Genomic DNA, 71,666 nt, shown 5'->3' with positions numbered 1-71,666 from the left:
TGTCTGCAGCTATAACGGCTTGTGCTCGTATTTACATGTATCCTTTTATTTCCAGACCTGACTGTTATTACACTGATACTGACTCTATAGTTCTAGGAAGTCCTTTATCTGACAATTTGATTTCATCCTTGGAATTGGGTAAGTTTAAACTGGAATGTAATGTAAGGAAAGGAATATTCTTAGCACCTAAGAGTTATATGCTCGAGATAGAAGAGGATAGACATATTATTAAACACAAAGGTCCTGCTAAAGAGTTAGTCACATCAGATTGGTTTCAAAGGCTATTAGATAATTTCTCTCTAACTGAGCAGATACCCACATCAGCTAACTTCAGAATAGATTGGAAGGAACTCAGGATTGTAAAAAAAGATTTGCTCCTCAAACTAGGACTACCACGGAGTACTAAAAGAGATAATGTCTATGATTCTAATAATGTATGGATAGACACTAAACCTATAGAAGTAATAGACATAGGAAGTCAAGATGCTACCACTATTCTCAAATATGAACTATTGAGGATGGATGATGAATCAGTCAGTCAGGAAACTAATGATGAATCGGTCAGTCAGTCCACTACTCTTCAACCTACTCTCTACAATACAAAGGCTGAGGCTAAGAAGGCTAGGATGGCTAAGGCTAAGATAGAGTTGAAGGCTAAGAGTAAGAGGTTCTCCTTCCAATCATATTGACTTTCTCCCGATTTCGACGGTCCGACGTTTTTATCTTTGAATGATTCAAAATATGCATTCGTCGCGAGATTTGTTCATACATTTTCATAGAGTCATAGTTTTTTTATAATTTTGTATGATCTCACAAATTTTTAGATATTTTTAAATAATTTTGTAAATTTATTTTACAAGATTTTTATTTTTATTTCAACTTTTTTTATAGATTTTTTATTTTTGATTATGATTTGTAATTTATGATTATGATTTTTTTTTTAAAAAAAATTGAATTAAAAGTTAAAGGTAAATAAATTTTTTTGATTTAAAATATTTTTACTTATCAATATAAATATTTTTATTTATTAATCTAATTTATCCAAAGCGGATAAATAAGTCAATATTAAATTGTTGTAATTAGATTTCAATTATTCAAATCAATTACACATTTTTATTTAATTAATTAATATTTTTTTAAAATAATTAAGAATAATTTTCAGTATTAATAAACAATCAAATTCAAAATAATTTCATTTATTTTAAGTAAGTTTTTGTATGAAAAATATATCAATTTTGGCTATGACAATATGTCTAATACAAAAATAAATAAGACAGTTATTTATACATGAAAATAGAGAATTACTATATTAAAATAATTAGAATTAGTATAAATTTATAAAATTTTAAGAGTATGTCTCTTGTAAGATGGTATCATTGATCGATGCGACTCATATCTACTATGAAAAGTAACATTTTTGACATAAAATATAATATTTTTCATGAGTTTGGTGGGTCGAAGTTCCGTCTCACAAAATTAACCAATGAGACGGTCTCACAAGAGTTTTTGTTAACTTTTAATATATTTGTAAGACAAAGTTCTTGTCGTTTTAGCAAAAACTATAGTTGGTGGTAACGGTGAAACTCAAATCTTTAAATTGTACAACAGCTTAAACATTACGTTTCGATTGATCTACTCAACATGGACAAATATTTCACCCAACAATATTCCTCTCAATAATTGTTCTTCTTACAATCAATGTGAATCAAACCCTTGCACTTGACTCTGATACCAATTTAGGACTGAGAGCTTGTCGCTTTACTAAAAGCGATAGTCGATGGTAACAGTACAAGTCAAATTTTTTAAATCGTACAGCAGCCTAAATATCACGCTTCGATTATATATATATATATATATTCAAATTAATAAGTTACAATCAAATACGAAGATTGTTTCTAAAATTGGTTTTTTTAAATTATTTTTAAAATCAATGTGAAAAATCAAACAAGTCTATATTATTCGAGACGAGAGAGAAGTTTATTTGCACTTTCAAGATAATATTCTCTTCATTTGTTCATTTCTCGAAATATATGTTATTTACTCCCTTAAACTATTATCATATCTAAAATTGATATAAAACTTAAATCTATATAATTTAAATATGTTTCTTAAATTTTTTATGATTTAAATACTTTGTATTTTTATTCTTAATTTAAATTTTGAAATAAAAAACTTGATTTATGTGATATGTGGACAAAATATATTGCAAAGGACATAAATCCTAGATTTGAGATATATTTTATTTGAAAAAGTAGGACAAATTACGTTTTTGTCCTGTAATTTGCACTTTTTCTAATTTTAGTCCTGTTATGAGACAATTTACGTTCTTAGTCTAGTAATTTATAATATTTTTCAATTTCAGTCATTTTCCCCCAAAATTGAAATATTCCTCCGGAAAATGGGACAAAATACGTTTTTGGTCCTGTAATTTGCGCTTTTTCTAATTTTAGTCATGTTATGAGACAATTTACGTTCTTAGTCCAGTAATTTATAATATTTTCCAATTTCAGTCATTTTCCTCCAAAATTGAAATATTCCTCCGGAAAATGTATGTATCAGTGCAAACATTTTCCTCAGTGCAAACATTTTCCTCATTGACAACCATTCAAAACCATGGTTCGATAATGCATCAGCAATGGAATGACTTTCTTTAAGATTGAGCCACTTTCAGATATTATGTTTAAATAATTGTTGTACTCTGGCGGCCGGAATGCTGAGCTGTAATTTGAATTGGGGTTTTTGATTTTTGGTGGCCTTTTCAAAGTCCACGTAAGTAAATAATATAATAGAAAAAATAAAACTAAATCCACATCACTTTGAAAAATAAATCCACAAACATATTCCAAATTTTTTTTTTAGAAAAAGAGTACAACAATTATTTAAACATAATATCTGAAAGTGGCTCAATCTTAAAGAAAGCCATTCCATTGCTGATGCATTATCGAACCATGGTTTTGAATGGTTGTCAATGAGGAAAATGTTTGCACTGAGGAAAATGTTTGCACTGATACATACATTTTCCGGAGGAATATTTCAATTTTGGAAGAAAAGGACTGAAATTGGAAAATATTATAAATTACTGGACTAAGAACGTAAATTGTCTCATAACAGGACTAAAATTAGAAAAAGCGCAAATTACAGGACCAAAAACGTAATTTGTCCCATTTTCCGGAGGAATATTTCAATTTTGGGGGAAAAGGACTGAAATTGAAAAATATTATAAATTACTAGACTAAGAACGTAAATTGTCTCATAACAGGACTAAAATTAGAAAAAGTGCAAATTACAGGACCAAAAACGTAATTTGTCCGAAAAAGTAAGATCAAATACATTTCAATATACTTCAATTTTATTTCAAAATAAAAAAAAATCAGGAAATATAAATATAATATCTGAAAATTAAGATCTCTCGAAATATAGACATATAATATTTTTGGTGGAAATAAAATCCAAGAATAATAATAATAATAATATATTATTATTATTATTTTTTTTTTTTGATGCTTTTGTAAGACTACGTAAACTTTGGGAACGTACAAACCATGGCACCGTAACGTCAAAGACACTTATCGGATCGTGCCAAAATCCAATAAAAACAAAATGTTGGATGGAGATTATTTAATTTAATCATATTATTTTCATAATGTATTTTGATTTAATTTAAAAGCTACAAATAATATAAATCTAAATGTAAAATATTAAGCAACGTCCTTGCATCATAATTGCAGTATGAGTCAAAACTTACAACAAGTGAAGTTTAAAAAATAGTTATTTCATTCTTATATTTCAATTTATCATATAATCATTAAGTACTTAATCTCACGAACCAAACGTTGTCTAATCACTCCTGTCAATTAAGTTTGATTGTACCAATTTTATTTTTAGATGTTTTTATCATTAAATAAATTAAAATTAATTGTTAAATTTATAAAAGTTATCTCCATAAATAATCCTACATGATATTTCCATCACATAACATTATTCCTTTTTTATCCATAAAAATGTAAATGGACAAAGATTCAAAACATAAATATGGGGTCTATAGCTCCATAATTCCAACAACTATGCCTTTAAAGATAGAGACCATATATATATGCAAAAACTTGTGTGAGACAGTCTCATGGGTGGTATTTTGTGAGACAGATATCTTATTTGGGTTATCCATAGAAAAGTATTACTTTTTATGCTAAAAGTATTACTTTTTATTGTGAATATCGGTAGAGTTTACCCGTTTCACAAATAAATATTCGTGAGATCGAGACCTACTCATATATATAAATATATATATATGTGTGTGTGTGTATGTGTGTGTATTCAACAATTTATAACAACGATGCTTTAAAATGTTATTGTTTGGGTTTTTTTAATTCTATATTTAATGTATTAATAAATGTCAAATACATTAAATACAGAGAAATTGGATTTAAAAAACCCCGATGTAATATAATTTCGACACAAAACTTACATTATTCTGTAAAATTTAAATTTAAAAGTATTATTTAAAATAAATATGCTATCACCCTCATGGATTCCAGTGAATCCTAAATAAAGTTCGGATCGTAACTCGGAAAAGCAAGTCTCCGGTCTTCCCAAGATTTCTCAGTCAACTCTCTAGAGCTTTAATAAAGTTCTAACATTCAGATAACATTTCGAACAAGAAAATGTATTATCAAAACTATATTTTTAGACTTCTTGGGACCTAAAATTATGGAACGATAATTATGTATGATCGCATTAATAAAAAAAACGAGTTAGTATATCGTATATGAAGAGTTATTATGTTCAGATCATTAGATTATACGAATCTCTCACGACTTAATGGAAATCTACATCACGTGTTGATGATTCAATGACAAAAACTTAACCACTTCAAAGCGAGAGAAACATTCTAAGCGTGACATACAAAAATATCATAAAAACAAAATTATTTCGGATATGCATAAATTCAAAAAAAAAAAAAAAAAATAGTCTTTGCTCTCGTTTTGGGTTGCTCTTATTCAAGAAGTTAAATCATGTTGTGCCAAATTTGCACCCAAGAATACGTGTAATTAATTTATACATCTTTTAACATATGTCGTCTCATGCAGTTGTCGTAGTTGTGCTGCAACCTCGTGTTTTTACTGGAAGATTTTTTGTACTCGTGAAATTCAACTTCTCTGCGTGAATATAGAACAGATCGCCTTTAACTAATTAACTGAGGTTTCTCTACTTTTGTGAAAAAGATTATTTACGTGTTAGATCGTCCTAATTGCGCTAAGCCAAGCGGTGGAAGAATACAAGCAGCACCAACGTGCCCCAGTGGAAGAATACTTTTTGAGTTCGCTAGCTAGGAACCATCATCTTCACCAGTTCTAAGTTTTCTTGTTTCTTTTGAGACTGATAAGAGAAGACATGCCAGTTTCATGCATCCTTCAAAATCTTATTTGCGGAATTTTTCTCTTCGTTGTGAGAATTTTCTATGTATGAATTCCACTCAAGCTGCTAGATGGACCATATTAGCTAGCTAAGTTCCTAGTGTTGGAGATTTCATAAAATAGATCTATAAATCATGTTATTAAATCCATATATCACAGCACGCCAGAAATTCATGTCGAATTATCAGAAAATATTATTAACAGTAAACACGTACCAGATGTATTATTTTGGGATGTTCAATAATATAATGAGTTTATGTTTTTTTTAGTTGTTATTTTTGTCTTTTTGGTTATTTATGAATGGATTTATATTTTTATGTCTTATTTAAAATTAGTTCATATATAGATTTAATTTTTAACGAGTTCGAATCAAGATCAAACTCGAACTCAATTCTATGTTTTACGAGCTCGAAAACGAGTCGAGCTCAAGCCAGACTTGTTAAACATGATATACCGTGTTGAAAAAAAAAATCAACCTAAATCGACACCTACACTTCCAACAATGAACCGTGGAAGTAAGATTTTTTATGAACAGAAACACGAAACCGAAATTCCAAGAAATGAAAGACAGGTCTTCAACTGCCTCCTGTTCGTGAAACAGAGTTGCGACATTTCAACGGCAATTTGGGCACACCTCCTTCAACTATGCTGGAAGAGAGATATACCAGAATGAATACCTACGAGTTTCAGTCTGTCCGAAACGAATCAATTTGTTTCTTTAATGTGCCCAGGAATATGTATGGCAGAATCACCATGAATGCCATGAATAGAGTGAACTGCAAAAAATGTTAAAGAGGGTGATTAATTTCTTGAAGATATCCACATTCAGAAGCTTTAATGATCATTTGAAAAAGTTGCTTCAAATATTGGGATTATAAAAATCCGAAAACAAATTTAATGGGTACTTCGTTAATGATTTCTATAGATGGTTGACACAAGTTCTAGTTGATGGTTTCAGTGCTGCAATTTGATATGGATATTATTGCAGTAAAAGATGGAGCACACATTGGAGCAAAGGATTTCGTCCGGAAAAAATCAAAGCTAAAGCTCCATTTCTCCCAGGAAAAAATAACACTTCAGAAATTCGGTTATAAGAACTTGATTATCTGCAGAATTCTTACAAAATATTCGCCAATGTCATTATTTTTTTGTTTTTAAATTCACATTCAAGTATTTTGTACGACTCTAACCCAAGATCTATGTTCAGGAAAACCTACAGATTTAAAGACAAAAATTTATATGAGACGGTCTCACGAGGCGTAGTTTGTAAGACGGATCTCTTATTTGGGTCATCTATGAAAAATAATTACTTTTTATGCTAGGAGTATTAATTTTTATTGTGAATATCGGTAGAGTCGACCGTGTCATAGATAAAGATTCGTGAGACCGTCTCACAAGATATCTACTCCAGATTTAATAATCTCTTAATATTTTCACACAATCCAAATACATTTTTTCACAGTTTATGACAAACACCAACCGATCCTCGCTGTCGCCAAGCAATCAACTTTAGAGGCTGTCTTTCCCGCAGTGAGGATGTCTTCCCCAAAAAATCTATTTGTCATCTTCCACAATTGAATCTCATACCTTCGACTTTCAAATAACAAGGCTGCACACAATTTCCGCACTCAATGGTGGACCTTATGTTGTGACACCTCCTAAACCTCCCTTGTAGCAACAAAAGATGATACGATTCCATTAATTTTATCTCCTAATTCCCACGAACATCGTCATCTTCATCATCCTCACTACCTTTCATCTCAAGCTCCACCTCTATCTGCATCATCACTACTCGAGGATATATGTCCCAAACCACATTAAAAATCAGGCAATGAGCATCGTTTTCTCACACCACCTTTGCCATCATTGCTTCTGTGTTTGGTGTTATTGGGTTATATTGATGGCCGACTGTAGCATCAGTATAGTCTCTTGTTAACTGAAGTTGGTTTCGAATTTCATAATAATTTTTAAAATTTTGATTGATTTATGAGGGTAACGAAGGAATTTTTATCACAAACAATGGATGACAAACTCTCGTGCTACAAGGAAAAATCACTGGATTATACCACTTTGGATGATATAAATGAGACCCAAATATTGAATCAAAGAAGTGACGAGAGAGCAATATTTTATCAAACCTTTCTATCCCCCAACTAAACACAACCTAATTGAGTATCGAAATGAAGTCGGGATAAGTTTTCACACCAAAGTAACTTTATTCCGGAAAGCATAAACGAGGACATAAAAAAATTAGGTGCAGATAGCTGTCGGATTTTGCATGTCTAAACACATAATTTTCAGTCCATTTTTAGAGCTGTCAAAATGGGTTGGACCCGTCAACTCAATTTGCCTCATCCCGCCGAACCCGCCAAAATGGCGGACCGGCCCACCCCATCACGTCAAATGGTGGGTTGTGGTGGGTTGCGAGCCGGCACGTCCCGCCAGCCTGTTTTAATAGTTCTATCTATTATTGCATATTTAATTTCATGGAAAATCCCTTTTCACATTTATTTCAATTGTAATGCATTGTGGCCACCACTCATGTGAATATATTGGTTTGCAGGAAAAAAATGTCAAATCGGAGCTCAAAAGTGGTGAGGCGAAAAACTTGGACAAAACATGTTGCGCCCAGGCGGAAACCTTCTACCGCTCCAGCGGGATACGGAAACAAGAAACAGAAAGATTTTGTGCAAATTTTTGAGAAAGAAAAGAAAAAAGTCGAAGTCTTGGCGAATTTAAAAGGAGGCAAACCTAGATTCTAGGAAACATCAGTCGAGGGAGAGGAGCCACCACCCTAGGTCGTGGACGTAAAGAAGGAGACGGAGAACAAGAGGGAAAGAAAAGAACAAGAACTTCACACGGTGTTTTCTCCTTTTCTTTTTTTTATTACTTCAGATTTTGAGGATCCTACCCTAGACATTTATGTTATGAATGGATTTAATGATTTGGGGGTGTATTGATTATATACTTTTAATGATTTTTATGGAGTTTAAAAGTCTAGAAGTATTCAAACTAGACTTTTATATATTCCGTAAAAGTTTAGTGGTATTCAATGTAAACTTTTGTAGAATTTTAAAAAGTCATGTGGTATTCAAACTTGACTTTTAAAAACTCTACAAAAGTCTATAGGTATTCAAAATGTCAATAGACTTTTAATGACTCTATGAAATTCTATTAAGTACAAGAATTATAGCCTAAGGTACAACAATAAAATGTTAACAAAAGTCTTTGATTCAACCTAAAGATTTGGATGTACATTTAATTGAGAAATCTCCCAAATTCAATACAAACTTTCATTCTTTTCTCAATCTATTTATTTTTCCTTTTATTTGTACTTTTTAAAAACATAATTAAAATTTAATTTTTTATTAATTATTATATAACATTTTATTTTAAATTATTTTCTTTGATTTTAGTTAATCTATATATTAAATTATTTTATAAGCAAATTTATACCGATATTATACCAAAATTTTCGATATACCGAACCAAAAAAACCTTACATTTTAAAAAAATTTATAATTTATTGTTTTAAAATAGTATATATTTTAAATTTTTGTATATTTTTCTGGTATTTCGGTATATACCAAAATTTTCAAATTGGATATCGTTACCGTACCGAAAAATTCGGTATTGTTACCGTACCGTATCGAAATCTTCGGTATACTTAAAATTCGGTAAATTCAACATTTTTTTGTTATGGTAATCTCGGTATACCGAAAATTCGGTATTTTTTCCCACCCCTAACAGGGCTTCTATTGGCATGTGCTATATTACACAATTTTCTTTGAAAGAAGTGTCAATTTGATGAATTTCAAATTAAACTAGATAATGAAGCTCAATTGTTTTCATCAGCACAAGTTTATGAAGGTGACGACTTTGATCATTTATTTAATACTCAAAAACAACAACGAGCAAATGCTAATGCATTGAGGGATATCATAGCCAATGGAATGTAAAACGATGTTGATCAAATTTTCAGTAATGATTAGATTTTTTTTATAAAAGACTACTCATTATTTTGAGTGTTCTTTTAATAAAATTTTATTATGAACTTATAAAAATATTATTCATTAATATGTTGAATTGACATAAAGAATTGAAATTTTGATTTGAATATATTGGATAGTTCATTTGTCGTTTTTCACAAATTAAATTGATTTAACTTTTAAGTAAGTAAAATTCATTTACATTCATAAATAAAAAAATAATTTAAAATTGAAGAGGTTATCTATGTCCAATAATTATTTTTTAAAAATTTAATAAAAAATAAATCACAATTATAAACTACAAAATTCACATAATTCCATGAAAAAGTTTACAAAAGTCTACAAAAATCTTGAAAAAAAGTCTATAAGAGTCTATGAAATTTGTTTTACAATTCTATGAGATTCCATAAAAGTTAATAAAAATCTATCAACTCACAAAAGTCCATCATTTAAAAAAAATCATTAAAAATCTTTGAAAATATAGAATGAATACACCATCCCTTTCAATCGTCCGACACCTTATTTCTCAGTTATTTTTAATTTATGATGTTTCAAAATAGTTATTCTCTCATTTTTTTTTATTTACTGTCTCTTTGATTAATATGCAATATGTAAACTAAAATTTTATATACAAAAGCGATGCAATCAATTGAAGTTGTTACACGTAACACATATGTCCACGTTAACGAATAACTTAAATATTTTAAACGACACATACGTAACGATAGATTCTCCAAATACTTGCTCATTTTATATTGGAAAGCACCGACAAAAGGTGTGGTTCCATAATATACTATTTATTAAGTTTGAGAACACTTATTCTTAAGCATACTTGATTATGTTATTGTGTTTATTGCATTTTTGGGGCATGATCAACTAATTTATGCGTTATAATTGATATCAGAACATTTTATAATACGATAGGGTGATGTAATCCATTGATCTACAACTTTCATAAACATATGAAGTTGAATATATGTTGATAGTCTTAATCCAATAGGAAAAAAAACTAGAATATTTCATAGTTAGTAAATACGATTGCAATTGTTAAATAACATAAGAACACTTAGTTACTGCATTTTGTTGAATTAATTCAATATAACTTTTTAAAAAAATATTGATAGATTAGGGAATTCTGTCTTGAAATCAAATTTAAATTATTAAAGATAATTAAGAGGTGGGTGAACCGACATCTTATTTTTTGTTTATTATTGGAATTTAAATTATTTATATTGCATTTGTTTCATCCTTTTATTTGAATTTCAATTCAGTAGATCAATTTATTTGCTTATCGTTTTAGTTAACTAAAGACTTGTGTTTGAGATAAATTTGTTATATTTAAATATATGTGGAACAATACTTGTACTTGTTACACTATCAGTATTCTAAAATTTGACCTGGTCGTCGAAAGACCGCACCGATTGTCGTTGCGACTTTTGAAACCACGGCCACGGCCACGTAGGGATTGGAGGAGATCTGAACGTGAGATTGGGGGAGCGAGATTTCTGAAACTGAACATTTAGATAACACTAGTATTTAATTGTAAGATAATGAGCTTGCTAATGAAACAAGCCCATTTACTTAGACATGGTCTCAAGTCCCATCTATTTAGAGAAAGTCTTTAATTTGAACACAATTCTTATTTTTTATCATTAAGAGCACAATTTCTGTTTTTATCATGAAACCGCCTAGGCGGCCTAGGTGTTGATTTAACACCCGACTAGCGCCTAACGAATTTTAGAACCTTGTACATTGTATTAAAACTTGATTCGTACACTTGCGGTAATATCGATGAGCTTGAGAGATATAATTGCTATAAATTATTATCTTAGAAGATCTCGATTAGGTGCTTGCTTTAGAGTCATCTACTCGAGAAATGCATACAAGAGAAAAACATCAAGAAACATACCACAAGAGGCAATGTCAAAAAACTCCAGATTGGCCATAAAGCAAAACAAAACCTGAATAAAGAAAATGTGTTGTATATGAAAAAAAAGCATATGAATTGGAGTTGAAGATAAGACTTATGGTTCTTACAAGCAGAAGGATAGAATCCCAATCACTGTAATAAAAGGTAAGGCAGGTGTGCTTGAAGCGTCCCGCTTTTCAGTAGACTTTCGGAGTCCCCGAGCTATAATGCACGTGTAAAAGAAAAAAAGAACATTCAATCCAACACCTATCAGTCCCACATACAATGGTATCCTGCATAAATAACACAGAAATTATAACTTACAATATGCCTGAAATGTCAATCGAATTCTTTAAAGCATGAAGTGAAACAACAGCTAAATTAAATTACAGTTCTTGATGCAGATAATTCCCAGAATTTAAAGAATTGACGCTCACAATCTAGAGGATGACATGAGCTGAATTTTTTCCAAGATATTTTTTTCAGAGAGGAGAGGCTATGCTATGTGAAAGTTTACAGCTATCATATTTGATTACAAAATGCAATTAAGGATGGATCAAAATTTCGCCTTCTTTTGCAGAAACTAGAATCATCGGAGGACTTGTAGCAACTGAGAATACTTTCAGTTTTCTAACAGCTACCAAAACCTAGCCTGGCTTCCCACATGTATCCGAAAACTTTTAATACACATGATTCTGCAACCACAATGAATACAAACTCGATATCCTTTAAGAAAGAAAACAGTAAGCCCTTTGACCTCTGCTGGAGTTTATACCGTATCCATGTGTACCTGAACAGCTCATAGAGCAGGGATTACAATTACAACAACCAGACATTATACCAGCTAGACACAAACTCTTAGCAGATGAAATATTCAACTAGTCAGAGGTTCTTGCAACCTTCTTCTGTCAGAATCAAGCATCACAAAATTTTTAGCCAGAAGGAAACATGAAAATAGGAAAGGAAAAAACAGAAAAAGAAAAATCGATGTTTCTGTCATCCCGTCAACAGTACACCATTGTAATGTACGAAAAACATGGATTTTTCTTTTTTTTTCTTTTTTAAATTTTATTTATTTCTTTTGAGTGAGATAGAGGACTTGGATTAGGGATTTCTTTCTTGGATACAATGTTAAGAAGAAACAGAGCGATTGAATGATCAAAATCACTATAGCTATCTTTCTTATAAAGAAAAATATACCGTACTTGAGTAATTATCCGGCTTACAAAAATTTAACATCTAAAGCCCACAACCCACTAATACAAGTATATAAATACATACATAAATACATACATAAATATATATATATATATATATATATGTATATATAAATATTTGAGCTAAGATAAATATATTTTCAATTTTTCTAACATAAAAAAGGGAAAACAGTCGTATTCCTCTGTGGCACCTCTTTCCTTTGGTATCCATTAATTTCCATTCCCAAGTCAAAGTGCAACAAATTCTACTTGTCCAAGAGATGGAGACGTGCAAAAGGGGAAACCACATCTTCACGCAGCAAACACTATAAAGAAAAGCACTTTCTTGATCCAAAGGAAGTTCATCATTCTCAATCCTTAACATTTGTCATTTTGTGATACTGCGTGTTATTTTAAGGCTGACTTTACAATGCACAGTCAATGGTAATACATGTTTTTTATTTAGGGAATCAGATGAGAGGTATCAAGAATTCAAGATCATACTAATATATCGCTTGGGCCTCACTACAATACAAAGTTATTAGGAATATACTTTTCCTAACCATGTTATATAAGAAAGAATAAAGTCAATAAACATCTTTACGCTTTGTGGCATAGTTCTCAATCACTCCTGGTGTCCCCAAAACTCTACACATATTAACTCACAGACTTTAACAAGGATAAAAAAGGCGTAAAATAATTCACAAGAAAGCCAAAACTATTTAGCAAATCTTTGAAAACAAGTCACATATCCATCATGTTCCCAATTCAAACCAAAAGGAACTGTCCTGATTTTTCCAGGCAAAATTAAGAGAGCCAGAAATCGGCTACTAGCTTTCCATTTGTAAAACTACGATTCTCCAATTCTTCGAGAAAAGAGAAATAAGTGAATTAGTAGATTAAAAAAAAAGACTGTACCAAACTGAAACACATATTTTTCTCAAATGATCACATTTTGGTAATCAACAATCAAGAACCACGAATTAGCAATTATTGCTAAGTTGTTTCATGATCATGATAATTTGGAAGCATTTGATCACACCATTTCTGCGTTCGTTCATGGAAATGAAATTTTCTTTCCATCCATTATGATCACTCAATTTCCTACTTTCCTCATTCACCCGATACTTGCTAAGATAAACAACAATATTCCACATTCACAGTCATACCTTTTGATTCGGTCATCGTGCCACAAGAGGTATATGAAATTGCACCTTCTATCCCCATAATACATGATGAAAATCACAGAGGACATCCACAGTAAATTCTCCATGATTTCAACCCATCTACGACTTCTCGACGAAGGCGATTGATAAATTGGTCTTGAACATGCATCATCCTCAAGATCATCACCACTTGATGTATAACCTTGACTATGCCTTCGTCTCATGTATCCAACCCCAATCGGTGTTCCACCAGACATATTCACCAACCAATTACTTGAAAATGCAAGAAAAAGAAGTTGTTCTCTCGAAAAAATTAAACTAAATTTCCTCAAATTCGAAGTCCAAATACAAATGAATGGCAGTAACTTTGCCACACCAAAAGCTTCTAAATTTCTAATTTGAGACAACCAAAGAACTCCATCAATCGAACAGTGCCGCGGTCTGTATATTCCTACTGATAAACTTAAAACCCACTAAGAATAATAAGATATAGAATTGATCGAATACTTCAAAGTCAAAACCTCACGTGAAAAATCAAAATCTCACAAAACCCATATCAAAGACAAGTAGAAAGAAACAAACTTTCCCCACGTAACGATGAATTCTTGGAGAAATATCCAACAAACAAAAGTCACCCTTTGGTTTCCCAGATCAAATTAAATACAAGAACGATCAAGAATCGTTTAAATACAAAAGATCCGTGTGAGGGAGGGAGACGGGGGTTTTTGAAAAGAGGTTTTTTTGTGGGTGAATTAAATAAGTAATGAGTGCGGGGGACCGATGCGCATGCTGATAAAGCTACGGAATTAGATCAAAATTAAACAATCTTCTGATTCGAAGTTTTCTTTTGCTTTTCTTGCCCATCAAAATTAATCGGCAAAAGAATTTTTTTTTTTGCTATAACTCTAAATCAATATATGATTCATTATACTTTTAACATTGTGTTATTGTTATTATTAAAAAAGAATTGAATAGATTATCGACAAAGAAAGAATTAATTTCAATTAGAATCATGTGAGATTTGTTAGATAAACAAACAATTTTGTTTTTAAAACGAGTGTGGGAGTTATCGATGGTGTCAAGAGATTGTATGAACAAAGAGCGGTTCTTAGCAAGGTCTTAGGGTATGGAAGCACCAATTAACTAAAATCATATCGGAATGAGAAATATTCCAAAACTTTATAGGTATGAGATGTAGAGAAAAAATTTAAAGATTTGATATATTCTACTCATATTAATAAGTTACATATTTTTCGTAAAATTATTACTAAAAAACTCTAAAATTAGATGTGTTTGATTTGAAACAATTCTGAGATGAGTGAGTCCGAAAAAGTTTCTTAGGATAACCATGCTGAAATCGAACGTGGACATTACATATATTTGTTCATAAATTGAAGAAAAAAAGTATAAAAGTTGGGTTATATTAAAAAATTTCATTGAATAGAAATAGCCATTTCTAACAATTAAAAAAAAAAACAGAACGAATGTCGTTCGAGCAACAGCTTGAATAAACAAACGGGTAGCCAACGACCTCATTATTGACACCATACAATTACATAACAAAAACAAAATTGAAGAATTATTCAGAACAGATGCCTCAAAAGTCAAAACATTGTGCATTTATGTGACCTGTGTACAGGAAGGATTGGAATCCAAATTCATCACAGCACGTCCTCCAATCCATGTTTTGCGGATTTTTTTAAAAACATTTTATGGTTGTTGAAATATTAAGATTAGTGATTGAAACGTTTCTAATATATATATTTCAATACATCATAATTTTAAATTTCGAACTAATAATCATAGAATATAAAAAAATATTGCAGCATAGTGCATTGTGCTATGATATGATATTTTCCAATATATCCTCCCAAAGGACATAGGACGAGTTTTGATATACAAGTTGTTGCTTGAAAAAAAAAAACATAATCACCATACATTTCATCATGCTATTCGACTATTAAGATAAAATTTCTGATAAGTATTTTTGCGGGAATACTAAAAACATACAGAAAAATGCCGTGTATTTCTGGCACCTGAACCGGTGTTTCAACTTCTTGCTCAATGGTGTGAAATTTACCTCAATGCAAGCCTACTCTCGTTGAGAAGTAAAAGAAAATTTTCCAATTGATTTAATGTGTCAACAGCTGCACAAATTTAAAAAGTCCAACAATGTTGAGTATAAAACTTCAAGAGACAAGTACCCCAAGAATTTCCTACTCTCAGATTCGCCGTTCGATACGTCTGAGTGAAGTTTGTGTTCTTCGGTGGGTCCATCATCCATTATCAACCACCAAGAGATGCATCCATCAATATTATCAGGGTCGACATGAGCCAAAAGACTAACTATTTCACCATGCTCCAGCTCGAATGCAAGGGATAAAAAATCTCTGTTCGCTTTAATACCGACAACAAGGGCCTCCTCATGCAGCCACTGTATAATATGGCTTGCGATCTACAACAAAATCTCTTTCAATTTTAGTTAAGAATATCCATTTAACATCTAACACACTTTATTTTGTAAGAATCCATTCCATGCTATTTCAAACTCCCTAAACTAATTTTAACGTTGAAAAGGGTGGACAAAGGGAGAGGAAAATGCAGTTCAAGACAATTTAGTGTGACGCTGCTTTGTCTCAAAGAACAAGAAACACATGGGGTTGTAGAGAAATAATATTTGTTGCTGCAAAACTTCCACCGCCCAATACAGATTGTGCTCTATCCCGGAGTAGAAGAAGAAACAGACAAGAAATATATCTTAGTTTTAAAAGCTAAACTTTTATTCCCATCTCCATTGTGATAGCTTCAAATAGGTAGGGCTGAAATCTAGCAGTCAAGCAGCGAACCATGGCATGATGGACAGATTAACCTAATCTAACCAGATAAGTCGCATAGGCTCGTTTCAATTTAATATAGAAAGGGTTAGCATGAAATTGTAGATAAGAAAATACCAAATACAGAAAAGTTAAATGAAAGCAGCAACTAAAACAAAACATGATCGCTGTTTTATGCAGAAACAGGAAACATCAAAGATGCACGATTGTTAGGCGGCCTGGGCCTTTTATGATCAATACATTAATAATATGCAACCTTAACTCTTCACTCTACAGACTAAGTATAACTCTACAATACACTAATTACCTGCTGAAGGAGTATTATAGGAAGATCTGCCAAGTCACAATTGTATCGATTAACAGCACAAAACCTGTCAGTCTTCCCTTTGAAAAGGCCCACCACATTTGGGGCACCTTCCCCTTCTACCTTGATGGAATCATCAATCACCACTACCTTGGTCCAAAACTGAGATCTCACATTCTTCATGTTGCCAGAACAAGATTGAAGAATGGATCGAGGAATTTTCATCGAGAGTGTCCAGGTAGATGAACGAGAGTGCCAAGTGGGATGAGAAACTAAGTGAATATATGGTGTCCTGCAAACCTTCAAGTGCATATAACACACATCTAAGATAAGAGTAATTTTCTGTGTGATTATAATTTCTTACTTTTTACCAAACTGCTAGAAATTAAGAGCATACCAGATTTTCCAGCACTGATAGAACTTTATTTGAGAAGATTCTGTGAGCAAGAGACATGCAGAAATGGCCAAGAATGTTTGAGCTATCCTTTACTGATTGACTGGCACTTCGAGTTCCAAATGAAGATGTAGCTGTATTTTTTGATTTGACGAACACATATTCATGAAATATTTGTCTCAAATAAATCTCAAAACCAACTCGGTTAGGTATCCCCGATATCTTCGCTTTCTCTGTCCCTGCTCCAAAATTTAGCCCATCAAATGATCCCAAAGCTTCATCCATAGCTTCATCAGGTGAGTTTTTGTTCGATGCACGGGCAGTTTGATGAACTTGATCTGATATTACAAGTGAAATGGAGACAGATGCTTCTTGATCAATACGAAGGCACAAGTAGTTTTCTCTTATACCAGTCAAATTGGCAGCTAATGATGGACCACATGCTTCGCGATTTACCAGATCAAACGCCTAAATCAGTGCAAAGAAATACAACAAATAGTTTAGACGTACACAACTCGAGTAGAAATCTCCTCCTAAAAGGGATCTATAAAGTAGATGTTGAGCAGAGACACTAGAGAGAACAGTTACAAATCAATTTACCTGCTCATCATACATCGCCCTATGTACGTCACGTAGGATAGAATGTATTCCCTTCACACATTCATCATCATTCGCTTGTTTTTTTCTAGTTTCTTTGGCAGAATTCTCAGGCAAGGTTTGTAGTTTTGTCATGTTATAGTTTCTCCCATGATAAGCAGAACTAAAACCAAGAAACTCGAAATGAAGAGAGCGGCATGGATTTTGAGGCAACTTCACGGCAAGCATTCCAGCCGCATCATGCTCAACAAGAATTGTAGACATAGAAGATGGACGAAAAGCAGAAGCCAAATCATATAATGAACTATCTGCTAAATCAATGTAGAAGCCCTCCTTTCCAGAGGCAGCAGGCGCCATACGGTGTCGTTTAACTTTCCAATTTTGTTGCAATCTGTCATCCATAAGAAATATGGACAAAAGTTCAATGTTGAGAGGGAATAAAAACTAACATGTCAGACGTATGATACTAGTCTCATGCATAGGAAAATGGAAGTTTATGACTTCCGTGGAACAATCCAAATTTACCTAATGAGGGCACCATAGAACCTAGCTTCTCTGGCCACCTGCTCTTCCAATGCTGTGGCAGATTGCTTGAAATATTTTCCAAGATGCTAAATAATGAAAGAAATCATACAAACATTATGCATCATAGCATTGAAATGCGGAAATAATAGACAACAGCCAGAAATACACTCTCAAAACTGCTAAGGAAATACAGGCCGATATACCACCCAAAAAAATTAAAGAAATCATCACGGCTGGGAAATTCTAAAATGATACATATGTTTGTTAATAACACAAGACTAAAATAGGAAAATAATGCAGGTATAACAAATAAAAATACCCGAAAACTTTGTAGCTTGGTAGTTGTAGACACGGCGAGGTCAGAGAGAAGCTCGTTAGGCAACTGCTTTGGCCTTGTCATGCCAGCTACTGTTACAGAATCATTTGCCTCTACCTATATATAAAGCATAACATACATTCTGTCATGTGACAAACAAATTTTTTCCCATACTTTTCTTTAAATCTCTACATTTACCATGTTTCCTGTTCTAATTATTGTCTCATATACTCAGTAATAGCTATGGGTGATACATCGAGCATGATTATATTGGAAAGATGCGCATTTTTATTATAAATAAATTATTGTGCTATACCAACAATGGGAAGCCGGGGGTAAACTCATAACTACAGACCGCAAATAGAAAGCTGACAGACTGAGCCATAAAAAAACAACTTCCACATTACAAGGTAGCCCAGCCTGTCTGACTATTCTTTAAACTATAAGACATCAGAAAATCCCGCTATCATGCTTACTATTATCCAGAAAATTGAAAACTAGAATGATGCCAGTAATAGGTTGATCAAAATGCATATCTATGCATAACTACACAAGTTAAATCCAAAAATGGAATAAACAACTAAACATTCAGATTATGTACGACTACAAACTAATTCTTTCAATTTGATAGAGAATACCGAAAATGTGCGAAAGCAGAGGAGTATCCAGAGGAACAATTGAGCAACATCATGATTCATCCTACAGCGTAAAGTTTTCCCAAGTTTAATCTACTCTATAGCCTCAATTAGGACCTACTTATTCATAGTGTACATGCTAAATATTTTAATCTGATAACATAATATAAAAAATGTGCAAATTTAGAAAAGTAACTAGAGGAATAACATCATGAATTCATCATTTATCCTACAATGTAACAAGAGGAAAGTGATAATGTGGGTGCCATCTAGGAAGGTAGAACCTTCAGTAGGCATATCCGCATCTGAGGAAGGTGGTTCGTGTTCCAGACATGACACATTTTACATGCTATCCTTTAGAAGTTGTTTTTAATAATACCAGGGTAACTTAGAGTATGATCTATATTCTCATATTTAATTTACAATTTGACAATTTGTCCACAAACGTGTAAAGAGAAATTATCATTTATAAGGAAACTATATAACCTTCTCAAAAACTATATTAGTTGAGTATCGTAAAACATCTGTTAGATTACTAACATGAAACTCAAAATCATAGAAGGAATCCTCTGGACTAAAATTTTAAATCGATGCATAATGGACATATACACTCATCCACTCGTATCAAGTAATTGATAAACCAATTTGGGATTTTAAATACAAGATTGGCATATTAACAATTTACCGTATTAATGAGATCAATGATAACGGAGAGCTCTTGGTGAGCAAGCTGTAGATTCTCGACTAAGCTCTGCCATTGCCATGATTGCTGATTGGTGGTTGTAATATCCTTTCTAGAAGTCGCTCCTTCCTTCTTCTGCTTCTTACTGGGATCTTCTCTCTCCACCACCCAAGCAAAATCAATTCTCCTTATCAAGTTTACTCTCTTCTCATCATAACCCACATCACTACCACATATATAAAAATATACACATCATATATATGTCAATCAATGCTTAATATGTAATGGAAAAAGAAAGTGGGAAGTCAGACGGTGGAAAGCGTTCAAAGCCATTTTCCTCTATAGCATCCAGGCGTTTTATTGGGAGTTTATCAAGAGAGACTTTAAGATCTCCGTCCATTATTTTCTAAAGATTTCAGGGAAATTTGCACCAATAGAAGTAAACTCCAGATTGACGAGACGAGGAAGCATTAAATCATGATAGTTGATGAGGCTTTCGTAGAGATTTGGGTATGAGTAGCAAATATAAGCAGTTTGTTGTCTGAAATATAGAAAAAATATGTAAGACAATTAGAATGCATTGTATGATATAAACAAATACAACCGATAGCTAAATTGTTGAAGCTAAAATGAAAATAATAACAATAAAGCATTTTTATCGAGGCCCATCCCAATCACTGATCATCCCAAAAATATTTGTGTGCTTTATCTAAAACAACTTACTGTATAGCATTTTTTGAAGTTGAATTTCTTATACATCATTCACCCATTTTAAAAACCGACACAGCTTGGAAAAATGAGAACTCTGCTTTAGCAAGATCAAAGTTTAGAAAGCGACAGCAATAACAAACATAAACTGCCAATAAAAAAAATGCATCCGTCCATTAGCTGAGATTATATAGCCTTTGATACATCCTATAGTTCACCGGCCCATCCCTACCAAATTTTCGTAAGAAAAACATTCAGATTTGCTCAAGAACTTTGATTTTATGGAAATAGTGAGTGGGCGAGGAGAGAGAGATAGAGATAGAGATAGAGATAGAGATAGAGAGATAGAGAGAGAGTGCATTCCTGGAAATAAATGAGTAGGCAGGAAGTATACACTTTTGATCGAAGTCACAACCACCATATTCTGACCTAATTCTTAAAGCGGAATCAAAACTAGAAGCCAACACGCGTCGAATTTACACAGAATACATCTAATGAAAAGCAAGCCACAACAGATGCTCCTGACTCACATTATCATCGGACATTATAGCAGCAGCAGCAGCCGCCGCCGCCGCTATATCGCAAAAGTGGGCAATCGGCCAACAGAAGCCCAGCACAGTGTATTCGATTTGCAGTACTGTAAGTTCATGCTTCTGAGTGGTTCATTGCGTACACAAATACACGACGACTTAGAAAGGAGAAATCAACTGAGTCCAGCCCTAGTAGTTTCAACCACTCCAATCCGACTCGAATCATAATTTTCAAGTTCGATTTTGACTTGGTAATATATCGAATTATTTGAGCTCGACATCGAAAAACTCGACTTCTAATTTTCTTATTTTTACAATGATTATATATATATCTATCTATTCGTCTATATCTATACTATATACTAATACACCGACGCATGCGTTGCGTGTTTGTATAATATTTTTTATAATTCATTTGATTTATATTTAAATAAAGATCAACATATAATTATAAGAAATAATGAGGGACTACACTGCAATTTTGATATATAAATTAAAAAATAAAAATATAAAAAAATGACATTAATAAAAATTAAACATATAACCTAAACCCTGAGAAACAATGACTCTATCCACTGAACGACATATAAATTACATTAAAATTTTAACATTTTATTAATATATATAATTATAAAAATAGATCATGACATCAAAGTTAGTTACTTTAAGTGTCTCAAACTTAATAAAATAGTATAGATTAAGGTTGAGCCTAACAGAGACAAAATGGACACCAATTTTATTTTCCCCATTTTGCCCTGATATCATACCAATATTACAATTTTGTTTTGTTTTTTCGAAATTTTAAAAAACACGTTTATTTGTATTTTTTAAATTCAAACAATCAAATAGTACTTTAGTCCCTTGATAATTTGTAAAATTTATTTTAATCCATCAATAATTATAAAAAAGACAGTACACATGCACAGCGTGTGCAGACTGCAGAGTAACTAGTATATATATACATATGAGTAGTTCGAGGCTTCGAACAGATTTAAAAATTATTCGAGCTACTCAATCGAGCTCAATCAAACTGAGCTAAGGCTCGAATTTTGACAAAACTTGAGGGAGTAGCTCGATTTGTTTTCACCGTGCTGCTTGTTGAATTTACCAATTGATACAACCACTATATTTCAACTGCATTAAATTGTTTATAAAGCATATATGAGTACATTGTGGATTGTACGTTTCTAATTGTTTTTTTTGTACTTGTTTTTCGTTTCTTTAAATATCGAATTTATTTTATTGTAATAACAATTTTTTTTTAACTATTTACCTTCTCAAAAATATTACTTATTATATACTTAAAGTTCCAATTAGTCTACAATATAAATGCAAAATATAGTTCACTTTATTTTCATTATTGTTACACGTGTTTATGCCATGAAATTTAATAGGCACATTAATTACTCAAACATTTTAAATTTGTTAATTTCATGAAATTTAAAAAGACAAACAAAACAACTATTAACATGAACAATCTTGTTTACTAGTAAATTAATTAGGCAATGTAAAGTGCTATTAACACCTTTTTGAAATATAAATAACACTCCACCCGGGAAAAAATGTTTTGTAAAACATTAATGACATATTTGTCTGATTAATATATATATATATATATATATATATATATATATATATATATATATTATAAGAGTAAGTCTCTTGTGAGACGGTTTCACAAATCTTTATATGTGAGACGGGTCAATCCTACTCATATTCATAATAAAAAATAATACTCTTAGTATAAAAAATAATACATTGTTCCAAAACATAACTATAATAAAGTTTATAAAATATATTATATAATAAAGTTTATACTTATGTTGTTAAATAGGTCATGGAAATAAAATCATCACATTGTCTACAAAGAAGGATAAATACCAATGAAACGAAATACCCCGTACAGATAAGAATATAAGATACTTGAAACATCATGCAGCCTGTAGAAATTTACTCATAGATTTGAGTGAGCAATGACAACATTGACACGATGCCAGGACGTGTTTAGTATTCCTCTCAGGTTCCATATCACTTGTACGTTTTCAGGTTGCACATTCCCAGCCGTATCCACCTGGAGTAAATGTAAATGCAAATGCAAAATGGCCAAAATCCCGGTAAGTGAGATAATTCCTATACGGGTACTACCCCAAGTACACACAAGTAATGATAAATGTATCATTGAGATAATGTTCGTAAAAGTATCATGAAATTTTCCCAAAATCCCCACAGAAAGTTTCATGAATCACAAGACATAAAAAAAATTATATACACACCGCTTTGGCAGCTATCTCCGTGCTCTTTTGGATATCAGCCTCAGCCTCAAAAAGCACCCATGCCCATTTATCGCTACTTCCACCTTCAGGAATGTATGGAATTCCATGTTTCTGATATTTCAAGGCCTCCATCCAGGTTTTGCCACCATCAATAGATACGTCCACCCTCTCTATGCCGCGCCCACCTCCTGTTAACGCGTAACCCTTTATAGAAACCTGATCATTCGCGAACCCAGCGACTTCAGTGCGAGATCCAGAATTCAAGTTTAGTTTGCCTTTGGTGGTATGATCACCATTCAGTACAATGCATTTCAAGGAATAACATATAAAAGTAATAATTATTTTCAGAAGTATTGGGTTCATAGGCAACTGGACAACAATTTAACAACATTATGGTCGTTGTCTGAATAAGTGAATTGTTCATCCTCGAAGTTAATGAGAGGTGAGAAAGCATGAAATTAAACACAGACCATTGAAACTGCTAGTCATCTAACCAGCATAAAGGAATTGAAGCATAATGTTTGTGAATATGTTACCGACCTTTCCAGGCTTCACCGTGCTTACATCCTCCAGAGAACATATGACACACTGCAAACACCAAGTCATGAAGCATCATTCAACAATCATTGTCTTCAAGAACAAGCAAAAGAAACACCAAGTGAAACCCTAGAGAAGCTTCCATTAAAATTTCTATTACTTCATGTGTTCTGAGAATGCATTAATTACTTCAACCAATATTTTCATGAATTTCTTCATGATGATCGGTAACCTCTTGGTATGATAAAAGTAGTAAATGGCCAAAGCCCTCCAACTCAATAACATTTATATCAATATAAAAAATTCAGATGGTACCTGGACTGGGAAATCCATTTGTGGCCGTCTCATAGACCAATCAATATTATCCCAATCAACCCAAGGTGGGAACATTTTATAATCTCTCTGCATAAAAAATCCCTGCAGAGAAAAATATGAACTTCATTGAGTAGGTCCAATCATTTTGGCGAATTCACAAGGAAATTTGTCACCTGACATTCTTCAGCGATGATGTTGATGGAAACAAGCCACTTGACAGAACGAGCGCCAATAACACCAGGAACAATCCCACGTAAGGGGTATCCGTGATCTCTATTAAGAGTCTTCTCTCATAACATGCAGATTAGAAAAAGGAAACTTTAAATTTACATCTCCAGGAAAAATAAATTGGTGATCAACTGAGCTTAGTAATTAATAGCATGAAATTTGATACAATGGCGGCATCAAATGTGGAAAAAGATTTGTAAACAGGTGAGTAATCAGCACAAAGTTGGAAAGTATTAGCAGAAGCCTGAAGGGGAAAAAAAGGATGCAAAGATATATACATTATCCCCCTCTCATATCAGCTTGAATACTTTTAAAGAGGTCAAAGAAGGCAAGATACAATACCTCTTCATTCATCTCATAAGCTAGCAAGACATCAGCCTCGGGATTTGTGGCCTGGCTTAGCGGAATTGATGCTTTATAAGGACCACCATTCTCTTCCTGAAGTCATAGTGATGGCCATTATGAACTTTCATTCGATATGCCATGAAGAAGAATGGTTTAACCAGGAATAAAACCCCAACTGATTACCTTACACTTGTCAATGCTTACAAATTCTACATGTCTTCCTCCAGATGGTGTGATGTGTGAATATTTGGGAATTCCAATAAGTTCGAGAACATCAGCTAATTTGGCCCCACTCCACACAGCTGCAGCAAACATGTAAGACGCAAAATCAATAGGCTAAACACTTGCACAAGAGACTTTATTTCAAATACCTTTGGAACTTCAACAAAGAAGAAGAATAACCATATCAATCAACTTGTCAAAGTCATCCGAACCTATAGTCTTAAAACATGTTAAATCCAATGCTAAAGCAAACAAACAAATGAAGCATGTACTTGTAAATTCTGTTTTGTGCAACTACAATTAAGAACAATGTGCCTTATCTTCTCCATACTATTCCAAGCCACAAGACCCGACAGGTTTTGAGCCGGTGGGAAAAAAATACAAGTTAAACATACTTGATACTCTAAACCTTTGAAATGTGAAATGATGAGTGGGAAATGGCAGCAATCGATGGAAAATAACAAGTTAGTATTAGGATACAAAAGTGAGACTTTTAAAACACAAATTTCCCCCACTTCTTTCGTTTTACATGTACCAAATAAAGAAAGAGAAATGGTGGAAGGTATATAATTAAGAGTAGGTTTTATGTAAGACGGTCTCATGGATATAAATTCGTGAGACAGATCGACCCGATCTATACATGGAGTGAAAAATAATATTTTTGACATAAAAATTAATATTTTTTCGTTGGTCAAATCGGGTAAGAGATTCATCTCACAAAATTGACGTGAGACGATCTCATATTAGTTTTGTGAATAATTAATCTAAGCTCCAGAATGAGTTGGAAGTAGTTTGATAGGATGACTAATTCGAGTCAGCCGGATTCCTAGAATGAGGGTGAGAATTAGAGAAAATTTTGAGATATAAATAAGAGATTTTATTGACAGTTGTTAAATGGTTACAAATGAGAGTCTTTGTCATATTTATATCATTTGATACTATTATAACTATGATAACCATTCTTTCCATTATTTCTTTTACAATCACATGAACCAGACTAACTTGTGTAGCCTTCAAATCTTCTTATCCTTGACTCATTTGTTCTGCGCTCGCATCGTAGGATGGCTAGTTCGAGTCACCTGGACTCCTAGAATGGGGGTGATAATTAGTGAGAAATTTGAGATACAAAAAGAGATTTTTATTTATAGTTGTTGAATGATTACAAATGAGCCGCTGACAAGGAGAATATTAGAACTTGTTTTTGACACAAATCAGGATTTTCCACCCATTGCACCCTTACTAACAGAGGAAACATGTGTTTTATAACTTGGATGAACACTTCACCCTTGATGAAGCAACAATCAAAATTTCACATTCTTACAGCAAACCGCATCCTGCTTCAACCTTGCAAAAAATGTATCCAGTAGATCACTAGCCATTATTCCAGCAGTAATATTTTTAGATTCTAGCCCAGAATTCTGCAGTAATAACACACAAAGAACCTCTAGAATAGCAGCTAATACAGATTCAAATGGATGTAACACCTGTCTTCCACTATATCGTTTGATTAACACTGTATTCCATTGTCGCGAACTCACCTCAGAAACTTGCTGTCTAATCTCTATGTGATGGCCAGCCTTTGGTTTCCATCCCCTGGAGTCTGTCAATGGACTCAGAGTATATGTAGGTAAGCTCTTCCTACAAGTGGCAACCTGTGCCTCTGAACCAATATCGGAGTGATACCTCTTTGTCCCTTTGGTTAATTTGCTGGCAATGAATAATGGCTAAGAGAGGGAGCATTGATTGATTAGCAATTGAAGCCGCCGGCAATGAGAAGAGGAACATGATCATGAAAGTGAAACGTAGCAAATGTAGCAGACACAAGAAACTATTCGGAAGTTTTTCGGCACTTCTGCTCCCCGTGTAAATGCTCAATCTGCTCCCATGCTTCCGTCAAAATCTGGTAGTGTTTTTCTTCTGCAGAGAGACGCTCAATCTACTCCAATGCTTGCCTAAAAATCTGGTTGTGTACAGCGTACGCAAAAAGTTTCTTGGTAGTGACAATAGTTGAGTTTTCATTGGTTTGGGCAGATTATCCGAAGAAGAATGTGGCAAAAGTAGCTGAAAATCTGTGCTTCTTGACTATGATGTGGGTTTCTCTCCACTGTAAGGATCCTCAAGTACTTTAAAACTGAAAGTGATCCCTAATTCTTGTCATCAGATAATCTTGCTAGACTCAGGGCATGAACTAGAGAGCGGGGCTTGTATACTTCGATTTCCTTCCTTAATTCTGGTTGCAAATCCGAGAAAAAATAACCAGTCACTGCAGGGTCAGTAACCTCAACACTCTTGTTGGACAATTGATGAAATAGATGGTGGGATTCTTCTAAGTTGCGGAGAGAATCAACATTTCCCGACCGGACAAATCTTTTCACAATTGCCAACAAAAATTCATGCCAACTAGGAAGTCATTGATTTTTTTGCATCTCATTGTACCAAACTAACGCGTCGTAAAAATAATGAGACGCGACTAGTAGGCGCTGTGGATATGGAGTGTTGAAGAAATCAAAATAACTTTGCATTTCATAAACCCAAACTGCCGGATTTTTACCCGAAAAGAGCGGAACATCCCAGCGCAGCGATTTGAGTTGATTGTCGTGAGCTGAATACGTGGTTGAACAATGCAAATTAAAATTGGGCTGTTCCAGGTTGGTGGTGTTGGGTCGGAAGAAAAATTTGGGGTTTTTCGATTATACTGCTCGAGCTTCACATTCAAAGTTTTGAATCCCAGCTTAAGATCCTTCAGAGTATTCGTAAGAATTCGAGATTGCTGGTCTGCTTGTTGATAATTTTTGTGTGATTTTCTTGAAGTGCCATGAGTCTTGAGAGAATTTCATATAATTTTGCGACTCGCATTTCTTCTGCCATGAGGAACAAGTCACGAGAGTACCAATGATTGGATGGCTAGTTCAAGTTAGCCAGACTCCTAGAATGGGGATGGGAATTAGAGAGAAATTTGAGATTCGAGAAGAGATTTTTATCGGTAGTTGTTGGATGATTACAAACGAGAGTCTTTGTCATATTTGTATCATTTGGCGCTACAACAACTATGATAACCATTATTTCTTTTACAATCACTGAATCACATGACCTAGACTAACTTGTTAAGCCTTCAAATCCTCTTATCCTTGACTCATTTGTTCAGCACTCGTATCATAATTCTTCTTCCTCGATAGATTAGATTTATTCCCACATTTTTCATACAGAATGATCATGCCATTAGCCTGATGCAGGCATGGTAATTGAAAATATAGGATTTGGACAAAGAGTCTTAAGGAACAAAATAGATGATCTCTCTGAAGTTAAGTTAAGTATGACAATGTTGTTATTTGTTTATGGCGTATTCTCTCTGGACAAACAACTTTTCCATCAGAATCAAACCACAATCATCAAAGCATGAACTAACCATTTCCAAGGGCAGCAACGTCCCATCCAACTCCTTTCACATTTCGAGTTCTACTCATGGCAGTCCTCCTATTTCCAGCACACTGAATAAATATAAACCTAGATCAACATTTTCCGAGAAAATAGAACTCCAAATCCACAAAACATATTAGCTTATTTGAGGGAAAAGGCTCTCATTTTCCAACACAAACTCGTAATACATTAATTATTTTAAAAAAAACAAATGATTAATATACTCGTTTCATAAGCAATACGATCGAAAACCTCTGAAGTCTCGGAGGATTATTCAATAAAATAAACTTTAGGATTTCTAAACCACCAAAAGGGTAAAGATACAGTCCTTTCCAGTCCTGATCATGGTGGATCTCGGTATTTGGAACAGATACACCATAGAACAAATGAAAACATGTCTATATTGTTAACAAAGAAACTAGAAAGACAAGGTGCAAATATTACCTGTAAAGTGGCCGTGACTGTGTATTTCGGGAGCTTCCTATCATTCATCAAACAATGAAATGTATGGTCCTAATTCAAGCAACCCCCAAAAAGATAAAAATAATTGAAATGTACACTATCATTTCAAGTACCAGATATCTTTCATGAACAATTTTCTGGGAGTTTGTATCAGACCAGTGACCGAAACATTATATCTGTGGATAAAAATATTCCACTGGATGAAATTCATACAGTTCAGGAAAAAACATTAACATAATGTAAATGGGCACCAGACTTCTCTATGTCATCAACTATTGGAATCGGTCCATGGTTCCTCTTATAAAAGAAGCTCACTGGCGTAACATAAGACGAAACCAATGCTGAACGATGTGGCTCGGCGTTGAAGGGTTCCTGCAGGACCAAAACTAAGTATGATCAACACTTAGCTTCCACATCCACAGTTTGTTTTGAAAATGACAATCTATATAAAAAACATAAGATATTTCCAAAAAAAAACGTAAAAGGAAGCAGATCAATCAAAACGGAACGCTCTTTGAGCAAATCGCAAAAGTATCAGATTGTCAGGAAGATGACAAAAAAGTTCATTTCCATGGGAGAAACCTCCAATACACCATCAACATATATATAATTGGATATCCTATGAATTGCGTGGGCTGATGAATCGTAATTTGTAACAGAATCATCAGATTGAAATACAAGCAGGAAATCAAAAGTTGAAGCTGAAAAGGCGAAAAATCAACACAAAACTAAACAAAGACATGAAATTTTCTACTTAATTTAATAGATAAACTTGAGAATTCAAATAATGATTAGCTACAAATCACCTTGGCATTAATGACGAGATCAGGGTGGCGAGGAGGCTCTTGCGAGTAATCCGATGGTGCAATCAACCCCGACATCGAGAGAGAATGAGAGGAGGGGCAGGCGGTGAAGAAGACAGCAATTCAAATGATTTTATAGCAATTGTTGCATAACCTGACAATTTGTGGGTGGCCTGCATGGGGGAGCTAACCCTCGTTTCTGACGTTTCAAATTTATATAAAACCGGGCCTTGGAAAACTAAGGAGAAGATTATTATTTTCAAATATCAGACATTTTAATTATTTTATTATTATTATTATTATTAACATTAACATCTATTTAAAAAAAACAGAAAAATGAGTATTCGAATAAGAAATTGAAACGAGACTAGGAAGTATTCGAATGAGTGACGTCGTGATTCATGGACGACGAGCTGTGATTTTATGCGAGTCAAATATGAAATATACAAGATTATATAGAGTTGGTGATGGGAGTCACATGGAACATTGCGACAATGTTTTTTTTTTTTTTTGGCAAAAAATATTGTGAGACGGACTCAGTGGTCGTATTTTGTGAGACAGATATCTTATTTGGGTCATCCATGAAAAATTATTACTTTTTATACTAATAGTATTAATTTTTATTGTGAATATCGGTAGAGTTGACCCGTCTCACATATAAAGATTCGTGAGACCGTCTCACAAGAGACCTATTTTTTTTTATATAGTTTTTTAGAGACCGACGTCGAAGGAGTAATCTCTATCTATTTGGATTTTGTGTGTTGTTCGTGTGTTCCTAGGAGAATCCCATTGTTTTCCGACCTATATTCTTATTTGAGTGATTTGTTGCTATTTGCAAACTAAATTTTTTAGTCTTGACATTTAGGTTTAGGCATTTAGCAAGATGGGTAAATAAAGAATAATCTTGTTATCAAGGAGGAAGGATCTCTACAAAATATTTTATCTTAGTTATAAGCCCAAAAATATTCTTTGAAAGCTCACAGATTTTAACTATTAAATCACATTGTAAAACTCTTCAAGGAGGCAAGAAAGTTAAAATATGTTAAAAAAAATTACAACGCAATCACTTAGTGGTGCAATGACAGTCTACACGATGATGATGATCGCGAGTTTTCATGTTAATTAAGAAAAATTGAGAAAAGAATCTTCTAACCGCCCAACCCATACAAGAGGCGGCGGGCAGCTAAAACTTCCGCTCCCCTGCCTCAGGTCAAGGCAGGGGAGTGGATTTTTTAATTTCGTTAGGAGGAGTTCTTATATGATATTGTTCTCTCCATTTATTTTCTATCTTGTTTACTCTTTCACTCACATCGAAAAAGTAAATTTTCCCTCCTATATAATATTACACATCTTCATCCATTTTTGTTCCTACCTTAAATTTTTTTCAAGTTTGATCATTCTAATAAATTTTTTTTAAATCTTGTAGAATTTCGAGATTTTGTTGTGTCTACTTTTATTTCAGGGTAATTATTTTTTTTAGATTTTTTTTATAATCTTATTTTGTCTAGTTTTATTTCAAAGTAACCAATATTTTAAATTTTTGCTATATAATTATAAGCGTATGATTTTTTTAATTTATTTTTAGCATTTTGAAATCATAATTTTTGGTAACAATTATTCTTTCATTTTTTATTGTATTATTATTATTTGTCATTGTGTTATATTTACGTGAATATATATTTTTCAAAAGTTTATTTTGCTATATAACTTGTTAAATTTATGACGTGTTGTAATAAAATTGAATTGATTTTATTTATTATGTTTAAAATTATCACTAATAATATACTAGTTATTATTTTATTTTATAGTTGTGTATTTGTTTTATGTAAAAATATTTCTTATTGTTTATATTTATTTTATATGTTTTTGTAATTTATTTTTTTATAGATTAATATGTTGAATTAACGAATATATTAGTTATAAAAGTTTATTGTTAATATTATTGTTGTATATATCATTTATGTAAATAACACTATTAGAATTTATAAATTTATCAATAATATAATATTTATTTATTAGAGTATGTGTTATTAATATTTTTCATTTTACTAAGATAAGAAATATCAATTTGCACATTAATTTTATTATTTTTATAATTAAAGTGTACATGCATTAAATTATAAAAATAAATTATTAATTGTTTTTATTAATGTTATTATTATTAATTTACTTTTTTAACGTTAACATAACATTTTTTATTTTTAAAAAATTAACTACTATATTTATACAAATTAAATCTAAGTTATAGTATAAATTAATATTTTTTTATTTCTCACTAGTTATTTTTTATATATAAAAGACATGATGGAATTTAACGTTTTATCAAGAGATGCTAGTGTTTTACATAGACAAGAAACTCATATATCAAGTGTGATCTCAACAAATAATTTGGATAAAACTTTAAAAGGTGCGTCGATCCGATATTATTATATCAAAATTGTGTGAAGATAAGTAATACATTATCGTGTTCTTGCGCGTTTAAATGATATGTGAATCTATGGCATTATTCGTTGTGGATTTCTATAATATGATAATCATTTGATTACGACATTCGTTGAAAGATGGTGCTTGGAGAACCATATATTTCATCTTCGCGTTGGTGGGATAACAATAACGTTGGAAGATGTTGAGATGGTATGGAATCTAAATATTAATGGATTTGATGTCACCAATGTTGATGGGTCTTTAAGCCACATGTGTGGCAAACATATTGTGCTGAATGGTTGGGTTTTCTATCTCATATAAATAATTTCAGAGGTAACAAATCGGTGATTTCAACCTTGGATTGATATTGTAGATCAAGTTTGATTAACAATAATAGCTCAAATTTAGAAGTGGAGCAGTATATTAGGTGTGTGACATTGATGATTATCGGAGGATGTATGTTACCTGATTCGGATGGTTGCTCGGTAAATTTGATGTACTTACGTCTTCTCTAAAGCATTAATAAGATTCCTAAATACAGTTGAGAAAGTGATGCATGAGCATTCCTCTATCTTGAACTGGGCATCGACTATTGATAAAGGTAAAATAGCGGGACATATTTTCATTTTACATGTATATATTAATTAAGAATTATATATTATTTCGGAACATTTTTTTCCGTTACGCACTCATTATTAAGTTTAATTTATGTATTATTGTTCCAGGTTTGGGCATTGTCTAGAATTACCTTTCTTTGGCCAGATCCATGTGACGGCATTCCTGATGACGATGAGCACAATGACCAAATCCTTCCATTCCCTCCATTTGGTGAAATGTATATTGATAAATTTATGTATAAACACGTCTTGTTGTGTGCATTTAAAAATAAATTATTAATTGTTTTTATTAATGTTATTATTATTAATTTACTTTTTTAACGTTAACATAACATTTTTTATTTTTAAAAAATTAACTACTATATTTATACAAATTAAATCTAAGTTATAGTATAAATTAATATTTTTTTATTTCTCACTAGTTATTTTTTATATATAAAAGACATGATGGAATTTAACGTTTTATCAAGAGATGCTAGTGTTTTACATAGACAAGAAACTCATATATCAAGTGTGATCTCAACAAATAATTTGGATAAAACTTTAAAAGGTGCGTCGATCCGATATTATTATATCAAAATTGTGTGAAGATAAAGTAATACATTATCGTGTTCTTGCGCGTTTAAATGATATGTGAATCTATGGCATTATTCGTTGTGGATTTCTATAATATGATAATCATTTGATTACGACATTCGTTGAAAGATGGTGCTTGGAGAACCATATATTTCATCTTCGCGTTGGTGGGATAACAATAACGTTGGAAGATGTTGAGATGGTATGGAATCTAAATATTAATGGATTTGATGTCACCAATGTTGATGGGTCTTTAAGCCACATGTGTGGCAAACATATTGTGCTGAATGGTTGGGTTTTCTATCTCATATAAATAATTTCAGAGGTAACAAATCGGTGATTTCAACCTTGGATTGATATTGTAGATCAAGTTTGATTAACAATAATAGCTCAAATTTAGAAGTGGAGCAGTATATTAGGTGTGTGACATTGATGATTATCGGAGGATGTATGTTACCTGATTCGGATGGTTGCTCGGTAAATTTGATGTACTTACGTCTTCTCTAAAGCATTAATAAGATTCCTAAATACAGTTGAGAAAGTGATGCATGAGCATTCCTCTATCTTGAACTGGGCATCGACTATTGATAAAGGTAAAATAGCGGGACATATTTTCATTTTACATGTATATATTAATTAAGAATTATATATTATTTCGGAACATTTTTTTCCGTTACGCACTCATTATTAAGTTTAATTTATGTATTATTGTTCCAGGTTTGGGCATTGTCTAGAATTACCTTTCTTTGGCCAGATCCATGTGACGGCATTCCTGATGACGATGAGCACAATGACCAAATCCTTCCATTCCCTCCATTTGGTGAAATGTATATTGATAAATTTATGTATAAACACGTCTTGTTGTGTGCATTGTAAATTTATTTTCATGTAGGTGGAACCGTTATTTTACGTGGACCCATACTACTACCTACACAATGCGAGATATTCGTGACTTGTTGCATAAGATGGAACCCAACCATGTATTTATTAAAAAACTTAATATAATTGCAAGTTATTTATATTGCTTCTAAGTTGATTTTTTCCATTCATTGTAGATTAAATGGGTGTTATATTATAAAGAATTTGACAGATAATATATGTTGGGGGCAATAATTCTCTCTGATTGGTAGAGCGATCAAACCGTGGTGCTTGGACTACCGTGTGGTTTAAAAGATTTGAGTTACATCATTACCACTAGCTATAACTTTTGGTAAAGCGCTTGCAACAATTGATATCAAAGTCTAGGTCACGGGTTCGATTCCATTGATTGCAAGGAGTGCAATTATTCGAAGAGAGATTGTTGGATACAATAATTGTTCCTGCTTGGTAGAGCGATTGAACCGTGGTACATGGGCTGTCATGTGATTTAAAAGATTTGAGTTGCACGATTACCATTAGTTATAGCTTTTTATAAAGCGGCAAGCGCTCGGTCCAACAATATTGACATTCAGTTTGCTCGTTTGTATGTTTCAATATTGCCGAGATGTATCACCCAGACTGAGTTATGCAACAATTTGGCCAGTTGAAGCAAAGCCCAGCGTTTGATGGGGATGAATTTCATGAATGCACCTCACAAGGGCGACAAAACTATAATTCGGTTGAACGTCATAAAAATAAACATTGACGCATGGGATGATCATGTCAATTTGATTGTTGAGGGTGAGCCTGCAATCATAAATATGGACATGACACATGAGTACACGATGCGGTATGATAAAATAACTCATCACCGTCGATCCGCAAGCAGAATATGGATATAGACATGGTGATGCAAATTTTGTATGTGTGATGATAAGTTTGTTATAACATACTGTTTTTTTACAAATTTATATTATAATATTTTATATGTTTACTCATTTAATGATGATAATTTTAATTATTTTCCAGTGGAACGATGCTGAAGTTTTGAGGAGTTGATTTCATGTACTTTCGTTACTAGATCAGTCTAGTGAGGCATTGGAGTCTGCTCCTACAAAAATTATACAAATTGGCGAGAGGCTCTGTGTAATGCTTGATAGAACATCCGAGCCACATCGATTTCAAGACATGCCTCATCTTCATCGTAATCAAGAACCACTGCACTTGCATCATTTTGAAGAGTTGCCTCAGCCACACTAGGAGTTTGCGGACGAGGCATGAACTTTTCACACTACAGATTACCATGTATCATCACAACCAATTTACATGGACGAAGATCATTGTTTCCAAACTCCATAAACAAACAGCAAGCTAATTCTTATTGTTTAACAGAAAACATAATACCTAAAACATGATCATTCATTCTCTGGTTAACAACAGAAAACCCAGACATATATGCACATAATATTTATGTATAAATAATTTTATATACACAATATATATGCTTATACATTAAATTATTTGATATCCTTATATATAACAATATAATGTGTGTTATATATATATATATATATATATAATTGAAGCGTCCCTTACTTTTTAACTTTAAAATCCTATTAATTTTTTTTTCAATCATAAAATTCGAAACATTCCAGTTTAAAATAACTCCACATTTAAAAGTCTTAAATGCAGCAAAATCCATAAATCGTCGACCACCAAAATCATACTCAACTTTTAAAATAACTCAAAACTAGACTTCAAAATAAAGCAAAAATTCTCTAAATAAATATTTTTCAAAATCTTTACGTAAAAATTTTAATTACTAAGTAAGTGCATAAAATAAAATCTCTCGGGAGTGTACTATCAAACTCGATCCACACAAGCGTCATCGCCTCCCTCAACATCATCCTCACCTACAACCATTCAAACCTAGTGAGTCTAATGACTCATCACGTTCTAACTATACGTAGCAAATAATACATATACAGACACATACATTAAAATCATACTTTGATTTACGATAATCTAGCAAAAATTTGTAAGCGTAAATAAATAATTAATCATTAAATCATAAAGTTTTCCATCATTATTTATCATTTTGGGTGAATTTTTATTCTTGAAAGTGATTAGCTGTAATCGTATCATCATGTGGTCGACTGATCAGTCTTAGCTCACCATTGTACATGGAGTCGGACGTCAACAATTTTCATCAGTGGGCCTCGCCAAATATGGAAATACGATTGTCGGGCTCCCTCTGGGGCTTATCCTTAAACTGGCTCCCTCTGGGGTCTTTTACTCACGATATCCCCAATCATATCATATCATATTTTTCACAGTCAATTCACATCCTTCAAAATATTTTTCTTTCCTTTTATTTATAAAATATCGTATTCTTCAAACTCGTAAAATAACATTTTTCAGGAAAAATCGTACATCTTTAGCATATATCATAAAATATCATATTTTCATCATAAGCATTTTAAAATATCATTTAGCATGTATTATAATTCTCCGGGACACTGCCAGATCTTTTGTACTACCCGGGACGTAAAATGACCATTTTACCCATGGACTCCAAAATTCTCGATTTTGACTTTTTCTTACTTTTATTGACTTGAACCTATCCCAAATCATTATATAAGCTTAAATTTGACTTCTAACATTTTTCTTAGATGTAAACTCGAGACTTTCGATTTAATTACTTAATAACTAAACCGTGAAACGTTTTAAATCCGAATTAATTTCAAGCTTAATATTTTCTTCCCAAACTTTAAACTTAAGCTTTTCTTACCTAATCTACCCCCGAGAGCCACGAACCATACCTCGTGAACCAAGGTTCGAGCCACATCCCTTGCTAGCCAAAACAGAGCCCTAAATCCAAATCCAAAGCCACGCGCACTATTCCATCGAGCCATCCTCGAGCCTTCTGGGATCAGCCTTGACAGACCAAGTCCCGACCATCCTAGACCACCCTGGAATTGCCCTGACCAGCCTAACCCGAAACCGCGCGAGTTCCCTTCTTCTTCCTACAATGCGCACGCGTCCCTTCTTCATCCTAGCCCTCGATTCTTGCCCCTCTACGAACCCCAAGCCTCCCAATGCCTAGCCATCCCTGAGCCACTCTCCCGGACCCTAACCGACCACCTGGACCAGCGCACCAGCCGCACGCTTCTTATGCGCGAGAACCCTAGGCTTGCGGCCCTCCTTCCTTCGAGCCCTGATGAGTCCGGTCGCCCTAGGACTCTTCCTAACCTCTGAACATAGACACGCACAGGCCCTGACCAAGCCTTGGCCGAGCCCTGGTGCGGTTCCTCCCTAGTCGATCCATGACCCCAAAGAACTCATGAAGAAACCCTAGATACGTCTAGCTAACCACACACAGCCCTCACGCTGCTGTCCAGCCATCATCTCGTGCCTAAACGACACTTTTTCTAGCCCTTTAACGTTTTATATTGGCAACGTACCCATTAGAAATCATAACACGACTCGTATACATATAGAAAACATCGCAACTTTGAAAAATATACGTCTAGCATTCAATAATTTGATCTAAATAATTTTTTCATACTTAAAAACATAAATCGTGCGTATTATGGATTGAATGGTGCAAAAAGAAGGTTTAGTAGCATGCCTTTGCGTTAAAAACGCTCGAATATTCGATCGTTGGCGTGAGTTATGAAGAAGAACGAATGAATGACGAAAAATCCTTGAACTTTCCTCTCCAATTTTTCGAAAATTTAGTGTGTGTGGTGTGCAAGGTTTCAGCTACTATGAGTCCCAAGAACTCTAGGTTTCTAATTAATTTTTTTTATTTTTAGGTGTTGCAAAGTTAGGGTTTTGGGCTTTCAAGTTTATGAGTAATTAGGCACAACAATCATTGTTAAATTAGGCTCATGAAGACATATTTAATGGTAAAATTTTTTTTACAATTTTTTTTTTCAAAAATAATAATTTTTGGGCCTTTCGTTTGACTAAAATCGGCTTCCCGAATAAAACCGAGATCGTCTCGTAAAAAAATTACGAATGATTTATATGAAAAATATTTTTGAGTTGCATGTAATATTTAAAAATAATTCATACTTTTATATTTTAGAAATTATGAGATATATTTTAAGAACTAGAAATCGTTGATGATTTCTTTATTGATGGCCAATTTTTTTTTATCAAATCTAACAATAAAAACAATTCATGGATTTTATATATGAGTTTAGAGATATCTTCCTATAGATAACCAAGAACACCAAATGCATAGAGTTGTATGTATTATAAAGAAAAATTTGTGTCTTATATCTACGTATAAAAAATTCGTGATACAGATAACAACAAAAATTAATAAATTTTTTTTACAAAATTTGCGGGATTCACAGTTACGATAAAAGTAATATTTTGACAAATCGAAACAACCTTTAAATTGGACATGATCGATTAATAATTTAATTTTTAAGAGTTAAATCAAAACAAATCTTTTATATATATCTTTCAAATTTTTTACAATCATCTGATAAACAATTCAAAATAATCATATTTTCATAACATAAAAATAAAAGTACAATATTTTGATAACAAAAAAACCTTTTTATTTTATTAAATTTTTCGAGAGCTTGTTTGGTGTTTATTTTCTAATTTTTTTGTTGCGTGATTAATTAATTTGGTCGTTTAAATTAGTATATTATCCCTCGTTGAATTCGTAAATTAACTAGATTCCTTCACGTGCAACTCACACGTCCCACAAAAGCCCCAAAACCAAGATTAGATGCCCTAATTTCATTTCTACGAATTTGTTCTTTGTAAAGTTTGGTTTCAGATTCTGAAATTTCAGTCAACCAAAAGATAGGAAACCGAGATATGAGAGAGAAGCAACAGCGATTTCCTTCTCAAGATGAAATTCTGCATCTTGAGTGAAGTTTTATATGAACAGAATAGTATTTTAAATATACAATCCGTTCAATTGAATTTGAACTTGATTAACTCGTATTTTGGAATTCTCTCCGTTGCATTAAATATAGTGAGGCAAGAAATACGTAAATTTAATTTTTTTTTTCTTGAAATTGTTGGTGGTTTAATCCCACAAGGGAAATGTACTTGTTCTGCTTCGTGGGTATCCATTTGAATTCCAGGTGTTTTCCCTTTCCGCAAAATCTGCATTTGTTGACGTTATTATTTGAATTTATTGTATACAAGAAAATAAATAAACCCACCCACCGCTTCGCTGACTTCATGCTGCAAAATCTCCATTTAAGGCATCTCGATCGCAGTTTTCCGAGCATTCTGAGTACTGATTTTGCAGAATAGCACAGAGATGGCTGGGAATTTGCAGGTGGAGATGTCACCAATGGCGATGGAAAACCCTAGGGATTCTGATCCCCTGCTCATGGACTCACATTCGTCTCCATTGTCTGCTGGTTCTGATTCTGGGATAAAAATAGACGACATCGAAGCTGGTTCCCTGCCTTGTTGCAGGATTTGCCTCGAATACGACACTGGACTTGGTTTGGCACTGATGATTTTTTTGCCTTTTTTTCTGCAATCTGAATTTTCTGCTCGACAGTCTCTCATTTGTTTTATTTTTTACCATCTTATTGTGATTTTGCTTTTTATATGGGTGACAAATCCGGGAAAAATACGGTAATGGATCTCAATTTATTACTTACTAGTATTTTACATGCCAAAAATCGAATTGATTCTGTTTTCTGTAGCTGTATTTTCTGTTACACGTCTTTTGGATGAACATTTGATGATCATGCATGTGGTATATGTTCCTATGGTTCACCCTCTTTCCACGCGCAAATTCCTTTTTGTTGGGTTTTGTGTTTCAACCTTTCTTTGATCTTTTTATTTTCCCAAGTTTCCACTTCAAATTTGTTCCAAATAGTGTTCTCAACAGCCTTTTCACTTCTTAGTTTAGTTTCTTGTGCATGTTTTACCTCTCAGCTATGTATTTGTGTTACATTTTTGGTGTGTGGTGTAGCATGTACTTTATTTATCTCTAATTGATCTTTCCTTTATAGATCGCAAATTGATATCTCCATGCATGTGCAAAGGCACTCAGCAGTTTGTGCATCGCTCTTGCCTTGATCACTGGAGATCTGTCAAGGTGAGAGGTCGCCTTCACATGTTGCATACATTGTGATATTATATACCAATGCCGTGACTGAAGTTTTGGAAAATAAACTTTGTATTTTATGTAGGAAGGCTTTGCCTTTTCACATTGCACCACTTGCAGAGCTCAGTTTCATATCCGAATCGACAAAGTGGAGGAAAACTCTTGGCGTAAAATGAAGTTCAGAGTTTTTGTGGCAAGGGATGTCTTCCTTGTCTTTTTGGCTGTGCAAACTGTAAGTTCAACTTAGAATTTATTGTCTTTTTATCCAAGAACTTGTCTCGTATCCTTATGTATAGTCTATAGACATCCTATCTCGCTTCGATTTTTTTTTTGAGCAATCTCGCTTCTATTGTTGAGAAACAATAAAGGGGTGAAGGTCCATGTCTGAGAGCACATGATTTTGTAGAAATAACAAATGTGGAAAGATCCACTTGTTTCAACCATTAACTTTTCATCAAAAAATAATCTTGTTAAACTATATCATTTATTCTAAAAGAATATATTTTAAATAATTTAAAAAATGTATTTAAATCAATATGTGAAAATAAAAAATCAGAAATCATGAAAGTAAAGAAAAAATTTAAATTAATTTGTGTAAACATAAAATCAGAAATCCTGAAGTTTTAAATAAAAAACCTAAATTCAATTATTATTATTTTAGTGATGTATGATATTATAAATATTCAAAATTTTTTTTATCTTTCAAAATTGTTTCCGGTATTTGTCCCTAATAGTACTTGTTTATACTTTTATATAAAAACTTGTTAACTCTTAGGGGTTTAAAAAAAATCATTGCTCCCAAATAAGCCCAATATCAAATTCTTTTTAATTGGTGGGCAAACAGTTGCTTGTGAAGTGTGATTTTTGTGCTTCTCATAAGAATATTCATGTTTTGCTAATCCACCTACAAGCACTGCAAAGTAGCAGCCCTTGGTTATCTGTCATGTCCAACCTTTGGATTATTTTGTGATGCGGGCTAACTTGGTCAAGAAGGGGTACAAACCGAATCGAACCGAATATTAATAAAAATTTAAGGTCCAAATTAAGTATATTCGAGTTCGATTCAAAGCTCGAAATTTTTTCTGGACTCAAGTTCGACTCAAAATATTTGAACCTATCCGCGAGTTATTGGAACTACTGCTCGAACATTGAGGTTCAAGCAATAAATAGAGTACTCTTGTTTGTTATCACTTTTCATCTTCGATTTGTGGTAACATTTTTCCACTCATTTCGATTGGTGAAGTGTTCTTGTTTGCGAAGATCTTACATTATTCTATGAAGTGCCTTTGCCATTTGTAAATTTCTCCAATTTTGGAAATGATATTTTGTGAGATTTTTTAATCAATTAGATCAAATTTTGTACATGCACTTTATGCATGATCATGCAAATACATGTGGGGAAACTATATCTCCCAAAGAGGTCAGGGAAATAGTGCATTCATTCTGCCGAACACATGATCTTAAGTTCTACAAAAAACGAATCTATACTAATTGGTAGTGCCACCGAAAACCATCATATTCCTTGTTGTGCAAATGCATTAGATTGTATAAGACATCGGAAAATCCTTGCCTTGTTAATACGAGAGGCTCCCTTGAAAGCCTTCTTAAACCACAAGAGGATGCTCGTAAAGGTGGCCATGGAGAATGAGATATGAAGCCAGTGCCTAGCTCTATCCCATGATGTTCCGCGAAAGTGCATTGGAAGAATAGATGACCCAAATATTCCTCAGCCGCGTGACATAAGGCACACGACCTATCCCTAACAAATGGTAATCTATGTCGAGTAGTAATTTGCGACGAGCTCCAAGCCAGGAAATAAAGGAAAGCTTCGGTAACATATAGGATTTCCTGGAGGCCCTTGGAGCCAAAGAAACAATAAGCTCGCTTCAGTCCCAAAGAAAGAGAAAAAAACCAAGAGGCTAAAATATGCGAGGCATGCTGGCTGGATCCTTCGAAGTGTATCACTTTCTTCTCATATGGACAAAGCTTCTTGATCAATGAGAATCATATGGACATAAGCTTCTTGATCAATGGGAAGTCGATAATCCTCACTGATCAAGTCTTCCCATCATTCAATTTTATGGCAATTACTGAAATCCAAGATTTATGATCTCTTCTACGAAAGGGTGATAGGATCTCTTACCCTCAAGGTTTTTTCACATGTGTATTCGAAGTCGGCAATAACTTGGGGAATATAATACAAAGGCACGTGATTAATGCATGCATTCATTATCTATATCTCACTAAATTCACACGAGTGTCTATGTTTCCCTATAAGAAATCGCAAGTAATATGCCTTTTAGTATTTTATCAAGTTTTTTAAATCCTCCGAAGGAACTATACTGTGGTTGAGCCAATAAATAGAGTGCTCTTGTTTGTTAACATCTTCGGTTTGTGGAAACTTTTTTTACTCGTCGAAATTGGTGAAGTGTGGTTCTATGCGAAGATCTTAATTTCCTTCTTAAATCATCTGAGGATGCTCTCAAGAGTGGCCATGGAAAATGACATATGAAGCCAGTACATAACTCTCTCCCATAACGTTCCGAGAAAGTGCATCTGAAGAACAGACGATCCAAAGATTCCTCAGCCGAGTGGCAGAAGGCGCACGACCTATCCATATGGAATGGTAATCTATCTAGAGTAAGTCATTTTCCATCAGCTCCAAGCCAGAGAATGAAGGAACGCTCCCTGTAGCATATAGGATTTCGAGAATGAGGCCCTTGGTACTCTGGAGAGAGAGCCTCCGAAGAAACAAAAATCTCAGCTTTATTCCCAAAGCATGAGGAAAAAAAGAGGCTACAATATGCGAGGCGTGTTGGCAGGATCCTGCGATGAAGTGAAAGTTCTAAGCTAGCTCTTCGACTGATGTGGATCACTTTTTCTCAGATGGACAAAACCTTCTTGATCAATGAGAAGTCGATTGTCCTCACCGATCAAGTCTTCCCACCATTCATTTTTATGGCAATAACTGAAATCCAAGCTTCATAATCTCCAAGTCTTCACTTTCACACCATTCAATTTATGGCAATAATTGAAATCTGAGCTTTGTAGACTGTAGTCTCCTATGCAAAAAGGTGATAGGATCTCTTACCCCAAAAGATTTTTTTCACATGCGTGTTCGAAGTCGGAAATAACTTGGGGAATATAATACAAAGTTTTATGATTAATGCATGAAGTAATTATCTATATCTCATTAACTTCACAAAATGTCAAATGTTTCTTGCTAAGAAATTACGAATATCTTGTAATTAATATATAATTAGTATCTTAGCATGATTTTAAAATCTTCCGAAAGAACTATATTGTGGTTGAGCCAGATGGCACCAACTTTGCCACCATAAAAAATATAAGACTCGGACTTACACATAATCCTCTCAATGTCATCTTACTCTAAACTAATATGAAGTGTGGGGTAAAATATAAATAGTTACAAAAGAAAAGCATGAGTATGGCATAGGCTTAGGAGCCTCCTTGGCCTTTTGGAAACCCTAGTAATTCTAACAAATATATATCAATTAATGTATGTTCTAATTATCTATATTTGATTGAAATTACCAAAATGCAATTTTGAAACTTTTTAAGCAGTGTTGTAAATGGTGTTAGGCGGTGGCGGGGCGGTTAGTGACCGCATACCATCTCGGGCGCCATGCAGTGCCTAGGCGGTTGAATTTTTTTTACTATTTTTATACATAATATTATATAAATCGTGCAGTGCAATTACAAATAGTCATAATTCTTTATGTAATATATATAATTAAATGATGTTTATGCGTAAATAAGTTTCATACAATATAATTTATATATGGTACAAATAAATATATAAATGCAACTAATTGGACAATAATCAATAAAGATTCATACAATACAATACAATTTATTAGAAATATACAAAAGCTAACCAACTGAAGGAGGCAGGGTTGTGGGTGATTGGGCTGGTGAGACTGTTATATTTTGGAAGAAAAATTGTATAAATGTATTAATAATTAGGTTTTTTTTTTAATTTTGTTGACTTTGACCTCTTTGCCGATCCACCAGTGCTCATCTTCTACTACCTAAGGCAAAGGCGGTCTAGTCGACGGCCACGTCCTACCTAAAGCCGCCATTTAGAACATTGCTTTCGCGATAAATGGTTTAGTTTATCACATAAGCATGTGAGAAATCATGTAAAATGTGTGCAACTAAAACATGTGCTTAGTATATCATTTTTTCTAAATCATTTGAGAATGAGTTGAAGCACATGGAGAAAAAATTGACAATGCCAACTACTCAACCAATTACTCCTTAATCAAAACTTACAAGAATTACAGGTACCCAAAATGTCGTCATACATTAATTTGTAATCCAAAAGACATCTATCGATTAATATATTTACTAATGATCTATCATTCATTAAAGCAATATTTTAATTGTTGTGAGATATATTCAATATTTTAGTTTATAGAAAAGTATGTAATTCATCCGATTAGGAAAGTATGCAAATTTTCGTAACCATTACATAACTTGATATATCATTTTTTTTACACCCAAAACGATTGGGTTTCAGATTGATGATGCCAAAATCTCCACTAGGAGAAAAAAACTAAGAAACGTTTGAGAATTAGATTATTCGGTGAGGTTCATGAGTTAGCGTATGAGTCATAGTAACCTAATTAACATCTCTAGAATCATGGGGCTAAAACACCGTAGATATAAAAGGTTAAACAGAATGACATGAACTAATGCTAGCCGAAGCTTGTGCTATGTGTTTGGTCTTCATCCCAGTCAGCGATGACGGGAGCCACATATCACATTGCACATGCTCTATCTGGTTGTCATAAGAGCCAACAATCATTTGATATAAACGAAATTATCCAAAATATGGAGGAAAAACTTACTCCCAAAAGATCGTGGGTAACGTGAAGATTGAGAAAATCCTATTTGACATTTTTTTTAAAATAAATAATAAACCATGATTAATATAACAAAAACAAAAATAGGAGAGGAACCAGGCCAAATCATCGTCAAAAATATGACTACCCAAATCCATAACGAGTATGTAAGTCGGTAAGTATGGCAAGCAAGTCCTATCTAATTTTATACAACTCAAAAATATGCTTAGAAATATTTTTTACGTAGAAATATTTTTTACGTAAAATATATTAAACAATTTGTTTAAATTTGCTTCCCAGCTTGATTTACTTTTCATTAAATATGCATGATAAAAAACAAGGATGAGAATCAAAGTATTGAAAGAAAGGATTCCCCACCACAAGGCTGTAAGCTCTGCTTTAATATTAGTACCATTCCCTAATGCAAGGTCACCTGGATTTCCTTTAGCGCTACCATCAGCATTTAATTTAAAGATATGGACGTGTGGCTTGAGCTGATGGACTATGTGAGTTTTAAACATACCTGGAGAGAAACCTGAAAAACCGAAATATGTAGCAGCTTCAATGAACCCATGCCAATGAGTAGATCTAATGAGACAACTAGCGTAAGGTAGTTGAATAAAAGGATGAGATTTGATAAAGAACTCGTTCAAATGTAACCTTAATTTGTTTATGCTTTAAAATTTATTTTGAATACAATTATAAATTGTCCTTTGGACCTGTGATTTAACTGTCTTATTAGCCGCTAGTCCATGTCTAGAACTTGTCCTCCTACAATAATGGCCCTTCAGCTTGAGATTATGTCTCATCCATAACTCCCAGCCCACTAAAATTTTGGAGATTATTTTTTATAGAGTATAGACTAGTGATGAGGCTACTCAGCCCAAATCTTTAGTGTTGCATGAACCGAACTTCTCGGGTTTAAGATTTATAAAAGTCTCATTCATGTTACTATGGATGATTCCATTGTACTGAAACTCATCCATGCTTCAATTTGATGTCCCTTCATGTAATGGTGACATTTTTTAGAAATTTAAGAGAGATTCAAACACAACCCGGTGCTGAATTCCTATCATAGTGGAACATGGTATCGTTTATGTCATCTATGCTAAACAAATTTTCAACTCTTCTATATGCATAGTGGAAGTGAGGACCAATATAGCCGCATCTCTCTTCTGATAAGCAGTGGTTTTTATAAGTTTCCCCTATGCATCGACTATACCCCTATGTCATTTTCGACTGTTCCAAAACTCCAATTTTTATACCACATTTGTGGCTTTTCTAGCATTTACGAGCTTACGGGATAGTTTCATGTGCGCATACCCCTGCTTTACGAAGTTGAATATGGAATTCGTTGTTATGTCTCCGTGTTCATTAAATTACAACTCTTTCCATTGCCTTTTCAATTGCTATCTTTCTAATTCATATTCTTCATTCCAATTTGCACATCCTTTCATGCTACATCTTCCATATATTGTTCCTTTTCTTAATTATGATAACACCGTGTGTGTGTGTCTTGCATGTGATATGCCATAAAGGCTTGGGATATGATTTAAGCTCACCTTCGGTGTAGTTATTTAGATCTAACCTGAAATTCAGTTTAATAACCATTCATAATATTTGTAAATTAATGAATATTTGCTTTATCATTGTTCGATGGTTATAAAGTATGTATTGTTCCTATATTTTAGATTATCATGACTTACTACACCTTGATTCAGTATGGTGCATTTTTTAATTTGTGCATATCTCCATGTCAATGGTATGTCGTAATATGTTTTCAAAACAAAACTGCACACTTTTTGATGATGTCAATTCTCTACAATTAACTCGGTTAGAGAAAAGATCGGAACAATAGTTTACCCACTGAATCAGTGTTTGAAAATCATAGAAATGTCTGTATTAGGGCAGAGTCGAGTAAGGGTTATTTATCCCACCGCATTAGGGTAAGACCATTGAGCATTCCGAATATATATGCCAACTAGTTAGATTTAAAGTTATCAGTGTAAACTTCACGTTCCAGAATTTTCAGAGTTTTGTAAATTTAGGGTCGTGCTTTGAAAACCATGACCTTACTTGTCCCAAAGTTCTACAAATCCATTTTACAAACAGCGGAAACCAGAAGTCCACTTACCAATAGCGGCTAAGGTGTCCTCGAATTCGATGTCTTAGCCGAAAACCACTTATGTCAGTCGAAAATGGGCCAGAACTTAAGTGTTGTGCTGAGAGTATTTTGTAAAGCATTTTGAGTTGTAAACTTCAAATTGTGACCTTGAGGGGAATAATTTATAGGTGCTGAAGTCACAGATAATAAACTCGGCTTTAAACCTACATTAGCTGGCATTATTTGTTTTTTGTGCGAGGACATTAAAATCTTATAATGATGTTGTACTAAAGCAGGTGATAAACTCCACATTAAACCTACATATAGAAGTTCAAAGGTTTCACAATTAGAGCATAACCCATCGCTCTTTTTGACCACCCACTCCCCAAAACCACTTCTCTCTATTGGATAATTTTGTTGTGAGCTATAGATGGTATGATAAATTTCATGCCAATTTTGTTTGATTCAAGCGATTTTTCTCAGAAATCAATTACAATGAATTTGTTATTTCCATTGAAGAACTTAATGTTAATGAATTTTAAACGAACAGTTGAAACCCTTGTTATCCCTGAGCTGGGTGACGATATTCATTCCTTAATTTTTCTGATATTCTATCATGCATGATCTTTTGGAAAGTAGTTTTCCATTACTGTCCAATTATAGTTGCATACCTTTGTAGTCGAATGCAAGATTTAAAACTCTTCCGTTTTTTATTACGAGTTGGACTGTGGTCATAATGACAGCTGCAAAACCAGAAATTTGGTGGAAGTAAAAGCTCGTGATTATTACTTTTGTCTCGTTCCCAGGTGATCGGAGGGATAGGTGCTTTTGCATATGTCATGGACAAAGATGGAACTTTTAGGAATTCGTTTAACGACGATTGGGATCGCATACTTTCAAGGCATCCTATTCCTTTTTACTATTGTGTAGGTAAATATCTATTCCTATGGATTTATCAGCACTGGACAAGATTGCTGACCCATGAAATAATTACATTTATTGAGCTAAGTTGTCCAGTGTGTCATTTTTGTACTCGAAAATGTGTGTGCCATTATTTTGAACCAGCAGTGCAAACTAATTTTTTGGTTCATTTGTGCTATTGTAAATAATTTTACTCGTGGAAATGATTTTGTTTTAAAAAATCATTGAACTAGTTGACAGATGGTTTTGTGTTTCTCTAAACCTTGACACGCAATCATATAGAATTCATTATGTAAAAAAACATGTCTAGTAAGAAAATTATTCTAAATTAACACTGTTTTTCTAGTTTAACATGAGATGATTATTAAAGGAACGCGTGTTATTTCTCTTGGTCACTGACACTCATCATCATTTTTCTAGACTTTGCTTAATAAGTTTGTTGTATGTTGATAACCTTTTATTAGAGTTCAAACTTTTCTTTCAATATTTAATAAAATGCAGATGGCTGGCTATTTTTTGTCTGAACAAAAGTGCGATAATATTAATGAAGTTTATGGTGTAAACATGCAATCAGGGTTTCTGAGTTTCCTTGTGCTGCTTGGACTTCTTGGCCTCATACTGCACTGTTCCACCTTAAATTGCAATGATCCACGGGTGGCTGGCTGTCAGAACTGTTGTTATGGCTGGGGCATGTTGGATTTTTTCCCGGTATCGTTGGAATCTTGGATTGGTCTGCTTCTCATTTTTGTTATTATCTTTACCATCGTTGGTATAGCCTATTGCTTCCTTGCTGCTACCTTGGCAATTCAGAGGATCGGGCAAAGGCACTACCACATCCTCGCCAAGAGAGAACTGACACAGGTATGATATATTTAATGTATCTTTATAGATATGTTGATGAAGTCCAACTTTTTTGTTTTATGTGATTGGCCAGTATTGAATTATGGGCTGGGTTTAAGCAGTAGCTTTTAAATTTGTTGAGCTACACAAATGAAGGTGTAAAATTTGTTAACCTAAAACTTTTGTAAATGTTGTACCCCTTCAAGAGTAATTTGTTCATGGAAACCTAGTATTATAGCAGAATCCTTGTCAAGATCTTTTGTGCATCGAGATCCTTCCCTCTCAATCACATCTGAGCCGTTATCAACAACGTATTGTTCTTGATACATGCAATTGAAGTAAGCATGCCTTTGAATCTGATGCTTCGATGCTAAGAGTTTAATGTGGTATTGCTAAATATTCACCTAGAAGTGATCCTATTTGTCTGGCTGTTTGTATGCCATGGCGAAGACATTTTAAGGGGCTAGTAATGGCAGTCGTCCATCTCAAATGCAAGAGCTCTCAACATCATGTTTCATTTTTCTAAAATTGTATGTTTGGCTCCAATTTTGATACACTAAGCCACCTCCATCATTGAATATTTGAGTGTCCTGTTCAGTTCGTCATCATCTGTATCTTCCCCCTACTCAATTCTTTATTCTCGGTAAAGTATGACTGCACCTTTGCAATTGGCGGTTTCCTGATTTACATGGTTTTTCATTAACCAAGTGCTCACCATCTGCATCGGATCTAATAGTAACAGTCAGAGGTCAAACTCTGCCAATGGAGGGAGAGAATGGCCAACAGGAGCAGTTTCTTGTCATCTGTAGGAATTTTTCCTATCGACGCATGTAGGTTTTATGTAGTGTACACAAAATATAATCCCGTGTTATACGAAAAATAATAACAAATTTTTGGTTTTCACCTCCCTTGTATGTTCCTGGTTCTGCCAGTGCAATGCATCTTTCTTACCATTTTGCTTAATGGGTGGTGCGAGGAATCACTTTCTGAAAAATTTGCTGGTTAAGGTACATTTTCTGAGTATTGCAGGAGTACGTAGTGGAGGATCTTGGGGGCTGTTATACCCCTCCGATTCTGGATCCAGAACACGAAGAACGTCTGCGAACACTTAAATTACTGTAAGAAAACCATAGTGAACCTTCAGACAGTCAGTCGTTCTCAAACCTGTATGTTATATATCGAGTCATGTCTACTTGTACTTCGAAGTTGCACCAAGAAGTTTAGTTAAAACTTTTGAAGTATTCTATTTTGGTTCTACGCACCTCAAGTGAACCTTGAGGTACTCCTACCATGCACTTGTTTGCTTCTTTTGCAATTTTATATAATTAATTTGACCGAAGCATTTAATTTGAAGGACTAATTGATATATTTTCCGGGTAAAAATTATATCTTGAGAAATATTTAACATGAACTTTGCAATGAGTATGAGAGTATATTTTTTATGTCTAAATTTAGATATTGATTGGTGATTTATACTTTCTGTCATAGAAAAGTACTGGTGATGTAATAAATTTATAAAAATTGTGAAATACGACGATCGATCGATCATTGGTTGCAAAAAGTAAACATAAGTACTAATTTTTTGGTAATTGTATACTGGAGGTTAATTTGGAATGTAATATAACGATTTATTTTATCTATCTATACACCTTTATACTATATATATATATATATATATATATATATATATATATATATATATTGAGAAATTGATGGTGGGAGACACTGCATGCATGAGATGAGATGGAAAATCTTTGCTCCCTCCAAATATAACCCTTCCTTCCCAAATAAAACCCTCCACAATTTCCTATCTCATATTTATTGAGCAATATCACAAACTCTATGAGAATGGATCTTTTCATTTTAAAATCTTTTTCATTCTAAAATACCTCTTTTCACCATATCATAAAATCTATCGGTATCAATATTTTTTTTTAAAAAAAAAAAACCCAGAAAAAAATATGGAAGAGAGCTTCTCCGCCGCCCTTTATTCCATTCCAGATCATCCCCATTATGAGCGCCCACTCGAGTCGGAATTCAGTGCTCTCAATCCCTCCGAAACTCCACTTCCGGTGGCCTTCATGGGACGCCACCAGATTACGGTCATGCTTTTTATATCGATGGAGATCCTGTTAATGTTAACAACCAGTTTGAGTTAGCAGCAACTGGTCGACAATTCTATTTATATTTTATATTATATATTAAATAAGGAATGTCATAATCTCTAATCCACAATTTTCTCGAATCTTGTTGGCAACTTGTTATTTTGATGAATGTGTATAAAAAACGTTTATAATGTTTAAATGGTTTCATGGTTTGTGTGTCCAACCGGATTGAATCCGTCCAGATTTGGAGCGAGACAAGTGTCGGGTCCAATTTTTTTTACGAGGTGCATTACAATGTTTTTATAATTTGACTTGTGATCGAACCGGTCTATCTTATAATAGTGTTTCAATCGGTCGAACCGGTAACGAACGGTCTCACCGGAACATTTGTTATATCATATAAAATAATAAAATAATATATTCTAAATTCTAATCATTGCATATAAATAATAAAAAAAATTTATAATATTTAAAAAATCAAATAGGATCTAATACTCCTAAAATAATATTTTTTAAAAAATTTAAGATCCAAATAATCATATTAAAATATAAAAAATTCAAAAAATTACGAACTTGTCTTACCGATTTTTTACCGGTAAAATGATTTTTGGACAAAATCATGACCGAACTCGTGCTCAGTTATCGCTATGAAAAAGAGGAAAAAAAATATTTTTTTCCCACATTAGAAGAACCGTTTCGAGGAAATAAAAATAGACAAGGCTTATAGATTATGATAGGTTTGTTGTGAGAATGAACTATATTCACGAGACATATCAATTCAATTTGTATTTCTAACGAAAAGTAAAACTTTTGACATAAAAAATATTATTTTTCATAGGTCGAATTGGAAATACGTCTCACAAAATTTATCTATAACAGTGTCTCATAGAAATTTTTTTGTATAAATTATTAAAAATCACATAGGGAAAACAAAGTAAGAGAATATATAATCTATAATATATATTTATAATCTATTTCTTCTTAAAAATATGTGTTATATTTTTCTCATTCCACCAATCATCAGAACAAAATAACTTTTTTTCTTCTTTTTAAGAAAAACCTTTAAGAAGAGTAGTCAATGGTATTCAATATTATTCAATCAAAAAATAAAATTCACCAATTTTTTTTTTTTAAAAAAACACTCAAATCAGATTATTGAAACCTGTGGGGAATCAATCAGCCGATTATTATAACAATAATAATATAATTATGATAGTATTAGTGAATTTGACTTTTCAATTATTTAACCAACTTTTGAAATTCAAATATATATACATATATATTTATATATTTATACTATATTATTAAGTATGTAACTCTTAAAATAACTGTTTAGAAGACATCAAAATATTTAATTTCATAATTATCCTTCTTATCTTACTAAAAATCTCTCGCTCCATATTTTACATAAAAAAATCTAAACAAAACTTGTCTTTTAAATCGAATCACTCTTTTAAATTGAAAATAATTTTGTGTTAATTGTTTAATATTATTTGATCAATTTAAAAATAATGATAATATATATGCATCTTTTTGCTAATATATATAAAATTTTGTAAGATAGTATCAATTTTATTTTATGAAATGGATATTGTATTAATAAATGAAGCTAGTTATATATATATATATATAATTGCAGCAGCGACTGAAAGATGACGATGATGGAAGAATGAGTTGCAAGTCGACAAAAGGCAGGCAGGCAGGCGTAGTGGCTCACGTTTCAGATTTCGCGTAAAGCTCACCTTACGTTATTATTTGTTTCCTCTCTTTTTTTTTTTTCTATCTTTCAATCAATGGGATTTGCTTCCTTACGGAAATAACCCATAAAATTGTTGCCATTGCTTCGGATTCTTAATGGCGAGGAATTTTTGGCGGGGAGATGGGTTTGGTCTAGTTATGCTGTTATTGTGTTGGGTGTTGCTCCTGAACAGCGGGCGAGCCGGCTCGGAGCCGACTGAGGATAAGCAAGTGTTGCTCGCCTTCCTCTCGCAAGTTCTACATGAGAAACGCCTGGTGTGGAACGAGTCCGAATCGGCCTGCAGCTGGGTCGGCGTGGGATGCGATGCCACCAATTCTTCCGTGTATTTTTTGAGGCTTCCAGGTGTTGGGCTCGTCGGAAGTATCCCGCCGAACACACTAGGCCGGCTTACTCAGCTTCGAGTCTTAAGCCTGCGGGCCAACCGGCTCGCTGGAGAAATCCCACCTGATTTCTCCCAACTCAAGCTCCTCCGAAGCCTTTACCTCCAGAACAATGTGTTAACCGGTGAATTCCCGGCGAGTATCGCCGATATGGGTCGGCTTACTCGGCTGGACCTCTCGTCCAACAACTTCTCCGGCTCAATCCCGTTTTCGGTCGGAAATCTTACTAATTTGACAGGCCTTTTTCTTGAGAACAATGGATTCACGGGAAAAATTCCTAGCAATGTCCCACCCAAACTAGTCGATTTCAGCGTCGCCAACAACCGTCTCAACGGTTCAATCCCCACGGGGTTCGCAAAATTCCCCGCAGCCGCATTCGCGAACAACGTCGATTTGTGCGGCGACCCATTGCCTTCGTGCAACCCATTTTTCCCCTCTCCGTCTCCTTCTCCAACGTTGCCTCCCACCACCACTCCCCACAAGAAACACAAGAAACTCTCAACGGCCGCCATTATCGGAATATCAGTTGCCGGCGGAGTACTGATACTTCTATTCATACTTTCCGTAATTTTCCTTCTCTTGAGAAGAAGAAGGACCAAAGAAAGCTCAAAAGCTCCGAGACCGCCCATAACAACAGCAGCGGCAATGGCGGTGGGAGAGGCTGGAACATCTTCATCGAGAGACGACGTCTCAGGGGGTCCATTGGCGCAGCCCAGTAAGCTTGTTTTCATTCCCGACGGTGGCTACAGTTTTGATTTGGAGGATCTGCTGAGAGCCTCGGCAGAAGTGCTGGGGAAGGGGAGCGTTGGAACAAGCTACAAAGCAGTGTTAGAGATAGGCACAGTTGTTGTGGTGAAGAGGCTCAAGGACGTAGTGTATGGTAAGAAAGAATTCGAGGAGCTAATGCAGAATCTGGGCAGTGTAAAACATCAGAATTTGCTGCATTTGAGAGCTTTTTACTATTCCAAGGATGAGAAATTGCTGGTCTATGATTACTTGCCTGCTGGAAGCTTATCTGTTCTTCTTCATGGTAATTCTTTCTCTTCTTGTTCATCTAATGCCAAATCTTTCTGGTTATTTTTTTCTACATCTCAGTTCCTTGACTTGTCTGAATTTTGTTTAACATCAATAACGAAATTCCAATTTTTTTTTTGTGGATTAATAATGTTAACTTTTATTCAAAAAAATTACGACAAATTTTGTCTAAAAAAACTTGTTATGCTTCATCAAAATTATCTTATCTCGTCGGCGAGAGGCATAAACTAATTATATATATATATATATATATATGCTGCATATTCATTAGAAATGAGTAGTGAAAGCCACGATTGGAAATTTCTTCCAATTTCTTTTTCTTAGAGAATTTATTGCTCACATATTGAAACGTTGTCCAATATGAAAACGCTACTTGTTTTCAATCGATAATTGGAGATTTGGAGTCTCCACCTACCTATGTCAGAATTATGATCTGAATATACAATTAGTAACTCTGAACATCATATGATATACGGACAGTGAGGGTCAGTTCATCTCCAAATCTACGCCATTTTGATGTAATTTTTTCCCACCCAATGAGGACTGCACTATTTTGTTAAAATAGGCAGCCCCACTCCTCTGTGTCAAATTTGGCGCAAAAGAATTTGACGCAGAAGAGTGCCATTGGCGCATAAGTTTGCTTTTTTTCTTTTTTTTTTTATTATTTATATTTATTATAAATATTTATATTAAAAATTATAAATACTATTTAAATAATAATATAATATTTATTTTATTATTTTAATAATTATATATTTAATCATATAAATTTAAAAATAATAATTGTTGATTTTTAAAATATTTATTTATTTCAGTAAAGACTAATTTTATTTAATGATTTATAATTAATATAATTTTAATATATAATTAAATTATAAACTTAAATTATTATTTAAATTTATTAATAATAAAACCTTAGTCATAATTAAAAATATATTAAATGAAATATAATAATTAATATATTTAAAATAAAAAGAATATTTCGAGAATATTCTTTTTGGCGTAAGATTTGAAATAAATGGGTTGGAGATGAATGTTGTCTTTGGTGCAGAAATCTCATTATTTTAGTGTAAAAGTTGCATCAAAATAGATTTTGTGGTTGGAGATGATCTCAGTAGCTATCTCATCTTAGTGCACTATGATTGAAAAACATTTTAAAAAATACAGTTAGGATAAGTTTGTAATTTCAAAAATAATGTATTACATGTAACTTAAAAGATATAAGTCGCATTACACACATAGCATTTTTCATAACATTAATTATTAGTTTTGATTGTTCATGTTTAATTGGTAAGCATTGTTCTTCTAGGCCGGCTTATTTTCTTAATGCAAGAGTTATTTGGTAAAGTGTTGACCCATTCATATGGTTTGAATCTTTTTCTATGCAATATTCATTAAATAATATGAAAACTTTGTTCTAAATTCTAAATTCCTCGAAACTGTGAAACAATAAGAGTGGCAATTTGGGGTGCCCATTGCTTTTTTTTTAGAAAAAAAAACTTTGGAACTGCAGCCGCTTGCTTTGGATAAACTTAAAGGGTCAACATAGTAGTGCTAATCACACTGACTATCTATGTAAATCATAATGAGCAAACTTTGTGTGATAAACTGAAAGCTTCGATTATAGATTTAGAGAGGGATTGAACCCTTAACCTCTTGATAACTCTTGATACGGGTTTACCATACCCTACCATCCAAGTTACCCGCCTTTTTGCTCTTATTCACCACATACATGGCAAGGCAAGTGCCAATACACATGCTTTTCTCTATAATGAAAGAATAAAAAATATTGATGACCACTTTATTTTCCTCTTAAATGTTTTTTTGAAAAGTGAATGGCTTTTCCCTATCTTGACGTTATATGTGTGTGGTCACACCATTATCATTTTTTCTTTCCTATTTACACGAATAGTTCACAATGATTTGCGTTATACTAAATACATTTTCGGTGCAACATATATCCACACATATTTTGATATATGCAATCATATATGTTACGCATGATACAATACTTCTCCGTCCCAATTATTTTGACTTCTTTTTCGTTTTTAGTTGTCCCAAATATATAGTTAAATTTCTACGTTTAATAACATTTTTTCGTGTTTTTACTAAATACCTCTATTTATTAAGGTTTGGAAAACGCGAAACCATTTTAAAATTAATTAAATATCATAAAAATTGGATGTTTGTTTATAAACTTTATTTTTCCGATAATTTTCTTAATTCGTATGGAAAACAAACGTTTTTTTGAAACGAAATTTGATAGATTAGATTCGACCCATATACCCATTTGAAAACCGAGAATTGTACTTTTGATAAATCTTTTGCTATTTCTTGATTGTGTGTGCACATGTAGGGGTCGATATGTATACCATATTGACTCAAAAAGAAGTTGAAGAATATGGCCATGAAATAGTTGGCTACAGCTGACACTATTTCTTGAAATGTTTTTTTACGGAAGCACTTTCATTGTTCAAGTTGCCTTTGGAGATACATGAATTAAAAAATGGTCCTCGATCCAATGATTATGCTGCATGAGGGTGTACCTCATAGATTGAACGTAGTAGGCACGGGGGTAATTGGTTTAATTATTGTGCTTGTTCCTTTATTGCCTTTTTCTTGAGTGGTGGTTTATGATGTTCGATTAGAAATGATGATGGTTTTACGATTGATTGTGCCAAGAAACGAAAAATATGGAGAATCCGAGGAGGGTCTGTTTTGGGAAGCAAGCATTTTTGTCTATTTTCAACTTTTTGATTAAAAATGATTCAAGAGTATGTTTTGTTACGGAATTTGATGGTATCTTTTGAGTTCTGTATGTTGAATTAATCCATATTGTTGTTTGGCCACCTCGAATGAGCATGAGCTGGGAAAGAAAATTTCAATATGGCATCCAAGGGATCATTGGTGCCCCCACATGCTTGTGATTTCTTGGTATCTAATGTAAATGTAGATGTGGAAACTCTAGAAAGATATCTCAGTCAAGCCTATGGTTTGCTACATTCCTAATCTGCCCTGTTTTTGTGTCTGGGTGTTTCCTCAAATGCATTGATTCCGGCATTTGATTCGAGACTCAGTTGTACCAATCATAAAACAAAGCTAAGGTGTAATCATTTTACAGGTAGTCGAGGCTCGGGCCGCTCTCCCCTAGACTGGGACAGTAGACTGAGAATAGCATTATGTGCTGCAAGAGGAATTGCTCACCTCCATGTATGTGAAAATATAGTTCATGGAAACATCAAGTCCTCAAATATCCTCCTCAAACAAGACAATCTTGACGCCTCAGTATCAGATTTCGGACTAAATCCCCTCTTTTCAAGCTCAACACCTCCCAGTCACCGTATAATGGGCTACCGTGCCCCTGAGGTGCTAGAGACTCGGAAAGTCACCACAAAATCCGATGTTTATAGCTTCGGGGTACTACTATTAGAGCTGTTAACCGGCAAAGCACCTAATCAAGCGTCTCTAGGCGAAGAAGGAATTGATTTACCGAGATGGGTCCAAAGTGTCGTGCGGGAGGAATGGACGGCCGAGGTGTTCGACGTAGAGCTCATGAGGTATCAAAACGTAGAGGAGGAGATGGTTCAGCTTCTACAGATAGGTATGGCCTGTGTCGCCACAGTCCCAGACCGAAGGCCTTCCATGCAAGAAGTTCTTAAGATGATCGAGGAAATTAACAGAGGCGACACCGATGGTGCTGTGCAACAGTCGTCGGACGACACATTAAGGGGAGGATCAGACGGCCAAACACCTCCACTGGGTGTCACGTCCTGAGCTCGTGAGAATCATCTGAAAGTTGATCCTGTGAATTAGCTTTTACATTCTTTTGGAGAGGTTTATTCTTCTCTAGTTTGATTGTGAAAAGAATTTATTTATTTATTTTTATATATAGGATGATGGTGGCCTAGTGGAATTGTCATGTATTTATTTGCTTTCATTTCATTTCATTATTGATTATTATTTTCGGACTCAACGAAGTCCACATTTAGGGTCTGTGTGATAGGGTTGATTAAACCTTGATAGATTGTGTACCCCATGTTTAACTCGATTATTAGGACATTGATTGTCAATTTGATAGATTATTTGTACTGTTTCTATTGGAAAAGCGGTCCACCTCTGCTACACATTAAATGAATTCCTCCCAATGCAAAAGATAATTGTTGGAAAAATACGAAATTGTCCCTGCATTTTAAATCAACAAAATTTTACAATTGTTAAACCTAGCTTTCGCAATCGCTTTCTTCATTGCCGACAGAAAATTTTCGTATGCAACCCACATCTGAAACAGAAGCTCTTAAATGGAAGGAAACACATCATCAGAGAACAGATCTGAAGACTCATCCACATGTGTCCAAGGTGAAAGTCTGAAACGAAGCTTTGAGTTGCTCTGTTTACAAATACTAACAATTATTATTATTACTGTTGTAAAAAGGTATGCAGATTAAAAAAAACTCACAACATCCACTTTTCTCCAATCAAATTTAACTATTTATCAACATAAAAGGAGATTATAGTCGACCACTATGTTATTTAAATTATTTTTTAGGGTATAAAATTGTGCAACGAAATAAAAATAGGGAAAATTATGCAGATAAAAGCTTACTCAGAAAATCTTATTCCTAACTTCCAATATTTTCTTCATCTGGGTTAGCACGACAGCTTCCAAACGGATCTATGATTTTGTCTCTGTACACAAAAATTAAATCAGAAGATTCTCACAAAAAAATTACTTACAACAACCATCCATCTCCCACATATTGCAGCCCATCTTCTGATCTAAAAGTTGTGTGGTCTGTGTAAAACTTCCAAATTTTTTTTGCAGTATTTGCATATATGAAAATACTCATAAACAATCAGAATCGCAAGTCCTCGTTGATTAGTACTTGGTGCTTTCACCCTTCATTTCCTTTGAAGCACTGTACAAAGAAGAAAAATCGTCGTCGAATACATCTTCAAGGGAAGAATTGGAAGAAGATATTTTCTAGCCTCTATCCATAAGAATATGGTATTTAGTTCTGTCAAATTCGATTCTGGAACATGGATTGAGTATTGCCGAGTATTGTGGGAATTTGATTGAGGTACTGGAGGACATTTTGGTCAAACAAAAATTTATCCTACTAATAAAAATTCTACCACACATGAAATAATTAATTAATCACACAATATTACACATGATTCTTTATCAACTACGTATCAATCAAATTATTAATCATTTAATTATCTCATCCCACGTACCAAACGATCCCTTAGTAAATGTACAAGATTTTCTTATGCAATCATTAGATGTTTAGATATCGATTTATAAAATAAAATAATAACCTATAAAATTATAGGTCAAATTTGTAACAATTGACATCTCAAACATAAATTGCCTGTTTGTATTATCTTATTAAATTGCATAAATCTTTCTTTTAAAAAAAACATAAATCTACCTATTTTACACAAGGATGATAACTTCTTCCTGTGTAGGATCAAATTTTTTTTTCTAAAAAAGGTAGGAAGAACTAATGGACAATGAACAATATGCAAGCGGCTCAAGAAGGTCGTATATTGCAACGTAATTACTATCAAATAATATATTACAATGGAGACCGCTAATATTTGTAACTTGTCTACCTGCATGCATCGCTTTTATCTCGGATTATAATTAATGCAATGAAATATAATGTTCGTTCTTCACCAGCTTCTATGGAAATTGAATTAAAAAGAAAATCTAAAGGAAGATAAGAATCGTCAGATGATCTTCGATAGACACGTGGCTAGTTCGAAATCGCCGACCTAGTAAGGATTAGGGAAGGAGACCAAAGCAAAAAGAAGAACGCAAATGAGAGGGAGAATTAAATTACCGCAACTTCAAGTGTATATATATGAGAAGAAGTTCCTTGGCATCTGTTTTGTTCTCTTCTCCCTCTATGCAATTATATTTATACATATCTCCTTTCACCCCGTATCGGTGATCCCTTCGGCCTCGCGGTGATTAGTTGCTTTAGCAGGTTTGCGCCACGAGATGTTTTAGGAGCTCGATTGCTTGATCAACAGAGTCAATTTGTTTGGTGGTCATGGGGATGTATCGAGCTTTCGAAGCAAAATTTGTTCAAGAAGAGAGAGCTGTAAGTAAGGTCTCAACCCAGATAACATGTCTGCTGCACAAGTTGAGTGTAAGAGTAATAAATATTTCTCTACGCTAATCCATGAATTATGAAATCAGTTGGAGTCAAGAAATGTAATAGGTGAAACTTTGATGAGTATACTGTTAGAATATTTTATTAAAGTCTATAAAAATAAGTTAATTGTTGTCTGACATATTTATTAACATAAATACGAAAAACATCACATATTTAAAATAAGATAAATCAAGTATATTATCTAAATTAATATGATAAATATTTTGAGATTTGATCATCAAGATAAATCACTAGTAATTCAAACTCAATCCATGATATTGAAGACATATAAAATAAGACAAAAACTTGTGTGAGACGGTCTCACGGGTCGTATTTTGTGGGACGGATATCTTATTTGGGTCATCCATGAAAAAATATTATTTTTTATGCTAAGAGAATTACTTTTCCGTCTCACAGATAAAGATTCGTGAGACCGTCTCACAAAAGACTTACTCCTAAAATAATGGCATACATGGTCCCTAAATCTACGCAGTTATTCAGAAATACATCATCTATACAATTGCATATAGATTTCATGGGATCTTTCCAATTTCTGTCTCAAATTCAATATTAATAGCTAGAAATTAGAATTCATTCCTCTTTATATTTTCGTATATCGATTTTTACGTATTATATGTATAGACAGTATTATGCTATATTTCTTACCAACATATATAAGAGATAAATTTGACAATGTCCCAGAACTTCCTTACATCGATATGTATTGCCATGCGACTATACTCCTTCGAATCATATACATGATGATCAATTGTTTCAAAAAACGAAATGCACTCTACATTCAACATACTACAATAGCATACCAAAACAACTTACAACCGGAAACAAAATCAAGAAACAATATACTAATTACCTCATCGATTAAAAATCCCGGATTCTGTCGAACACCTCGAGAAACTCTAGGGGCGCGGTCAGTTGAGGGAAATGACCGTCCGTGTCGATGATGTGTACCTCATGTTTTCCCTTGATCTTACTCTTCATGAACTCGGTCACGGAGCTTGGCACGACGACATCGTTTCTCGTTTGAATGATGTCGCATGGGACGATCACTTTGTCAAGGATATCCCTGTAATCGCCTAAGAAGACAGTCTTGGCCAAGGGCAATGCAACCTCAGGTCTCATCCTTTTCAAGCAGTTTTCGAACTTTTGAGTGGACAGAGGATCGGTTGGATCCACCACAAGAGAAGCAAAATTTGCAGTCCATTTCTCATAGTTGTGCTCAATATTGGACAAGATTTGGTCAATCTCAGACAACTCAAAGCCGCCTTCATAGTCTTCGAGGTTTGCCAATCTGTTTTAGATTTATCAACATTAAAATTAATTAAGAGATTTATCATAATACACGAGATATTCTCACTGGTCAATTTTGTGGTCACTCATGAAAGTATATTACTTTTCATGCAAAAAAAATTACTTTTAATTGTAAATATAGATATAGTTGACCCGTCTCACGAATAACGATATGTGACACCGTCTCACTAGATACATACTTTACTCTATATGAAAATATTGCGCTCATCTAACAAATAAATTACGTTATATAATTTTTAAAATAAATAAATTTACAGATGATAACAAAATAATTATAAATATTTTCAATAAAAATTTATTCTTAATATAAATATTAACTTAACTCCATAAAAAATTATTCATAAAAAAACAACCATTTTTTCATTTAATATAAGTTACTTTAGAAATTGATTTTAGCTAGTAAATTAATCATCCACCTATAATTTCCATATCTTACATGAACCTTTGAAAATTGCTAATATATTTATTTACCTATCATTTTCTATACTTTTGTATTTATAAAAATATATATGAAATATTTTAAATTTTAATCACTATTAATAATAAACAAGTCAAAGTCAATCCATTAGCTTTAAAAAGTGATACACAGAATGACCGCAATATGAATTGCTAGTATATATTATTCCTTTGCAAACAACAAACCTTGCTATTCTAATCTGCCTTTATAATTTTATAAATAGTTTATTTCTGTATAATAAGAGCAATTTACAAATAATATACTAAATCGATATATGATCGAATCCAAGCATTTTTATGTTCGATTTAGATAATCAATTGAACATATCATATTAACTTCACAAACTCAAGCAAATCAGCGCGCTATCCTGAAAACGAACAATTTATAAATAATATCATTTGATTGAGAGGTGTATATATTGACTGTGGATTAACTTGTGCTAAAATCATGCTAAAATTTCGAGAATTCAAGAAAAAAAGTTAATAAAACTCTAAACATTGACTTCTCGTGTGCAAGTCTAAATTTGTTGTAACAATTGAAAAGAAAGGAACATTCAACTTTTTCAAATTTATTATCAATTTGTCGTTGAAATGCATCTTAAAATCAGACATCGTGGGGCCACTTTTCAAAAAATCAATAAAAATGAATTTTTTTTCGAGTTTTTTGAAAAGTTGATAACAAGGTTCATCGCATGGTTTATTTTATAGGTAACTTACTTTTAAATCTTGAGTTCTGTTAAGTTCCAATAGGAAAAAATGTTTCTGTGCTATTTGATTTACATAAAAAAATTCTGCACTATCTGAGCTCGCATATCTTTTCACGGATGAAAATCGGTAAAAAAATTAAAATTATGATACTAATATATGACAGCTGAGCACCTGCTGTTTTAAATATAACACAAAATATAATATTTTGAATATAAAATTGAAACAAATTTATTTATATCAACACTTCGTAAACTTTTTGAGTACTCAAATATTATATATAGTACTAATAGATAATAAAACACCATAAATTGGTACCACAATTTCAATTTTTGTATCAATTTTCAGCCGAAAAGATGTGTCATTAATGCTAAAATTTGTTATACATATTTGGGTACTCAGAAATCAAATATTGATATCAAATCTAAAACAAGTACTTAAATATCATATATCAGTATTATATTTTTAATGTTTTGTATTGATTTTCATCCGATAAAAAACGTGTGAATCCACATAGTACAAAAACATTTTTTTTAACCAAAGAATGCAGACACATATTTTTTGACAAGAACTTATCACAAACCCCGAGTCAATGAATCCACATAGTCCAAAAACATTTTATTTTTTTGGGACCAAAGGATGCAAACTCGTATTTTTTTATAAGAACTGACCACAAACCCAAGTCTAAAGATTTAAAGATAATTTAATGTGTCATGTATTATATAATTATTATATATTATACGTGAATAATAGGATTGCGTATTCAACAATGGAAATATTTAATTATTCTATATAAAAGCAATAGACTAGCTGTATTTGCATTAACTAATTGATTCAGATAATGTTTAACTTTTAAACTACAGAGTCTGTCCTATCTTTTAAATAACTATAATGATAATGAAGTTGTTGAAAAGTTCAGAGTAATCAATGCTTTTTAAACAAAAAACAATACCAATAAAAATTAACTTTTTTTAACAACCCGAGAATCTAAAGTCAATATCATCTCTTATTTATTTGGCAAATAATCGTGATGTAACAGCAGGCAAATTATGTTAGTTAAGTAAATCGTATTGAATCAGTCATGTGCAACAAATTCGTTCAAAAATATATTAGTATAAAAAATCACAATCATAATTATTATTCATTAAACTCAAACGACTCGATCAATATTAACCGTAACATGTTAAATGTCATTTGAGATCACATCGAAAGCATTCATATATATTGAAATATTTAAAATTAAATAGCATGCCGCCGGCGTTCACAGCGAGACTATGTTCTACGGGTGTAACAATCATACTCGGAATTAGATCTCTCGGTGCAGCATAAGCTCACGCGTGAGACGCATGAGCTCAAACCCATGTTATAGCAAAAGACATCAGGCCCATATGTCAAATAAAATAGCACACACACATATATATGTATTTGTTGAAAAATATATTTAAAATGTGAGTATTGAATATTTGAATGTTGAATATTTGAATGTTGAAAATAAGAGTTGTAAATATTGAAAATTAGTGTGTGATGATGTAGGTAATGATGTATTTTATTTTTGGATTATTTGTAAAGATTTCCTATAAATAGATCTCTCATTTGTGAAGAAAATCACAATTGAGTAGAGAGAAAAATATTATAAAGTGTGTAGTTTGGTAAATTTTGAGAGTTTGAGATTTTTACTTTTTACCATAAATTTTTACTTTTTCACAACACGTTATCAGCACGAAGCTCTAAAAGTCCTCCATATTTTTTCCAAGCTCCAAACAGAAGAAAAAGTACCACCATGTCAAATTTAACAAAGCTCGAATTTGTTGCGCTCGACATCACGGGAAAGAATTATATGCCATGGACTCTAGATGTAGAAATGCATCTTGAGTCATTGGGTCTAAGCGAGACCATTAAAGAAAATGGCATATGCACGTCACAAGAAAAGGCAAGAGCCATGATATTTTTGCGTCGACATCTCGACGATGGATTGAAATGTGAATATCTGACTGAAAAAAATCCCATGGCTTTGTGGAAGGGATTAAAAGAAAGATTCGAACATATAAGAGAAGTTATACTTCCGACCGCCCGGGATGAATGGAATACATTGAGATTCCAAGACTTTAAAAAAGTCAGTGATTACAATTCGGCGATGTATAGAATAATCTCGCAATTAAAATTTTGTGGACATGAGGTCACAGAATCTGAGATGCTTGAAAAAACATTTTCCACGTTTCATGCATCAAATATTACTCTACAGCAACAATATAGAGTACGTGGATTCGCGAGATATTCTGAACTCATCGCCTGTCTTCTTGTGGCGGAAAAAAACAACGAGCTATTAATGAGAAATCATCAGTCCCGACCCACTGGATCAACAGCATTTCCAGAAGTAAATGCTGTAAATAAAAATGAATTTAAACCTGGAAACCAAAATCAAATTCAAAGACAAGGTTTTGGTCGAGGTCGAGGTCGAGGTCGTGGACGTGGACGTGGACGTGGAATTGGCCGTGGTCGTGGTCAAGGCCGTGGTTTTGAAAATAATCGAGATAGTTATTTTTATAACTCATCTCAAAAGAACGTCCCAAACCATCCACAGAAAAGGCATCATGAGAATACAAGTGTTAATGAGAAGCACTCAAAAAGATATGAAAGTTCTTGTTACAGATGTGGTACTCCAGGACATTGGTCCAAAGTTTGTCGAGCCCCTGAGCACCTTTGTAAACTTTATAAAGAATCATTAAAGGGGAAAGAAAAGGAGACCAACTTCACTGAACGCAGTGACCGTTTGAGTGATGCAACTCATTTTGATGCTGGTGATTTTATGAATGATTTCTCTGGAAATGATCAATATGTTGGTGGGATAGAAATGAACAATATTGATGCTGCAGATTTTCTCAACGATTTCTCTGAAAATGAACAATATAATGGTAGAATATAAATGTACAATAATCTATTTTTCATGTATTCATAGAATAATGTTTTATTGTATAATTATGATTTGTGTTATATTTAAATATATATTGCAAGTAATTTATTTCATTGCATATTTTTTGAAGTTCAAATATAGAAAATGCTATGAGCAAAGCTGAAGTTTGCATACCCGATAGTGGTACAACGCACACTATCCTCCGAGATAAAAGATATTTCTTGGAACTAAAACCAACAAAAACAACGGTGAATACAATATCAGGTCCTGTAGACTTGATTAAAGGATGTGGTAAAGCACAATTTTTGTTACCTAATGGTACAAAATTTTTGATCAATGATGCTTTATATTCACCACAATCGAAAAGAAATTTGTTGAGTTTTAATGATATATATTCTCATGGGTATGATACTCAAACAATGAATGAAGGGAATGAGAAATATATGTGTCTTATCACATATAAATCAGGAAAGAAATATGTGATTGAAAAACTACCAATGCTCCCTACTGGATTGCATTATACACATATAAGTCCCATTGAATCAAACATGGTAGGTGATAATTCTTCGATATTAACCAATTGGCATGATCGATTGGGACATCCTGGTTCAACAATGATGCGAAGAATTATAGAAAATACACATGGTCATCCACTGAAAGACCAGAAGATCTTTCAGAATAATAAGTTTCAATGTAAAGCATGTTCTCTTGGAAAACTTATTATAAGACCATCACCAGTCAAAATCCAAACTGAATCACCAATGTTTCTTGAACGTATTCAGGGTGATATTTGTGGACCAATCCATCCACCATGTGGACCATTCAGATACTTTATGGTATTGATTGATGCCTCCAGCAGATGGTCACATGTATGTTTATTATCAACTCGAAATGTTGCATTTGCAAGATTACTTGCTCAAATAATAAAATTGAGGAATCAATTTCCCGATTATACAATCAAGAAAATTAGACTTGATAATGCTGGTGAATTTACTTCCCAAACTTTCAATGATTATTGTATGTCTATGGGAATCATTGTTGAGCATCCTGTTGCTCATGTACATACACAGAATGGATTGGCTGAATCATTGATTAAACGTCTGCAAATGATTGCTAGACCAATGATAATGAAAACAAAGCTCCCTATTTCTATATGGGGACATGCAATTTTACACGCTGCTTCATTAATTCGCATCAGACCAAGTGCATATCATAAATACTCCCCATTGCAGCTTGCATTTGGTAAAGAACCAGACATTTCTCATCTGAGAATTTTTGGATGTATGGTGTATGTGCCTATTGCACCACCGCAACGAAAGAAAATGGGACCTCAAAGAAAGGTTGGAATTTATATCGGTTATGATAGTCCATCAATCATTCGATATATTGAACCTCAGACAGGCGACGTGTTCACAGCACGTTTTGCTGATTGTCATTTTAATGAGGAAATCTTCCCAATGTTAGGGGGAGAACAGAAACATACCGAAAAAGAAATTACATGGTATGTATCATCATTGTTACATCTGGATCCAAGAACAAAACAATGTGAAAAAGATGTACAACAAATTGTACACTTGCAAAGAATAGCAAATCAAATACCAGATGCATTTGCAGACACAAAAGGGGTAACTAAATCATATATACATGCTGCAAATGCCCCTGCTCGAATTGAAATTCCAAAGAAACAAATGGAAGATACTCATGATGTCATTAAACGCCTGAAGCGTGGAAGGCCAGTCGGTTCCAAGGATAAAAATCCTCGAAAAAGAAAATTCATAGAGAAACACGATGATCACAAAATAAAGAATGACGTTTCTGAAGAAACACATGATGATCACAAAATAGAGAATGGTGTTCCTGAAGAAACACATGATGATGAAAATGTTCTGTCAGAACCACAAACTGACGAGAATCATGAAATCTCTATCAATTATATTAATACTGGAAAAATATGGAACCGAAAAGATATAGATGAAATTGATGATATATTTTCTTATAATGTGGCAATCGACATCATAAATGATAACGAAGATCATGAACCAAAATCTTTTGGTGAATGTAAAAATCGGCAGGATTGGATAAAATGGAAAGATGCCATCCAGGTTGAATTAAATTCGCTAAATAAACGTAATGTTTTTGGACCTATAGTCCTTACACCTGAAGGTGTAAAACCTGTTGGATACAAATGGGTTTTTATTCGAAAGCGAAATGAGAAAAATGAAATAGTAAGATATAAAGCTCGACTTGTTGCACAAGGTTTTTCTCAAAGGCCTGGAATTGATTATGAAGAAACGTATTCTCCTGTGATGGATGCAATTACGTTTCGGTATTTGATTAGCTTGGCGGTATCTGAAAATTTAGAAATGCGTCTTATGGATGTTGTTACAGCTTACTTATATGGATCACTTGATAGTAATATATATATGAAAATCCCTGAAGGATTTAAGATGCCTGAAGCACAAAGTTCAAAACCCAGGGAATGTTATTCTGTGAAATTACAAAGATCATTATATGGGTTAAAGCAATCAGGTCGAATGTGGTATAATCGACTAAGTGATCACTTGATGAAAAAGGGATATGTAAATAATTCAATATGCCCTTGTGTTTTCATTAAGAAAACAACATCCGGATGCGTAATTATTGCTGTATATGTTGATGATTTAAACATCATTGGAACGAATAAAGAAATTCAAGAAGTTGTGTCATACTTGAAGGAAGAATTTGAAATGAAGGATCTTGGAAAAACCAAGTATTGTCTGGGTTTACAAATTGAACAAAAAGAATGTGGAATGTTTGTTCACCAGACAAATTATACAGAAAAGATCCTTAAACGTTTTAATATGGATAAAGCAAATCCTTTAAGTACTCCAATGGTTGTTAGATCATTAAACATAGAAAAGGATCCATTCCGTCCATGTGAAGATGATGAAGATATTCTTGGTCCAGAAGTACCATATCTAAGTGCCATCGGTGCCCTTATGTACCTTACAAATTGTACAAGGCCTGATATATCTTTTGCCGTGAATCTGTTGGCAAGATTTAGCACATATCCAACAAAGAGACACTGGAACGGAATTAAACATATATTCCGTTATCTACGAGGAACGACAGACTTGGGACTTTTGTATTCAAAAGATGCTAATCCAAGTATAATTGGTTATGCTGATGCTGGATACTTATCTGATCCACACAAGGCACGTTCCCAAACTGGATATGTATTTACTCGTGGAGGCACTGCAATATCTTGGCGTTCTCAGAAACAAACGCTCGTAACAACTTCATCAAATCATGCCGAGATTATTGCACTACATGAAGCAAGTCGTGAATGTGTGTGGTTAAAATCAATGACCCAACATATCCAAATTTCATGCGGATTATCATCTGATGAGAAGCCTGTGATACTATATGAAGATAATGCTGCATGTGTTGCTCAAATGAAAGAAGGATACATAAAAAGCGACAGAACTAAACATATTCCTCCTAAGTTCTTCGCATTCACCAAGGAGCTTGAGAAGAATAGATGTATTGATGTTCGTCACATTCAATCAAGTGAAAATTCATCAGATCTCTTCACAAAGGCGCTTCCTACGTCAATATTCAGAAAGCATATATATAATATTGGGATGCGCAATCTACGAAATTTGTGAAGAATTGTTCGTGTCAACATGAGGGGGAGTTTACGTGACTGCACTCTTTTTCCCTTACTATGGTTTTTATCCCAATGGGTTTTTCCTAGTAAGGTTTTTAACGAGGCAGTATAAAAACACGTAATGAAGACAATCATTATGATCATCATCACAAGGGGGAGTGTTGAAAAATATATTTAAAATGTGAGTATTGAATATTTGAATGTTGAATATTTGAATGTTGAAAATAAGAGTTGTAAATATTGAAAATTAGTGTGTGATGATGTAGGTAATGATGTATTTTATTTTTGGATTATTTGTAAAGATTTCCTATAAATAGATCTCTCATTTGTGAAGAAAATCACAATTGAGTAGAGAGAAAAATATTATAAAGTGTGTAGTTTGGTAAATTTTGAGAGTTTGAGATTTTTACTTTTTACCATAAATTTTTACTTTTTCACAACAGTATTAATTATTTAATTTTATATAGTGGATGAATTAATGACGTATATAAAGTTTTAATAACCTGGGAGTAGCTCCGACGAGCAGTAGCCTTTGGAAAAGGTCAGGCCTTTTAATTGAAGCAATGCATCCAATCATACCAGACATGGAGTGCCCAATGAATACTGTTGATTTCAACTCCATTTCATCGACCAAACCAATCAAGTCATCTGCAAAATCATCGTAACAAACATACCTGCACAAATCGATCGTCTTTAAATTTTCAAATAAACTAAGATGGAAACTTATACTTGACTCAACACTAAAAGTTAATTTAAAGGGGAGGATTGTCCAATATATATAACTCTCGTAGATTTTATGTAACCGATACGAGACAACTAACACACCTTCACACACAAAAATGAACATTTTGAACGTGAAGTTTACAAATGACCCAACTATGTGTAGAACGGGTGGCCAAACTATGATCAGCCCAACACATAACGATGGAACATGAGCTCTAGTATCATGTTAAGTCCTTCACTAAACAGATCATTTGCCGTGGTACTTTTGTATTTGAATAAATAAAAAAAGTGAAAAATAGAAGTAATAGAGGTTATTCAACGGCATTCAAAAGGGATATTTGCTCACCTAATGGAGTCGTAGAGGTTTGGATCCTTGACAGCACCTGAAAAACACCAATCGAAGACAAGAACTTGGTAGTTTTGAGCCAAGTGTGGCAATATTTTGTCCCAGACCGAGTGGTCGGCACCGTAGCCATGCGCTAGAACCACGGTGTGCTCGCCGGAACCCACCATTTTGGCATTCATTGCTGTTGACAGATCCTCTTGCTTCACCATTTTCGACCAAGATGTTATCTTTAACAATATGCTTCTGTGTGTGTGTGAGCTAAGTTTAATAAAAAGTCTTGCAGTGTCCGATTCACTTTATATAGAAAGATTGAAAAAAAAAAAAAAAATTGGTAGGAAAGGATAAGTTTAGTTGGCAGTTTTTTCTACTGTACATGTACACTGTTACTCGTCATGAGTCATACATGGTTAAATTAAAATTAATGAATATTTGTAACAACTTACAAGTTAGTTGGAGATGATAAAAAACAAAAAATAACCCGTCTCCATTCCACGCCAAGTTCTTAAAAAAAGAATTATTGGATTTTCGAAACATACAATAGATTTTATGTAAAAAAACTGAAACAACGTTCTTTGATCTTAGGGCGTGAGTTTTCTTTACATACAAGATAGCAAAACCTCGATAAGATATTTTTTCCCCACATTAAGCTCGAGAAAAAGACTATTGTGTATGTAATATTTACCAATGGATATATATGGTTATATGGGTGTTCAACGAAATATTGAAAGATCCGCATAAATTATATGTTTTTATGTGTCAAGCAATTTGTGCATTATATATATATAGAGTGTTTCTCCGCGTATAGACCAATATGAATAAACTTGTGGTGGGAGAGGTAGAGTGAGTTTTGCATTTTGAGGGATTGGGAACAACAAATCTAAAAAATATGTTGATTGAGAGACAAGATTTTTTAAACTTTTTTTTCAACTTATTCTTCGTAATATTTTATAGTTTTATTAGTTTATATATAATTTTAAAAAAATATATGTTTA

The 71,666-nt window shown here is 33.3% G+C and overlaps 7 protein-coding genes and 1 long non-coding RNA gene across 15 annotated transcripts in view; 3 read left to right on the top strand and 5 right to left on the bottom strand.

The window, feature by feature from the left end:
- The window catches only part of LOC142528495 (DNA polymerase-like), a 2,466-nt gene extending 1,777 nt beyond the window's left edge, over positions 1–689 (top strand). The window contains exon 1 of the mRNA XM_075633542.1: positions 1–689. This exon is cut by the window's left edge and continues 1,777 nt beyond it. Coding sequence (XP_075489657.1) covers positions 1–689 — 689 coding nt within the window.
- A 5,135-nt stretch (positions 690–5,824) lies between these two features.
- Positions 5,825–14,461, bottom strand: LOC142530021 (uncharacterized). 2 transcript variants are annotated; one of them, XM_075635774.1, is made up of 4 exons: positions 13,678–14,452; positions 11,441–11,605; positions 11,313–11,364; positions 5,825–6,190 (listed from the first exon to the last, which is right to left on the bottom strand). In XM_075635774.1, the coding sequence occupies exons 1-4, from the start codon at positions 13,929–13,931 to the stop codon at positions 6,101–6,103; spliced, it is 561 nt and encodes a 186-aa protein (XP_075491889.1). In that variant the 5' UTR covers positions 13,932–14,452; the 3' UTR covers positions 5,825–6,100. The 2 variants fall into 2 exon arrangements, with proteins under 2 accessions (XP_075491889.1, XP_075491888.1); XM_075635773.1 differs by lacking the exon at positions 5,825–6,190 and adding an exon at positions 6,946–7,860 and having other exon boundaries at positions 13,678–14,461.
- Positions 14,462–15,626: 1,165 nt separating this feature from the next.
- LOC142528817 (mediator of RNA polymerase II transcription subunit 17-like) lies at positions 15,627–21,440 on the bottom strand. Of its 3 annotated transcripts, XM_075634008.1 has the most exons (10): positions 21,200–21,440; positions 20,685–20,766; positions 20,273–20,502; positions 19,965–20,187; positions 18,648–18,761; positions 18,329–18,414; positions 17,807–18,194; positions 17,210–17,674; positions 16,816–17,112; positions 15,627–16,129 (listed from the first exon to the last, which is right to left on the bottom strand). In XM_075634008.1, the coding sequence occupies exons 3-10, from the start codon at positions 20,359–20,361 to the stop codon at positions 15,815–15,817; spliced, it is 1,977 nt and encodes a 658-aa protein (XP_075490123.1). In that variant the 5' UTR covers positions 20,362–20,502; positions 20,685–20,766; positions 21,200–21,440; the 3' UTR covers positions 15,627–15,814. The 3 variants fall into 3 exon arrangements, with proteins under 3 accessions (XP_075490123.1, XP_075490124.1, XP_075490122.1); XM_075634009.1 differs by lacking the exon at positions 20,685–20,766 and having other exon boundaries at positions 21,064–21,440; XM_075634007.1 differs by lacking the exon at positions 20,685–20,766.
- A 1,571-nt stretch (positions 21,441–23,011) lies between these two features.
- LOC142529830 (sulfite oxidase-like) lies at positions 23,012–30,030 on the bottom strand. 2 transcript variants are annotated; one of them, XM_075635485.1, is made up of 12 exons: positions 29,805–30,030; positions 29,255–29,370; positions 29,112–29,174; positions 28,981–29,017; positions 28,526–28,607; positions 25,081–25,199; positions 24,895–24,990; positions 24,498–24,608; positions 24,325–24,426; positions 24,013–24,060; positions 23,473–23,688; positions 23,012–23,270 (listed from the first exon to the last, which is right to left on the bottom strand). In XM_075635485.1, the coding sequence occupies exons 1-12, from the start codon at positions 29,877–29,879 to the stop codon at positions 23,154–23,156; spliced, it is 1,182 nt and encodes a 393-aa protein (XP_075491600.1). In that variant the 5' UTR covers positions 29,880–30,030; the 3' UTR covers positions 23,012–23,153. The 2 variants fall into 2 exon arrangements, with proteins under 2 accessions (XP_075491600.1, XP_075491601.1); XM_075635486.1 differs by lacking the exon at positions 29,805–30,030 and having other exon boundaries at positions 29,250–29,370.
- Positions 30,031–38,977: 8,947 nt separating this feature from the next.
- LOC142528976 (uncharacterized) lies at positions 38,978–50,356 on the top strand. Of its 4 annotated transcripts, none has more exons than XM_075634303.1 (7): positions 38,978–39,174; positions 39,564–39,765; positions 40,285–40,370; positions 40,465–40,611; positions 48,158–48,281; positions 48,847–49,133; positions 50,142–50,356. In XM_075634303.1, the coding sequence occupies exons 2-7, from the start codon at positions 39,576–39,578 to the stop codon at positions 50,232–50,234; spliced, it is 927 nt and encodes a 308-aa protein (XP_075490418.1). In that variant the 5' UTR covers positions 38,978–39,174; positions 39,564–39,575; the 3' UTR covers positions 50,235–50,356. The 4 variants fall into 4 exon arrangements, with proteins under 4 accessions (XP_075490418.1, XP_075490417.1, XP_075490415.1 ...); XM_075634302.1 differs by having other exon boundaries at positions 38,978–39,393; XM_075634300.1 differs by having other exon boundaries at positions 38,978–39,393; positions 39,517–39,765.
- A 2,512-nt stretch (positions 50,357–52,868) lies between these two features.
- LOC142529409 (putative inactive receptor kinase At2g26730) lies at positions 52,869–58,410 on the top strand. The gene is made up of 2 exons (XM_075634943.1): positions 52,869–54,386; positions 57,513–58,410. Exons 1-2 carry the CDS (start codon positions 53,072–53,074, stop codon positions 58,163–58,165), a joined length of 1,968 nt encoding a protein of 655 aa, XP_075491058.1. The 5' UTR covers positions 52,869–53,071; the 3' UTR covers positions 58,166–58,410.
- Positions 58,411–58,640: 230 nt separating this feature from the next.
- Positions 58,641–60,515, bottom strand: LOC142528245 (uncharacterized). The gene is made up of 3 exons (XR_012815678.1): positions 60,238–60,515; positions 58,995–59,307; positions 58,641–58,778 (listed from the first exon to the last, which is right to left on the bottom strand). It is a non-coding gene; the product is annotated as an uncharacterized LOC142528245 (long non-coding RNA).
- A 749-nt stretch (positions 60,516–61,264) lies between these two features.
- Positions 61,265–71,028, bottom strand: LOC142529087 (strigolactone esterase D14-like). Its single transcript, XM_075634480.1, has 3 exons — positions 70,675–71,028; positions 70,109–70,279; positions 61,265–61,864 (listed from the first exon to the last, which is right to left on the bottom strand). The coding sequence occupies exons 1-3, from the start codon at positions 70,881–70,883 to the stop codon at positions 61,435–61,437; spliced, it is 810 nt and encodes a 269-aa protein (XP_075490595.1). The 5' UTR covers positions 70,884–71,028; the 3' UTR covers positions 61,265–61,434.
- Between the last annotated feature and the right edge of the window lie 638 nt (positions 71,029–71,666).

Source organism: Primulina tabacum, chromosome 16 (assembly GCF_025594145.1).
Source record: "Primulina tabacum isolate GXHZ01 chromosome 16, ASM2559414v2, whole genome shotgun sequence".
NCBI classification, from domain to species: domain Eukaryota; kingdom Viridiplantae; phylum Streptophyta; class Magnoliopsida; order Lamiales; family Gesneriaceae; genus Primulina; species Primulina tabacum.
Note: the sequence above shows the minus strand (reverse complement) of the source record. Positions and strands in the feature narration are given on the sequence as shown.

Coding starts and splice junctions, on each gene's coding strand:
- LOC142530021 (XM_075635773.1), bottom strand. CDS start 13,931: ATGTCTGGTGGAACACCGATTGGGGTTGGATACATGAGACGAAGGCAT. Junction 11,606..13,677: donor CACGATGACCGAATCAAAAG/GTATGACTGTGA, acceptor TTATTTATGCAG/GATACCATTGTATGTGGGAC. Junction 7,861..11,312: donor TTTTGACATTGCCTCTTGTG/GTATGTTTCTTG, acceptor CTATTAAAACAG/GCTGGCGGGACGTGCCGGCT.
- LOC142528817 (XM_075634009.1), bottom strand. CDS start 20,361: ATGGACGGAGATCTTAAAGTCTCTCTTGATAAACTCCCAATAAAACGC. Junction 18,762..19,964: donor TCATTGATCTCATTAATACG/GTAAATTGTTAA, acceptor CTTTATATATAG/GTAGAGGCAAATGATTCTGT. Junction 18,195..18,328: donor TTCTATGGTGCCCTCATTAG/GTAAATTTGGAT, acceptor TATGGATGACAG/ATTGCAACAAAATTGGAAAG.
- LOC142529830 (XM_075635485.1), bottom strand. CDS start 29,879: ATGTCGGGGTTGATTGCACCATCGGATTACTCGCAAGAGCCTCCTCGC. Junction 29,175..29,254: donor ATAGTTGATGACATAGAGAA/GTCTGGTGCCCA, acceptor TTTTATCCACAG/ATATAATGTTTCGGTCACTG. Junction 25,200..28,525: donor CGTTGCTGCCCTTGGAAATG/GTTAGTTCATGC, acceptor TGTTTGCTGCAG/CTGTGTGGAGTGGGGCCAAA.
- LOC142528976 (XM_075634303.1), top strand. CDS start 39,576: ATGGCTGGGAATTTGCAGGTGGAGATGTCACCAATGGCGATGGAAAAC. Junction 39,766..40,284: donor CGAATACGACACTGGACTTG/GTTTGGCACTGA, acceptor TTTCCTTTATAG/ATCGCAAATTGATATCTCCA. Junction 48,282..48,846: donor TCCTTTTTACTATTGTGTAG/GTAAATATCTAT, acceptor ACATGCAATCAG/GGTTTCTGAGTTTCCTTGTG.
- LOC142529409 (XM_075634943.1), top strand. CDS start 53,072: ATGGCGAGGAATTTTTGGCGGGGAGATGGGTTTGGTCTAGTTATGCTG. Junction 54,387..57,512: donor CTTATCTGTTCTTCTTCATG/GTAATTCTTTCT, acceptor ATCATTTTACAG/GTAGTCGAGGCTCGGGCCGC.
- LOC142529087 (XM_075634480.1), bottom strand. CDS start 70,883: ATGGTGAAGCAAGAGGATCTGTCAACAGCAATGAATGCCAAAATGGTG. Junction 70,280..70,674: donor AACCTCTACGACTCCATTAG/GTGAGCAAATAT, acceptor CGATTTGTGCAG/GTATGTTTGTTACGATGATT. Junction 61,865..70,108: donor CTCGTCGGAGCTACTCCCAG/GTTATTAAAACT, acceptor AATCTAAAACAG/ATTGGCAAACCTCGAAGACT.